The 72,089-nt window shown below is 34.5% G+C and overlaps 4 protein-coding genes across 5 annotated transcripts in view; 3 read left to right on the forward strand and 1 right to left on the reverse strand.

The window, feature by feature from the left end:
* Positions 1-298, forward strand: part of LOC110102285 (pentatricopeptide repeat-containing protein At3g16010) — a 10,670-nt gene extending 10,372 nt beyond the window's left edge. Inside the window, exon 6 of the mRNA XM_020830555.2 lies at positions 1-298. This exon is cut by the window's left edge and continues 1,717 nt beyond it. Coding sequence (XP_020686214.2) covers positions 1-121 — 121 coding nt within the window. The 3' untranslated portion in view covers positions 122-298.
* Positions 299-5,312: 5,014 nt separating this feature from the next.
* LOC110102290 lies at positions 5,313-23,512 on the reverse strand. The gene is made up of 8 exons (XM_020830563.2): positions 20,733-23,512; positions 20,550-20,653; positions 14,420-14,489; positions 13,487-14,281; positions 10,379-10,581; positions 9,216-9,339; positions 6,236-6,442; positions 5,313-5,678 (listed from the first exon to the last, which is right to left on the reverse strand). Exons 1-8 carry the CDS (start codon positions 23,487-23,489, stop codon positions 5,535-5,537), a joined length of 4,404 nt encoding a protein of 1,467 aa, XP_020686222.1. The 5' UTR covers positions 23,490-23,512; the 3' UTR covers positions 5,313-5,534.
* Positions 23,513-25,707: 2,195 nt separating this feature from the next.
* On the forward strand, positions 25,708-45,429 carry LOC110102299 (trafficking protein particle complex subunit 1). Of its 2 annotated transcripts, XM_028698728.1 has the most exons (6): positions 25,708-26,075; positions 26,143-26,257; positions 31,109-31,227; positions 34,170-34,223; positions 44,476-44,536; positions 44,905-45,429. In XM_028698728.1, the coding sequence occupies exons 1-4, from the start codon at positions 25,828-25,830 to the stop codon at positions 34,180-34,182; spliced, it is 495 nt and encodes a 164-aa protein (XP_028554561.1). In that variant the 5' UTR covers positions 25,708-25,827; the 3' UTR covers positions 34,183-34,223; positions 44,476-44,536; positions 44,905-45,429. The 2 variants fall into 2 exon arrangements, with proteins under 2 accessions (XP_028554561.1, XP_020686240.1); XM_020830581.2 differs by lacking the exon at positions 34,170-34,223.
* Positions 45,430-50,295: 4,866 nt separating this feature from the next.
* On the forward strand, positions 50,296-52,077 carry LOC110102296 (ABC transporter G family member 8-like). The gene has a single exon (XM_020830575.2). It carries the CDS (start codon positions 50,296-50,298, stop codon positions 52,075-52,077), a length of 1,782 nt encoding a protein of 593 aa, XP_020686234.1.
* The last annotated feature ends 20,012 nt before the right edge of the window (positions 52,078-72,089 follow it).

The raw sequence follows: 72,089 nt of genomic DNA on the forward strand, positions 1-72,089 counted from the left end.
GGCAGCTAGAGTGATGAAAGAGATGAGTGCAATGGGATTTGAGTATGATCTTATTACTTACTCTTCAATACTTGAGGCCGTCGGAAAAATCGACGACGAACCCGCAGATTCTGTTCGGTGAGGGTCTGGTTTGACTGAACTTTTTCTTGAATTTCAGAAGAATTTGAACTCACAGTTTTTTCATTCTAATCCTGACTAATTTAATGTTGTTCACTCTGACTTGGAAGCTTTCATTGTACATTTTAGGAGATTTTACAGATATCCTAATAAGTTTACACGATGGTATAGTTTGAGTTTAGATGCTAAGATAGCAAATGTGAAAGTCATGTGATTGAAGAACATGCAATGAGTTGATGACAATATTGAAAGCAAATGTGGTTTGCAGAGAACTTTTGAGAGTTTGAAAGAACGATACCATGTCATACTTTTTAGGTTAATAGTAGGGAATTGTTGAGAAGTAAATCATGCAATGAACACAAACAAAAAAAAGAAAGCAGCGGAAAAAAAATCACCATGATTTAATGTGGAAAAATTCAGAATTGGAAAAAAAACTACGGAGCAACACCACATCAGAAAATATACTATGAAAATTAGGAGATTGTTCACATCTCTCTCACTCTCTCTCATTTTTTGTTTGTCTCATTTCACTTTACACTTCATTCTCCACTCAGAACTAACAAGCAGACACACATATACATCACCAAGTGACACAACCCTTCAATTTAAGCATGCAAAATGAGAAAGAAAATTTCCTAATTACAAATTACAACATTATAGCGCTACAACCTATAGCATTGTGAGGAGTCCATCATACCGAGGGCTCCATGGACAAACCATTAATTTCCTAACCACAAGCAGGGAGCATGCTGCCCTCTAATGAGCTCCTCGTGAAGCTTAATTGATAAAAGTGAGGTTTGAGTCAACAGTGCAACCCAATAGATGAACACAATCAAACTCCACAAGAAACTAACATTATTTTAGAGATGTTCATAAGCTAAAATGTAATATCCATGATGGTGATATCCAGTTCCAACAATTTTTTTTTGCATGGAGTCGTGAAGGAGAGGAATATACTCGAAAATGAGTCGAACTAGTGTTTTGGTTCCAACAATTGGGTACCCATGCTTTACTCAGACAGGCTTCACCCACTCACGCTCACCCATGGTGACTTTCGGGATGTCGTACCCGCCTATACTAACCCACTTTTCATGCTTTTTGAACGTAGTCTGTCATAGACTGATGGCCTTGAGGCTTGTTACCCTTTACTCTGATTGTAAACTTTCAAGTAACATATCATAATTTATCGCAGTCACAGTATGGCTAAGTGCTACACACTACGTAGTGAGGATTGTAATAATATAAGATATACTGTGATTAGCAATGTAAATCGATTTATCCCACGATGTTTAGTACTCACCCATATCCACCCATAAGGTCATGGGCGTGCCCATACCCACCCATACCTAAATGGGTGGGTACATGGGTGGGTGTGGGTATGAGTACCCAATGCAGGGCTCTGTAATCCAAGCGATTTGAGCATCTTGTGGGACTGTGGAAGCAAGTAAAGAGGAGACGAGCACGGCCGCTCACCTACTTGCATAGATTGGGAGAATGGAAGATGAGAAAGAAAGGTAAGGTCTTATTGAACTAAAATTTATATTTAAAATATATAGTTTATTTTATTTTAGAATTAAAATCTATTAAAAATTGTAATTAGAAATGATAAATTTTAAATATTGTGATAATGAAAATTTATTTTAATTCAAAATAATAATAATTAGAGTATGAATTTTTTAGTTGTAGAAAGAGGTAACAGCAAAGATGTTATTAAGATTTTAATTGGGAGAAGAAGAGTAAAAGATAAATATAATTTTTTTTATGAGAAGTTATTATTAATAATCACTGGGAAAATATTAAAATTAAAATTAAAATTTCATGAATTTAAAAATAGAAATAAATAAACACAGTAAATTTTATTATAAAAATTCATAAAAGATTTTAGTTATCTATTTTATTGTTATTATAGGTGTTAAAATAATTTTTTTGGAAATAAATGAAAATAGAAAAAGAATTATTTAAAGCTATTTTTTAAATAGAAAATGAGAGTTATTTAGTAACAATGAATAACAAATTAAAAAGATATGATATTAGATTTATAAGGTAGAATAATCTTATAAAATTCTGTATGATTATAAGTGCTCAAGTATCAAAGTGAGAGTAAGGATTAAAAAGGGAAAAATATGTCATTTAAATTCAAGGTGAGTAATCATTTCTCTAATTTATGATAATAATATTGATTCTTCTAAGCGCATCAATGATATTTAACTGCTTATCGTCATTACAAACTATTTGTGTTATTTATGTTAAAGATAATTGGTTATATTGTATTTGATGATATAGACTTATCATGATTCAATCATTTAGTACAATTTATACATGGTTTATTATGAAATGATAAAAAGAATACAAATAAAGTTATTTAATAAAAATACTTATATGTATTTGATTGAATGATAGAGTACAATCCTATAATGATACTAATTATGGATGCAATGTACCTGATTTGATCTCAATGGCTCAAAACAGGTTTTAATTGAACCACCCGGTTATTCAAAACTGAAACCGATTTGGCAGTTTGACAGTCGAACCGCCAGTTTGAACGGGCCAACAACGGTTTTGTGCAAAACCGGCCGTAATTGGCAGCCCGGCATGTTTGCGGTTCAATCAATTGAACCGACCGGTCTGATCCGGCTTTTGAAGCCTTGTTTTTTTTTCCTAATCACTGGATCTTCAGGGTTTTACAAGTCATTTCCAGGTTGCTGATTATTCATCTAAGCCAACTCAATAGCCATTGAGCTCCATATTGATCGCCTACCTCAAGGCAAAATATTGCATCCGGTCACCTGACAAGAGATCCGTTGGGATCTCTCTCTGTCTACAGTAAAGCGCAGGTGAAGCGCAGGTATGCTACAGTACCTGCGCTTTCACTGTAGACAGAGAGAGCTCCGAACGCATCTCTCCGTCAGGTGACCGGATGCAATAATTTGCCCTACCTCAAAGGTCGTTGTCCTCTTCTAAAGCGTTGTAGATCTAATCTTCAAGAACCATCTTGTTGCCTACGAAAATCTTGTTGCATAGGTATCAACAAATGACCAAATATGCTAATATGATTCAAATTTGATCCGAAAATTTTGAATTCTGATTGACTTGTTTAATAAACAAGTCAAATTTAGATTGGATTTTCTGACTGATTTAACCCGTTTAGTAAACCGTTCAGATTCAGACTAACCAATGAAGAATGAACCCTTTTTTTTTAAAGAAAATTACCTGTTTAATAATTTTTTAAACTTTTTTATATGTGGGTATAATCCTTTTTTTTTTATCAAACATCCTAAAATTAATAATTAGCAGGTTATAAATTTTCTTAACCAAAATTGGCCGGATTCGAATTATTCATTCCTAGAGGGTCGAGTTGAGGTTGGTTTTGACCTATTTAGTATTTATTAAACTTGTTGAGTTTGAGTTGGTTGGTTTCGGGTCAGGTCAATTTTGAATCAATCTCAAGTCCGACCCATGAACACCCATTTTGACACCACTATTGTTGATATCTTTCATTAGTTTTTGAGTAACTTCGAACCTAGAGTGGCTTCTGTTTCCATTGATGATGAAGAGATGCAGAGCTCACCAACAAGGATGGAAACAAAAATAATGGAAAATTTTCTAATAAGAATTTAGAGGACAATTTTTGCTTATCACAATTATTTTGAATGACATCTTTAGATTTAGATTTCGTTTGGGACAGCTTTTTACTTTATCTTGAAGCAGCTTTTTAGTACAAAGTTTATTTTTTTGTATTAAAAAGTTGTTTCAAGAAACAGTAAGAAAATCGTCTCAAACGAAACCTTATTTCTTGAAGAATATACTTCAAAATTTTATAAGTCAATCAATATAGGATTTTATCAAGAAAAATAAACTTCATAGTAGCTTATCGTATAATAAAAAATATTAAAAAAAAATCAAATTAGGCCTATGAACAGCTTACAGAAGTATAATTCTTGTTGCATTACTTGGTAGATATTGGCAACCCAATATCCACCAATCATGCATCCATCCAACGGCCATTATTGCATTTGATTAAACCAAAACTATAATATAACAAATCATGATCATTTTGATTGAATTGATTAAAGGATAATGAAAGCAATAGAACTTAATTATTTCTATGAGCAAATTATTTGAATTTCTTAATTTGATCAATAATCCAATCCAATCATTAATAATTAAATTGTTTATCTATTTAAACTTGATATTTTTAATATTGCTTTTAATTATTTATTTATATATTATCCTAATCTTAAAACAAATCCAATGGCTTTCAGATCTATCACAATTAATTTTACTTACAATATTCTGATAAAATATTTGTTTCATCAAATAATTGAATTGCACACCTCTAAGTCTGAGCCCTCTTCTCAAGAGATTATTACATGCGGAATCCGAACACAAAAAACCAATCAGTTTTGTGATTGTTAAAAATAAAAGCATAGTTATTGTTTATCATTGCGCTTTTACTGTTCACCGCTATGCTTTTATTGGTCACGGTCACAAAACCGAACGATTTTCTATGTCCGGACTCCGCACTTAATAATCTCACCCTCTTCTCAGCCTTCTCTCTATGCCAGATTTATATTTTAAAAATAGCATTATACTTATCGTGAAGGAATTCACGCCATGATGAGCTTCATTTTCTTTATTTTACGCTGAGATTAGTACAATTTTTAAATCTCAACGTAAATCCAAGAACAATGAGGCCCATCCTGACGTAAATTCCATCAGACTATCCTGATAAAAGATTTCTTTTTAGTTCTATACGCTTAATCAAAATGCGCATGCAGAAAAAAATATGCCTAAAATCAGATTGGCAAGCAGCTCTGCTTGTTGGACTTGAAAGAACATCAATCTGAAGTTCTATTGAAGCACCAAAACAAAAATAAAGTTAGATGATTTCATGGCTATAAACATATTAGAAGTTTGTATAAGTCATGAGTTCTGTAAATCCATTACAGGCCATAAGGTGCAAATTGGTATTTTTCTGGTGCAGCAGGTGAAGATTTGTTCAATCAGCTGCTTTCATAAAGATTAAGATTTTATTTGGGATGACTTTCTTACTGCTTCTTAAAGCAGCTTTTTAATACAAAAATTACTAAGAAGCAGTAAAAAAGCCGTCCCAAACAAAACCTAAGAGATGATCTGAACGCAATTCAATTTCTAAGGAGAAAAATTCCATGAACCATCAAAATAACCAAAGGAACTAACAAAAATCAAAAGATTGATAACAGAATTTCATATATAAGGTGTGAAGGTTGTTTATAACCCAACTCATGTACAGAAAAGTAAAGCCAATACCTCCAGCTTCGATATTTTGTTATTATTGCTGTCTTCCAAATTTTATAGAGAATTTCTCTGCAAGAAAATGACTTCAACAGGAAGCCAACAGGTTTTTCAGCCAGCAGAGATTGAGTTAAGACTTCAGATCACAATAGGAAGGTGCCCAACTCCTGATTGTGTCGAGTAAGTAAGACATTTCTAACACCAACCCATTGAAGCCGATAAGAAAGGTCAAGATTATGAAGAAGAAGTCTTATTCTGTCTGCTTCATCCAATTCCCTGGATTTTTCCTGTATTGACTAACACAAAGTTTTATTTGTGCAGAAAGATGTGAAAAATGGATGTAATGTTTCAGCTGAATTGATAACTAATGAACCATTAATACTAAGATGAACAGTACAAAGTGACAATAAGTAGACATGTTGACAGAAATAACATCAAGAAGAAAAAAAATACCAGTAACTATAGTAAGACTTTTCAGAATTATGCAATTGATTTGGTTCTTCTTACCCATATTTTTTTTTCCAAAAAAGAAAAAAAAATTAAACATAGTACTCTTCAACACTATTTACCGGGAAATTATTCTGTGCGGACGCCGAACGTCGTTCGGAGACCAATCAGAATGAGTCACATTAGTACCGTGGCTTAGTACCACGCTCAATATTGCTGACGTGGCTCATTCTGATTGGTCTTCGAATGTAGAGTTGCATTCAGCGTCCGCACAGAATAATTTCTCCTATTTACCATTGACAGCCTATACAACAAAGAAATAATAAAATAATAGCATCAATATACAAGAAATAAAAGATAAACAGTCCAAACTATGAAAAACAACATCCACGTTTACCTCAGAATCAGCCCGTTTATCAATCCTGACTATGTTTGCCATTATACTTGATCTAGAAGAATTTGGAGAAAATCCTTCCCATGGGGGAACAAAGATTAGTTTGGTACATTGAACGGGAACCAAGTTTCTGCTTAGCTTCTCCCACCAGGGAGTTCCCAGTGACCACCACCTTAGCAATAAGCCATTCTCGGAGAACGCAACTAGACCCTAAATCAGAAAAGAAAATTTGAGAAGGAAAATAGAAATGCTAAATTATACTAATGGTTTCAAAACAATTACCATGTATGCACATTTTAGATGCAAGAGAGTGGTAAAAGAAAAGGAGGCCAAAAGATGAATTAAAAAAGTAGGGAGTAAAAAAGGGACCTTTTGGCCCCATTCCAAATATACCCAAAATTTACCTTATCCTTACTTTTCATTGAATACGACAAATTAAAACTTCAACAAACCTATTTACACTCCTAATAAATGCAATCAAACAACCACTATGATAGTTCTAAATTTCAAAGTAACAAAAAAGTCATTAAATCTTCAAGAGTCTATTTAAACCTAACTTCAATGGAAGCTAGCCTGTAAACAAAGTAATTATGAGATATCACCCAATAAAATCAAAGTTAACTAACAACAATAAAATATAAACATTCAATATCTGAAATATTACACCTCTAACTATTTGAATTGTAGAAGAAGGAATTCTTGCTAAAAAAGAAATTATTTTAGTTGGCACCAGACCACCATGAACTTATGTTATTTCGCCAATCAATACAGAGAAAAAGACAAAATGTACCAAAAAAATATGGGAAGATAAAAAATGGAGAGAAAAACAAAGGGACAAGGGTTTATCAAGTGGCTATATATCACACGGCCTTTTGTTTTAGGAAATGGTAATTGGGGCACTCCGATGACCAAACCTCTAACTTAATTAGGGTGGAGTGAACAAGCATATAATATTACACATGCATATGTGTGTATCAATATGTATATATGAGATGTATTTGACTTATCGATAGAATCAAAATGCTTTTCCGGTCAAATCATACACCGTCCAAATTTTTATATGTACATGATGAAAGCAGGTGCAACAATTAAGGAAATATATTACTGTACAGTTAACTATCACATGCACCTAACCTAAGATCACATATTTTCAAACTACGTAACATCTTTCATACTCTTGTTGGTAAACAGTGAAGCCATAATTCCCCCTCCTATGCCAATCAATAGAGAAATTATTCTGTGCGGACAACAGACAGTCCAGAGACCAACCAGAACGCATCACGTCACCTAGTACAAGCGGTACCGAGCACCGATACCGAGCAAAAAAGTGTCGCGGCACATTCTGATTGGTCTTCGGACGCCGTTCAGTGTCCACACAGAATAATCTTTGCAATCAATGGCACTTAATCCATTATAGCAATTCTTCCACTACATGCATTTACTAAATCAGCTACAAATCAACTCTTCCATGTCCCAAGGAACGGAGTCCTATAGACTAACAGAACAGTAAAACATTTGAGTATTGCCAATTTGCCATCAATGCTGGAGAAAAAAATACTATGGTCGGAATTCAAGTAATGAAAAAAACCTCGTATCATCATTGAAGGATGCCAGACCTAACGAAAAGTAAACCAATTGAAGAAGAGTTGAAGTGAAATTATTAGGAAAATGTAAATGTATAAATTTACATAAATTCTTTCTCCTAAATTGCTTCAGCACTGATCCTTTTCCATGTATCAAAATTCAATTAAAATGTACTCTCTCTCTCTCTAAATTTAATAGGGACTAATATATACATACATGACTTAATGCAATTTTAAAATCATTCAATTATCCCAGGACGCATCAAGGTGTCGGCAAATGACTTGAATTCAATAGTAAAGTCGTTAAAGATATTATAACATATATAATAGTTTTAATTAGTGAAATACATACGTCAAATTAAGAATTTTATATATGATTTTATACTCAGCCTAATTATTCTCAATTTGTTACATATCGGATGACTATTCATGTCAATATGATAATTAACGAAACTTGGAAAATAGAAAATTTTCATGTTTCAAATGAATGTGAACTGCATAAATTAATTTTTTAAAACATAAAAGGAACATATAAATCTTGATATTGGTCTACAATATAAGAAAATTTTAGGGATCAATTTTGGCAAATCTTTATGATGGTTTCATCAATTTATTAAACATGTAATGAATAAATGAATAACATATAGCCTTTCATTAAAATACTACAAATGTCTACTTTTTAAAATAAAAGGTATTGAAAGTATTTTAGAAATTATGCATACTCATAAAATTTCAATTAATCATCAATCTTAATATTTGGACCCAACATGGGATGCCAACTTTACGTGTTTGAGGCACTGTTAGATAATTTTGAAAGTTAATAAATTTAAATGTCCTGCATTTCATGGTGTAGAACAGCACAAGCATATTTGATTCATAAATCAAATGTAGCATGTTTCAAAATTGGCAAAAAAAGCTTTATATTAAAAAAATGCTTTCTATATAGTAGATTGGTGGCCTATCATGTTTTTGGTAAAAGAAAAAGATTAAAATGGTCATTGGACTATTTATGCCGAGGCATTTTAATCCCAAATTATATAATGTGTTCAACTTAGTCTTTGACTTGTCAAACCTAATCCAAAATAGTCCTTTGATCGTTTCAAATCTGATCCAAAATAATCAAACAAAAAAGGGTTACTTTGGATCATATTTAAAAAATTTGAGAGATTAAATTGAACATAGTAGACAGTTAGGACCAACCCCAAACAAATAATCCAGAGACCATTTTGACTTGCTGATCATTTTGGGTGTATATTGTACCGATTAGCATTTCCAATAAGAGTATGTAACCATGACATTTTTATAATTAACTTAATTATTTGTAAAAGATTAAAAAGGAATAGAACATGTCTTTATTCATGAATTAAACACTTCTTGCAGGTGAAAAACATACGATGTACCTCTCCATCTGGTGAAAAGCTTAATGCTGATATGGCTGTAGCCATCCCTGCGTTGGATGCTCCTTCAAGTAAACTTGGAAGACCAAGAGGGGCACTTGCATCCAAAATCTTTATTTTTGTTACACTGCATCAATACGTAAAATAATATGGTACAATATATGAAATCTAACCACGTAACTGAGCTGTTCAAGAAGATTTGAATTTTGTTTGAGAACACAAATTTTCATAATTCACCGTTCTCAGAAGATGCCAAATATTTGAAGTGATTTCAAGGCCAAAAAGAGGATGCCATACAGTCTATTTGGGATCAGGTACCCTTCAAAGCCATTGACAAGGAAGATGAGTAATTGGGATTTTCAACCGTGATTTTTTTAGTGTTAGGTTTAGTTTGGGACGGCTTTCTTACTACTTCTTAAAGCAGCTTTTTAATTTCTGTACTAAAAAGCTGCTTTAAGAAGCAGTAAGAAAGCCATCCCAAACGAAGCCTTAGTTGAAAATTGATGATGTTCATGTCTTAGACATCAAGAACTTATGCTGCGAGGGAATGGGAATTGAATTTTCATGTAGTGTGAGAGGAGACTGATCTTTGTTGGTGAGAGAAGTAGCTGATAGGTTCATTTCAGAAGGGAGGGTAAAGCGAGGAGAAAAGGCAAAGTCAACGAGAGATGAGCGCCGTGAGGCCGATACCAAGTTGAAATTAAAGCTAAAATGATAAAAGTAGAATGGACTCAGTAGAAGGGATAAAAAAGAGGAGCTATTAGTGTATATTAAAAACTCCTATATGTTATGTATGTAATAAAAAAATTGGAGAAAGTAAATCCAATTTTTTTATTTGAATTAAGGAAAGAAAAAGTATATGAACCAAACGAAAACAAAAAAGATTTCAAAAGAAATAATAAGATTCTTCGTGAATCATCCGTTCTAAATCGAACGATGAATTGGTTAAATTATTCACTAATAGAAAAAAGAATGAAAGATCTTTCTAGCTAAAGTAGTTTTGAATGAAGGGTAAGGATGAGCTCAATACAAGCATGTGCTGTCCTTTTTACATTTCTGTTATAGGCAGTGCTATTAAGTGCAGCCTATTCAAAGAGAGCAAGGAAGAAAAAAAATCACACAACTTTGAACAAATCTATAAAAGCACAAAAAAGGGGGTAACATACCTCTCCAAATCATAAACAAGAATGGTTACACTGCGAACGTCCCCAATAGCACTCCCAATGGCTAATCGAGTTGATGACTCATTAAGAGCAACCATTGGAAGTACCCGTGCAATTTCCTTTAGTGCAAGCATGGAGCTTTTAAGGCAAGCTTTACGCATAACCAAGTTGCTGGGATCCATAGTTTGTAGCACATAGTTCAGAATCTGCAAATCTCCTTTATATTAAAGCTCATAAAATAAGTAAAGTATGCAACTTGTATGTTATCTTAGGATGAAGATGATATATTTATTGTATAAAATAAAAATACCAAGAAAGAATCATCATAATAGAGCACATCAGAATTATTAGTAAATGACAGATCATCATTGACACCAAAAAAAAAAAAGATTGGTAAGCACAAAAAAAAGTAAACTGCACCTCCCTCCATTACCTTTGTCGTACATCCAAAATCATAACAGGAAACTAGATTAATCTGCCGCCATTTTCTTCTTGACTAGAATTATATCCCTTGGTTAGAATTTGCAGAAACCAAACCAAAAAATTGAAAAACTAACCAATAAAGACAAAATAATTAAGCAGATTCACTTATCAAGAGAATCCAGCTTAAGTTGAAAGAAAAAAAAAAGCAACAGAGGACCTAGACCAATTGAGAGTTGTATCTAGGATCTGAATTCAAGGTCAAACAGGAGGGCTCGCGTTGTCTATACAAGTAATCTTGGAATCTGACTTGATAGAACTTTCCAGCTGTCCCACCATGTTATAACAACAGAATTAAAGAAAACAGCAGAAAATGTTTGCCGGAATAATTTAGTAATAAAAGGGAATCAGAGAATAGAGTAAATGCTAGAGTCGATGGTTTAAATTGTAGAAAATTTGCTTTGCCTGATCTCTAGAGGTTCTTGATACCACCACACAGAAGTATTCCTACTGTCTTCATTCCACTTTGAATGGCAAAACAACAGTCAGGCACCTCTTTCCTCAGCTAAAAATCAGATAACAGAGCCTAGGACAGTCGAGGAAGGTGCAAGGACTCCAACGATCTATTGGACTCCACTACAATATCCTTTACATCCTCTCCTCTTCAAAATAGGGGAATACACCCCAAAAAAAGAGAAATCCTTCACAAACCAAGTGAGACGTAACTCAATAAAAGACCCTTCCTAACAGTAGAAGAAGAAGTCCGGTTTTGCTCAGTTTGGAAGAGTCCAGATTCGTGGTCGACATATTTGAGGGATAGAAGAGAAGTTCTTGCAGTTCATAACTTCGACCAGAAGCAAAGAGGAGTTTGTAGGGTTTCCTAGAAGAAGGAGAAAATGCGATTAGTGCTCGACCGAGAGGAGGAGGAAGAAGAAGAAAGTGTTTAGTTGTGCATTCTTTTTTTACCATAAGAAAGAAGTGAGCGGGTATTGTTCGTTTGAGTTGGCATTGGCTTAGAGTGATTTTGGTGAAGTTGGAGAGGGAGGAGGTGCGTGATCATGGTTGATTGCATGTGGGGTTTGTATTTGCACAGAAGAAGGGGAAGAGGGCTATTTGGCTGTGCTCAACCAAAAAGAAAGGCATAAGGACTGATGAGTAGCTTTGAGCAATGATTGAGATGGTCTTAAATTGTTTAAGTAAATCAGAAGCAACAAAGAAGAAATTGGATAAGTGAATTTTCTTTTTGATGGAAAAAGAGATTTACAATTTTAATGTGAGTTCTTTAACTTATGTGATGGTGTTCGACAAGAAAGAAGAAGTCGAATTGTGCAATCCTGTGCAGAGAAGTAGGAAAATAATTGAACGTAAGTGATGCAATTTATTTAAATATCAATTCAATCATTCTATGGAATATATTAAGCATGCAAATGTGAATTGATAATTTGGAGGCGTTCAATGTTGACATTGATGATGTTCGATGCCTTCGAAATTGCCCTTAATGATGTTCAACATTCCATCATTGATTTTGATGTTATTAACACCTTATTAGTGTTTTAAGATATGGCATAATTGAGTAATATAATCGAGGCAGAACATTTAAGCAAAGCAAATGTGTTCTTGGGGAAATTTTGGGTGATGAGTAGTAAGGAAGGTCAATTAAGAATTTAAGGAACTTGGAAGTGGATTTTTTGCTCTTTCAAAAGAGAGTGAGGTGGTTGATTATGATTATATTTTATTCAGTAGCACTTATAGTTATATTATTAATAAAATACATTTACAGATATAACATATTGCAAGTATATTTGCTAACTTATAGTAACACTACTTTACATTAAAATAGTGAATATAATGACATGTGATAGAATGTTGTTTTCAACATCAGGAAATGTGAAGATGTTATCGCTATAGCATGAATCCTACTTTCACAAGCTTAAGATCCCATTTTTTCTAAGGTAGAATGGAGTTTACATTTAACCAGATTTCTCCTAATGATCGGCATCAGAGTTTATTTATTTTTGAGGTTCCATTTCCTATAAGCGCAAGTCATCATAGTTAATTACTCCTTCTAACGCGTAGAAGAGCGCTTTCGATTAATGATGAAATTATATTTGGTTGTGCAAGAAGTGTCGAAGTGTGCAAGTGTTTTAATCTTAGTTGTGGGGGGATGAAGGTACACCCGATAAAGATCTCATGGTTTACTCGTCCCGGGTACACCGTGAGTTTCAGTCTACCAACACTAACAATCATTTATTGTAGTGTCCAAAGAATCTGATTAGCAGTCATGGGTTGTCTACTCTCAAGGATCCTGCGTAAATCTATAGAGGTGACAGCTATGAAAATGCAAGAATTGGCAAGCAGGAATAGAAGGTATAGCAATGGAAACACAGAACAATAGTGAGGAAGCTCTATCAGCGCAGCCACAATGGGAAAGATCCAACCGACAACTGAAAATACATGACAATGACTGAAGATATAAAATCAGCAAAATGAAGTGAGAAATATTTCCCAAAAAAAAAACTGAGAAATAATGAGCAAATCATTATGGTAATAATTCAAAACTCCATACAAGCTGATTGGAGTTATATAGGTTGAATTGAAGCTAAATAATAATAAGTTAGACCGAATATAGTATTTAAAAATACCTAGAGCACTCTCAGTGATAAGCTAGCTTGCAAAGTAACAGATACGAACCTTGTCAAGATATAAAGCTGAGGGTTTTGGAGATCCACGTACTATCCTGATGAGAGTTTTCAGTGATACAAGATGGACGGGTGAATCTGATGAAGTAGACCAGATTTGGTCTTCTATTACATTCAGAAAACCAGCTATATCAGCCATCGCTAAACTTGGTAAGAGAATCCCTACCAAAGACTCCCGAATATTAGCAGTCATGGATTGATTATGTTTCCCAGTATTAGCTGGCGCACCAGAAAGACACTCTATCTGGAAAAATATATCACCAACAAGGCGTGGTATTTCAGGTCCCAAACATGATTTCCAGGAGCTTTCCATGCCTTCAGCCAGAAGCTCAGCTGCAGTTGAACAGAATCGGTCATTCATAGACATTACTAACTTAACCAACCTGTCAGAAACAAGCTTGGCAAGATTTTCTTTCACTTTGCTTGGGTACCAAACCACCAATGCAGCTGCAACAATAATGTGGGAAGCCATAGCATCCTGGCTTGTTCCACCAATGCAAGAGACCCACTCGTGAATTTCAAAAGAATCCAGCCATGAAACAATTTCATGATCACCATTTTTGTTCTGTATAGAGTTTTCGAAAACTGTGTGACGACTTGCGGATGTTTGATCACTTTCAGAATGAGTATGTTCCTCAACATTCACAGAACTTGTATTAACTCCAGGATGGAGTGTCTTCTGACCATAAAGAGAATGCGGAATAGCACGCGGAGCTGCACAATGAAACAAAGAGCGTGCAGCCATGCGCACATGTTCGCTAGGGTCTTGCCAAAAACTCACCAATAGCTGCGCACATTATGGATCAAGTTAGCATGCAAGTTCATTCATTGTTTGAGCAACAAAAACTTTAACAAGCAAACTGAAACTGATCTTCCAATGCTAAAGATCAAAGAGAGGTGCCAAACCATTAACATTATTTGCAACCTGGAGTAAAGGAGGCTTTATGTCTTGAACTCTCTCTGCAAAATTTCGAGTATAGAACGCCGCCAGGGCACTACAAAGAAAGAAAGAATAAACAACTTATATCCTCAAGCACAAATCTTGCACAAGTACCCTTTCAGTATAAAGAAGAAAGCCGTAAATTTAATACAGAAGAAACCGATAAACTGTTATAGAATTCCAAGTAAAGGGAAAAAAGGTAACAATGTAATCTAGTTCTAACTTCTAAATAGTTGAAAGAAGCAAATGGTATGTATTTTTAACTCTTTGCCAGAAACCAAACATAATGTCCAACAAAATTAAAACATTCAGAGTTCCATAAAATATAATCATGTAAGCATTTTATAAAAATAAAATGTGGTTGGAAGCTGGCCAGGGTTTCTTAGAACTGCACCTTTAGTGACATACCAAAACTTAACTGTTAAAAAAGAACAAGGACTAACTAGAACATCACTCGCAAGTGACACACCAAGACTTAACCTAATTGTGTTGAATAGTAGGTGATGAGAAAATTTAGATTTGTGGCATAAAGAATATGAACATGGATTTAAAAGTTTAGAGAATGACTGCATACAATGACTAGAGAAAGAATAAAAATTATATTACGACAAAAAGACAAATTAAACAAATACTTCAAGAAATAAGATCACTTTTTTACTTTAAAAAGTGGAGCTACAATTTGCAGATTTATTATCATTAATATAGAAGAAAATAATTATTTTTTCAAACATTGTAAGGTGATTTCTGAAGAATATCGGATCAAAAAGCACAGATTAGTGGTCATGAATTTTTATATAATAAAAGAAAAAGCAAGATTCAAATAGTTATAATTAGTGATATATGAAAGCTAAAAAATATTTCTGATGGATGTTTACTTTAGAAGAATTAAGAAGTAAAAAACAATTTGTTAGACCGTCCAGCCGGTCCGCACGGGACCGGCAGTTCGCGACTGAGGCGGGATCTCCGCCTCATGCGGAGATCGAGCGGCCCGTCCACCCCCGTAGAGCCGTTTAGGAAGTTTTTTTGAGCGTTTTGAGAGGGAAATTTGAACGTAGGGACTGTTTAGGGAATTCCTTTTCAAATAGTTATAATAAGTGATATATGAAAGCTAAAAAAAATAATTCTGATGGATGTTTACTTTAGAAGTATGAGAAGTAATATACAATTATCCTAAGATAACGATATTCAGATTAAAAATGTGAAAAAATATGGCTTTTCGAATATGTTGACCAAAGAGAAAAGTCAAAACTTTAAATGATAATCACACCACGTGAGTTAATATGGCCGGTTGCATTAAAACTATTGTTATAAAATTCTAGGGGTAATATATTGCAAATAAAGTATGGTAGAGTGAAGAGGCATAAAAGATTTATGCTTTTAAAGAATGGAAACAAACGTATTATGAAGACATAAAATAAGAGAAAAATATCAAAATGATCCCTTGACTATTATATAAGATCATTTTAGTCCCAACTATCTAATATATTGATATGCCTTGTAGTCAAGTTCAGCTAATCACAGCAGAAAATCCACAGAAAACAGTAGAAAACACTCAAACAATAGAATTTGGAGGAAATAATGGCTGGTTTCGATTAATAACTCAACAAAAAACAAAAGATACAAGCGATCTACAATTAGAGAGGTAAATCGTCTCTCCCAATCAACCTAGACGCCGCTAGGAAGCTCTCACAGAAGAAACTATAGCAAAAAACTCAAAAGAAACATAACCCTAATACAAAATAACAATCCCTATATAAGCCTCTACTCTTCCCTCCAATTTAACCCTAAAAATTATCTCTTGCATTAATTAATTCCCTCCCTCTTTTGACTCCTAACATATGAATAATTGGTTTACTAGGCCCCACAAGTGGAGCCGAAATTTCAGCCTTTTCACCCCCTGTAAAGTCCGGCCCCTAGCTGCTGAGCCGGCTACAAGACCGGTCATGCTAGATTGGTCGTAACAAAACTCCCCTCCCAAAAATGCAAATTGTCCTCAAGGTGGAAGGTTGGGAATTGTCTCTTGATTGTCTCGTATAATTCCCAAGTGACATCAGGCATTGGCAAGTCCTTCACCTTGATTAGCACCTCTTGTGTCCTTGTCTCCCCTCTGCATATGCTTGTTATTTCCGGTGGTTCCAACATAAACTTCATATACTCTATCAACATTGTGGGTAGTGATGATGGTGCTTGTTTCTCTATTGCCTTACTCAACTACGATACATGAAAGGCCGAGTGCAAAACTGAGGATGGTGGTAGCCTTAATCGATAGGCTACTACTCCGATGCGCTCCAAGATCTCATAAGGAATAAATACAGCGGGAATAGTTTTTCATTCCTTCTCTTCGCTAAAGTTTTTTGATTGTAGGGCCTCAATTTTAAGTATCATGTCCCCAAGTTCAAAATTTGCATCTCTCCTGTGACCATCCGCCTTCTTTTTCATGATCTGTTGGGCTCACAACAAATGCCCCATAAGCTCCGCTAGTACATTTTCCCTCTCTTCCAATAACTTCTCTACACTAGACCACGGTGTAGCGTTGCCACCATAATGAATCAAGTGTAACACTACATAATACCCCTTAACAGTATTGTAGAATGTCGCACAAATAAATATAACATTTTTCATCATATGAATAAATCATCCAACAATCTTACCTTTAATACATAAACGGAAGCATCTTATAAATATCAAATTACATCAAAACAATTACTTCAGAGTACAGAGCCACTAAAGAAATTCAAAATATTACACACACATGCAAATGAATATATCATGTAAATGCATTATGCTAATCATGCAAATGCATTAGGCCAGCCATACAAATGTATCATCCCAATCATACAAATACAACCCATCTTGTTAATGCATTATGCAATTCACATAAGCATATTATGCATTATGCAAATCACACAAAAGGGATTAGTTATCTTGCAAATGCATTATGCAAATATATTGAAAAATGTATATGACATTTCAAAGAAATTTGATCACCCGCAAGTGCTCCGACCGCTACGCTAAAATTTCAAATTTGAGGTCCGAGAATGTTGCACGAGTCAAAAGTGAGAACCTAAGTTTAAGTCTGGCCCTCTTCCTTGAATGGATCAGAGTTGAAACAACTTCAACTAATGAACAAATACACACTTGTAGCATCAACCAAAGTATTTGGTTTAATACGTTCACATTAGGCCTTCAAGGTCTCTTATAAGAAAGGTTCACTCATTAAAACATAAATTCTCGGTACTAACGCTCATTGAATCAATCGGAATATTTAGTTTTATATATTCACATTAAGCCTTCAAAGTCTTTTATAAAGAAAATCCGCTCATTAAAATGCAAACTCTGATTCCAATACCAATACAAAAACCCTGAAAGTCAGTGGCTGAACCTGATCCTTTGTTGGCAAGCAAACATAATTGACAATGTTCACATAATGAAATGAAATTACTTACAATCTTCAATGATGACCATATTGAGAGTGAATATTTACTGGTGGGGACACTATTACAAAAATGTCATGTACACTTAGATCGAATAGATCCTTTGTGAGCAAGTGGGTAGAGTTGACAAGATTCAAATAACTGAAATATAAATTATTTAAATCCCTGATAATGGCTGTGTTAAATGTGAAAATCACCCGAAAGGGATTCTAACTTTTAGATGCCCCAAAACTCTAATAAAATATAAAAATAATTAAAAGTGATTTTTCAATAATGGTTGGGTTGAAAACTAATCACTCAGAAGATCAAATTTCAATAAAAGTCTAAATCTAATATTTATCCAAATTTCAATATTTAAGTAAATCACTTGCAAAACTTAAATAAAAAATACATTTACCTTTCACAATAGTTTGCCGAGAAGAATAAATTTGAGAGTAACTACAGCTCATAAAGAGCAAATGACCAATCGAGAATATCGCTAAAATTCATTCTCAAACAATTGTTTGTTAGTAATGACGTGTTAAAATGTCTTCTAACAGTGGTTTGGCCCAACGTTTCGCAGAACACATGGCTTCTCCCAACAGCTTCATGTGATAAATAGTTATAACGAGGTCCTCTGATTGATGGTTTAGCCACACGGCTCCACAAAATCAATAGTTTGGCCCAAGGGCTCCACATGGAGAAAGATTATGATCGATGTCCTCTAATCGGGTGGTTTAACCAAACGACTCCACTATATTACAGTCAAAGCTAAAGCCCGTATGTTATCCAATGACTAATACCCTTAAGCAATCAATCACAGAGTATAATTAATTGAGCATAAAGCCCTCTCTCAGTTAAGGCCAACTCAAATATATCCCCTTACAAACATTTATCTCAAGTATGCAAGGTACCCTTGGATAAAAGAACTTATGACTACCGACAGGGATCCTTTGATTGGATTGGGTCGACTACCTCCTTTGACTAAGTAGACTAGGGTCCTCAACAGCCTAGGATGATGAAGCTATGAGATTGGGCCCGCCATAATTCCCTCATCGCCCGTTTTAAGAATATGGTGATAAATTTCAAATCCTAGAAATTTTAAATTTCTAAATCCAAACCCTAAAGCCACGGTTAATATATATGGGGTAGTTAGTACCTATTTAACACTAACCTTAATCGAGAATTCTCTTTCGTTATCGAGATATGTAATTAATCATAGGAGCTTGTGCAAACCAGACCCCATATCATAAAGTACGCAAAATTATGGTGAAATCTGTTGGTAATGTTTATATAAAATCCAATATGCCTTTTAAAATTTAAACGGGAACATAATCTCGTTAAAAAGGCGCAGAGAAATTGGACGTGAATTTTCAGAGCCCACAGCAAGTACTAGAATATAAAGATTCATAAGCTAAATTTAGTAAATATCAGGTTATAAATTACTCGTAAAATCAGCTTACAATCAATTCAAGATTTAATACTCAAGACCCTTTAGAGGATGTGATTAAATGTAGGTACCACAAAAAATTGCATATGTTATAAACTAAATGATCATAATAGCAAGAGAATGTTACAATAAAACCCAATTTAGAAAAAAAAAAAAAAACAATCACCTAATTTGATTATATATTGATCCAATAAATTAAAACACAACAAAATATTAATGAAAATTGATGTAGACGCAATACATGAAAAAAAAACTAGAATGGGAAGATAAAAAGCAATAATGAAAAGTTTACAACTAGCACAACAAATCTTGGATGGATCTAGCAACTAACAATAATGGTAGCACAAAGACGAGAAGATTCTGCTCTTTGAGAGCAAAAAAAGGGGGGTTTCCAGCAATAAATAAAAGAAAATGAAGACACAAAAATAAGAAAAAATTGGAGACAACACAAGGACACTCAAACCTACGATTGGACTGACAAATGCCCTTCACATCATCCGTGGGAAGACCTAAAATACTAAGGACAGCAAGCAGCCACAAAACAAAGAATTTTTGCATTCAAATGTTCAAACTCAAAAACTCAACACAAGTTACCTTTTCCATATTCCAAAAAACCTTTAGACTTCCTAACATCTAGTCTCTAAAAAGTGGCCAGCCGAAGAAGTAGGGAGAGGAAAAGACAAGCTCATACATTTTTGAAGAAAGATAAAAGAAAAAAAAAGGACAGCATCAATGTAAGAAAGGTATCCAAAGCCTTCAAAATGGAGGTATTTATGATGAAGGAAATCATGAAAATAATGGGAAAATAAAAATAGTTCACAAATTAATTAAGGGGGAGAGGTGGCCAGCCTAAAAGGAGAAAAAATATATAAGATAAATTAAAATACATGGTAACTTGGCAAACCAATTAATATAAAAGGGCCCATGACACAACCCAAAATACAAAATATCCTTAAAATCATCATTTCATTAAAGAAAATGCATAAGGATATTGTGAATGCGATAAACAAATCCCAATGATCGACAATGCCAATAGCTATAAGCTCTAAGCTCAACATCATTATGTAACGCTATAAATCAAGTTTCGAGGTCTTACTAGGCGGAAGCAACAAATGAATATTTGGCTTCTAATAAGATGAAAATTATTTTGAATTTCTTGTGGTAAACATGAACAACTAGTCAACTACATCATAGGGCAAGAAAACAGATTCTTAATTTCAGAAAATAGCATGCGCAAAAAGCAAAGCCTCACCTGCATGCAACTGTAGTGGAATGATATAAGCCAATCATGCATTCCGCAAGTGAAACAATTATAAGAGACCTCATAGCACAATATTCTGATGAGGACTTCCAAAGCTGATAATACATTAATAATAAGATTCAACCACAAGGTTCAAAATGCATAAAATACAAAATCTGATCCTAAACAGATTACCTCTAAGCTAGCACATTGACCAGGGAACATCAAGGTCATTGAACATCTATCCCCCAGTATTCCAGCAGCTATTTCAAATCCATCTGGTTTGCATACATCCATTTCCTCCTTCAAAAGCTTGTCTAATTCTAGATCAATATCCCACAGGTGAAGAAAGCATAAGCTGAACCGAAGCAAATATCCTTCCAACGTTTGTTTCATAATATTACTTCTATCCCCTTGAGCAACAGCACTATCATCTGAAGGTTCATCTTTCACAGATTGCTCCTTTGCCTTATTAGAAGATTGAGAAACTGTTTGCTCATCATGATTTTGAAGATAGTTCAAGGAAACCAAAGAGGAAAGGTCAAATTCCAGGATAGCAATTCCAGGAAAAGGGCAAAAACATATAATAGGATGTTTATTGTTTTCACGAACATGCTGGAAAGCAAGCTGCTTTGCTAAGCTGTTTACAGCAGAATCAGAATTGGCATCATGAATCATGCTTATGGAAGGTAACTTTCCTTTATTGCTATTTGTTAGGTAACTATATGATTCTGGAAAATCTGTACTTTTCCTATCAGATTGCAGCTTTTGAACTTCAGATACTGCAACTGTGCCTAAATCAGTTCTTGTTGATCTGGATTGAGAGGAACCAGAATCATCACTAACAGGAAGAAGCAATGGTGATGCTGAAGTACTGCCTCCCATTATACTTCCATTGATGAAGTTTAAGTTGATACCCTTACAAAAATGATCTAACATCGAATGAGAAGCCGATCCACGGATAATCCTTTCACGAGCACCTGTTTTAACATCCCACAGGTATAAAATGTCAACAGAATCAGATGGTGCTGGCAAACTTCTACAAAGACATGCCAAGTAACCTCTTCTGCTGTCCCAGGCAACCAGTGATGGATAACTAGGATGTCCAGGGAACATCCTCTCAACACGTAATGTCGCAAGGGAAACAAGAGCCACACAACAATCTTCACCAACAGAAAGGAAACAGTCCTTCCATGGTTTGTCAGTCCAGGCTGGTGGTAATATGATTTGCTTGATAGGAGCTATATGATGATGCATTACAAGAAGAAGAGTTGCAGAATCTAGATTCCATATCCGGACTGTGCAGTCCATGCTTCCCGACACTAGTATCCTGCGAAGAGTAGGGTTGCTTGAGCTCTCAACCATAAGATGCGCTGCCAAGCAAAGCACAGCACCAGTGTGTCCTGAAAAGAAACATTCAGTTACATGCATATTAGAGGAGTCCAGTGAATCTTCTTCTGCAGAATTTTCATTTAGAGATGGACTCAGAAGCCAAGCCACTTGAATTTCACCGCTATAGAAGCCATAAACAATGGCGTATTGAGTGTAAAAATCATGTGAAAGCACCATTGAAGATGAAATGATACGATCTGCTAAACAATGGCCATTATCTGCCCTTTTGCTACCTAGAATACTCAACTTCTCATCTAACTTTTTTGTGTGGCAGAATGACTTAATATCAGAAAAGCCCCCTTTTCCTAAGAGCATACTGAGAGAACAGCTGCCATGCTTTCTCTCCTTGGTTGATTCAAATTCAACTATTGACCAAATAGTGATTGAAGGTTTCCATGCCAGTAAATCTCCTTGTGAAAAAGAGAGCGATTCTAGACGAACAACAGAGTCATTCAACTGGCAGAAGTGAAACAATGACTCCCCTATGCTATTCGGAGGGCCAGCAGGAACTTCACAAAGAGGCTGAAAGTTGAATACAGTAGATGATATAAAAATTAAAAACACCATGGCAGACCCATTACTGCAACAAAAGGCAAAACAAAAACTCCTTGGAGAATCCTCCTCAGAGACATGGGTTTCTGATACACTGCAATTGACATCACGATGAAGGAACAGTCCCCCGGTAAGATTCAGCCTCGCGGAAGATTCTTCATCGACAAGGTTAGAATCCAGTAAAGAAATCTCGCCCATGACCTTGCCATTTAATACAGATCTAAATTCGCAGTGAAATTTGTATATTAGAACCAAGAGACTACCATCTTGAGCTACCGCCACAGCCTGCTCAGCATCGTTAGAGTTACTCTCCCCCCATACGGATGTGAGCGACTCCGACGAAGAGCCTCGATTCATAGAACTTGTTGAGCCTTCACCGTCGTGACCAGACTCTTTCGGCAGCGCCAAGAACTGAGCTTTCCCGTACCCATCAACCAGGAAAACAGCTTGCTTCCCCTTCTCTACTTCATCCAACAAAGGAACGAAAGCCATGGACTTCACATACCCAATGCCCAAACTACCATGGAAGACAGTCTGCACCATAAGCAGTGTGCTGGAGTCCACGATCAGCACGGAACTCTTCGAAGACTCACCTGAGCTGCACGCGATGCAAACGTGGCGCGGTGAAGATGGAAGAGCGGCCAAATGGGAAGGACTCCCCGCCCATTGGGGGAGCTTCCGTCGCCGACGGCAGCGGAAGCTGCCAGCGCTCCAGACGCAGAGCACGCCATCCGCGCACGCGCTAAGCAGCGCGGACGGGTAGAGGGTCGAAGACATAGGGTTTGATGAGTCTGGGAAGCAGGGAGCAAGAACAGCAATCTCAGCGGCGTGACCACAGAGGAGGGCGAGGGGGCGGACATCGTGGCCTGAAAGGGCCCAGCGGACGACAGCGCCGTCGGAACCACCAGTGAAGAGTGATGGAGGGTTGTGGAGGAGGACAGTGACGGCACTGATACGATGAGAGGGCGCCGAAGGGGGCCATAGGCAGGCGATGGCCGGGCACTTCATCGGGCATTGTTTGATTTTTGTTTTTCTTTAATTGATCTATAGTTAAGTTTTTTTAATATCTCTTAATTATATCATGATTAATGTAAAACCAATTTAATGCCCATTTGAGACACATGCCAAGCCTAAAAATTCTAACATTTGCAACCCGCTTTTGGTAAAAATTATTGCGTGCGGCTTTCGGATTCGTCTGGAGGGGAATTCGGACATGCCACATCACCCGAGACTCAGTGCATCTGGATGATGTGGTGTGTCCGAATTCGCCTCCGGGTGGTTCGAACGCTGCATGCAATAATGGCTCCTTCAAAAAACTTTTATTTTCACCATCCATAATATTTTTAGATTTTTTTCTTTCTATTAGAAGGGTTGGCTACAATTTAGGATTTTGAGTGAGCATTAGGTAGAGCGGTGAGGTTTTGAGAAAGCTGTGGGTGGAACATCAATGGAGATCGAATAGTTGGAAGAGAGAAGTGTAGTAGTTCGACTATGGGAAGAGAAGAGCTCAAAAGAGATGGTTGATTTGAGTGGGTTTATTGCAGTTTGGGAATCACAGGAGGGATTGCTATTCGGGTAAGAGGTTGCGAGAAACATGAGGTCTCAAGATTAGAATTGAATGCTGAACCTGTAGTGTCACATAGCATCCCTTGGTGGTATATACATGCATTTCTCTTTTTTTTAGTGTGAAAATGGTCTAAGAGAGAAGATAAACAAGGAGAAATCGAGATAAAATAGATTTATATATAAATTTCTTCCATTTTTCATAGTGGATTTGTTAGTGTGATGTGGCTACGTAGTTTTTTTTTCCGATTTCAAAATTTTTCACTTTAAATCTTGAAGTCCTTTACTTTTTCACAGTATTCTATTTTTTTATTTATTTTATTACATGGTTTATTTCACATCCTAACAAATATTTGATTTTGAATTTAGGCCAATTCAATCAATTTGATCTCACAAAAAAAAAAAAAAAATCAAAAAAAAAAAAAATCAATTTGATCTCACATCAACCCTCTCTCTTAAAAAAAAAAACAAGCACGAAAAGAAAAAAGGAAAAATCATATTCATTTTGAGTAGGTCCTTTTCAAACCACATAATATGTTGTGGTTGATGTGAACTATTCGATTGGTATATATTATTATAATTTAGGCATCTGAATTAAAAGGGTATTATTTTAATTTCAATCTCCAAAATTATCTTGCCATAATAAGAGAGATAATTATATAAATAATTGTTTATTAATATTTTTGGTCAAAATCTCCATCAAATCTTTAAACTTATGTTAAGATGAGCATAATATATAAAAAATTGATTAACATTTGTATTTTTTTTTTATCTTGAAATAAAATTTAAAACCTCAGAAATCCTTTTAAATAAAATTAATAATTGCATAAACTACTAATTAATGATTTATTATATATTAGTTACAGCTACTTATAATTTAATTAAAAAACAGAATTGATCAGATTTTATTAAGATCCAATAAAATAAATTAGATAAGTAACTAAATAATTAAATTATTCTTAATAATTAATATTTGCTAATTTAAAATTTATTTAGTTTGTATAAATAACGTTTCTTATTTTATTAGTTCATTAAATTATTAATTAATTATTAATTAAATATTTATTGAAACTGATTATAATTAAATTTGATATAAGCAAAGCAAATATATATAAATTCTTAAATATTGAAATAAGTAGCCAACAAATATTTAGATTTGATTGGATTTATCAATTACAATACCAAATATTTGACCCACACAGAATTTAATAAATCTGTATATAAATATACATTTACTTAATCCTATTTGAGTAATGTTATTTACACCCATAAAGTGCATTCTCAGCATAAATTATTAATTACATATATAAATATTAAATATATAAAAATTAGGTATTAATATAACCACATATTTTTTTTTATTATATTAGTTTTATACATACAAATATTTAATATCTTAATTAAATATATGCATGAAATATTATATTTATTTTAAATAAATTTATTATTTATAAGTATTTAGATATAATCATATATATATTTTTTTCATTTATATATCTAATATTTAAATTTTAGTACTTAATTATATATATTTTAAATATCTTAATTAAATATATGCAACAAATATTTTATTTTATTTTAAATAAATTTATATTGGAATTATTTTTAATATGATTTAAAAATGAACTTATTACATAATTAAATACAAAGATTACATGAGAATTGTATCGTATAATCCCAAAGAAACCAAAGATTATAGATGGCCGCGATTCACTCAAAAAATCCTGCTCGCCACCGGTAGAAATCGTTCGATTTTCCCCGGCAGATTGCAGCGGCGGCGACGATGCAGTTCTTCGGCGGATCAGCGGCGGCAGAGATGACCCCGTCTCCGGCGGCACCGCCTGGCACAGCAACGGGCCTCGCGGGGAACAACGCCAACATGCTTTACATCTTCAACCGGAATGGGGTCTGCTTGCTCTACCGGGAATGGCATCGACCTCTCCACACCCTCGACGCCCAGGAAGATCAGAAGCTCATGTTCGGTCTCCTCTTCTCTCTCCGATCTTTCACTGCAAAGATGGATCCTACTAGGTACGCTGGCTAAGCCTTTCTCCCTTTACTTTGCTTTGATCCCTGGATAATTATTCCCTTTGCGCAGCGTTGACAAAGGTAATCTTGGGGTTCCGCTTTTGCCGGGGCAAGGGTGTTCTTTCTACAGCTTTAGAACGAATACTTACAAGCTGAGTTTCATGGAGAGCCCATCTGGCATAAAGGTCTGTGATCAAACTACGTTTCAGGAATGCATGTTTTCAGCTTGCAGATTTTTATCTGGTTCTTTGCTAATGGAAGTGCGTCTATCTTAGGATTTTTGTTTAAATTAGTCTGGTAGATTGTTAAAGAGAGATCCAGATCAGATCTTATGGCTATCTTCCATGAAAGTGCATGGCAATTGATTATAATGCTAATATCTAGTCCTAATTAGTGAGCCAGTTTTCATTCAAACTGGATGAGAACATGTTAGGTTACTGTAATGAGTTTATGTGTTAATAAATGTAATAGGTAGCTTAATTGTCGTTGTGTTATTTTGTTTATAGATAGTTATGAGTGCCAAGTACTTAGCAGTTTAAATGAGTCTTTGAATGTTTATATTGTAGTATTCTACTAGCTCTCTTGGAGGGTAGTATCATGGTTTAAAATTGCGCAATATGAGGCTCGCCTTGAGGCCCGCCTTTGCGCAATTCCAGTAAAAAATGCCTCGATGCTTACGCCTTGAGTTTTTTTTATGAGGCTTGCTCCTCAACTTGGTTGAGGCCCGCCTCACCTCACTGGCATGAGGCTTACGCCTCACGCTATATATATTAAAACTTACATAAATCTTGAAGTAAAAGCCCGACACTGAACTCTATAGGAGAGGAGGAAGGGGAGAGAGCAGTTCATCATAATGATGATTCAAATGAAGAACCCCTTAGTGATGACAGTGTTGATGATTTATGAGTTCTTATGTGATATGTCATTGCTATTTGTTTCTGGAAATTGGAATTATATGTTAATGAAAAGAATAATGGGATTTGAGAAAGATAGAATTTTGAGTTGAACTATATTTCATGTTATCTTATTAGTGGGATATTTTGATTTCACTTCATATTTTATGCTTTTTTATATTTTATATTATTCACTCATTAGTATATAAAAAATTTATCATTTTATGTTTACGCAATCTTTTGATTTTGAAGCGAGCGCCTCAAAATGCCTAAAGGCTTATGCCTCGCCTCACGAAGGAAAACGCCTCAATACCCGAATACGCTATTTTAAACATTGGGTAGTATGACATCAATGAGATTAACCAAAACCCTCATTGTTGAGAATCTCTTCTCCCCCCTTTCTCAACCATTCATTTTCATGGAGTTTTTGACGGACTCTAACTCTTTGTTTATACTCGATCCTTAGTGTCCTAACAATTGGTGCTTTTGGTGAGCCTCTCATTTGCTAGTGCTCTATCTCCATCTCAGATACACTATCATACTAATTTACCAGTTGTATCAATCCAAAATCAGCCCCAACACCAATCTACGCACACCCCAAAACCCTTGCGCCTCTTACATTTTCATAAAAAATCTACTTCCTACTCTTGCTAGAGGCACCCATTTCCAATTTTCCCCTTCCATATTCATTGATCTCTGCCTCTAAATTTCCAATCGTTGTCTCTATTCCTCATTCAGAATTTCCAATGCTATTCCCATCAATTTGTCATCATTGATTATGCGTCTACTGCTAATCTTACCTCCCTAGACCCTTGACACGACATCAATTACGTGTCTTTCTTAGATTTGGCAGATCTTGCATATCACCATTGATTTCATCTTTCTCCTTTTTGCTAAATCTGTCATGAGATCCACCGACGTGAAATCCTCCAGCATGATACAACTTCGTCCTTCATTGCCATCTCCATTGCCTGAATCACCAGATCTCGCTAAATTTGCTAGATCCAGTGTTGCATCTTGCTCGATTTCCAATGAGATCTACCTCTTCCAATTCAGAACTATCCATATTCGCAAGTATCACTTTGTCAACTTTGCATTTGCTCTTTCTGGAAGGAGAAGAATGGCCGTCAACTGTTAATTTTTTTCCTTCACCTAAGGGCCTAAGGATTTTTCTTTCTAATAGTTAACAAACATGAAAATGTTCTTCTTTCAATCTTTCTATACTTTAACCGAAGTTAAATTTTCACTCTAGGATGTAGCAAACATTTTGAAAAGCTACAAATGCATTGTTTGATGGACTTAGGCTTCATTTGAGACAACTTTCTTATTACTCTCTAAAGCAACTTTTTAGTACAAAAATTTTTTAAACTATAAATTTTTGTACTAGAAAGCTGTTTTAAAAAGTAGCAAGAAAGTTATCCCAAATGAAGCCTTAATTGAAGATAACTTTGCATGCACCCTTTCTAAAAAGGAGAAGAATGGCTTTCACCTATTATTTTTTTCTTCATCATATTAGATTTTGCTCTAGGTTATGATTTTGTAATTGCTAGTATCTTATTTAAAAAAAGAGAGGCGCATTTCATCACTTATAAGAATAATTTAGATTGATGTTTTCTTATAAAAAAAAGATCGTTTAGACAAGATTGTAAAGTTATTCCAAGTGATAGTTTATGTACCCAACATTATTTATTAGTTTGCACTTTAAAATGAATTGATGAAATATGAAAAATAAAGTAAAATATTTTAGTAGAATTAAATGAGAGCATTTAAAAAACACTAGCAATTTGAGAGTAAGATTAGAGATCTTAAAATTTAGCCTATGCATAAGGAAGTTAATGTTATATGAGAAAAAATAGCTAATGATATTAAGAATATTGTAAAGGATGTGCTAGGAGTAGAAAAAAGAAAAGCTCCTAATAGTAAAAATAGTTGGTGATGGAATCAAAATGTTTAAGAAAATATAAAAATAAGAAATTTTATTATAAAAAATAGTTTAGATATAAAAATTTAGAAAATTGGAAAAGATATAAAGAGTCTAAGAAAGTAATATGCGATGTAAAGAATTTAGTTATTAATAATTTATATAATAGATTAGATATTAGGAAGGGTAAAATATATATGTATAAGTTAGTTAAGCAGAGGGATAGAAGTAAGGATTTAGTTCAAGTACAATGTATTAAAGATGAAGATAAAAAAATATTTTTATTAGAAGATGATATTCAACAAAGGTGGATGAATTATTTTGATAAGCTTTTCAATGAAAATTGTGAGAATATGATTGAATTTTATGACTTTAGCATCCTAAATGAAAATAGAGATTTTTGTTTTTGTCGGTGTATTAATAAAACCAAAGTTGGAGAGGCTTTAAAGAAAATGAAGTGTGGAATGCTCTTTGACCTGATGATATTTCAATAGAGGTGTGGAAATGCTTAAGAGATGAAGATATTTTCTACTTACGAAACTTTTCAGTATTATTTTTAAGACTAAAAAGATGTCAGATGAGTGGACAAGGAGTGTATTGATTCTTATTTTTGAGAATAAAGGTGATTTATAAAAGTGTACAAATTATAGATGAATTAAATTAATGTGTCATACTTTAAAACTATGAGAGAGAGTTATTGAGCATAGGTTATGATGTGATACTAATGTTTCTCAAAATTAATTTGGATTCATGTGGGGCATGTCTACTATGGAAGCTATACATTTATTAAGAGGTTTGATGGAGAAGTATAGAGAGAATAAGGAGCCTCTACATATGATATATGTTGATTTAAAGAAATCTTATGATAAAATTCCAAGAGAAGTGTTCTAGAGCTGGGCATGTCTACTATGGAAGCTATACGTTTATTAAGAGATTTGATTGTGAAGTATAGAAAGAATAAGGAGGATCTACATATGATATATGTTGATTTAAAGAAATCTTATGATAAAGTTCCAAGAGAAGTGCACCAGAGAGTTCTATAAAAGAATGAGATTAATAATATTTATATTCAAGTCATTAAGGATATGTAAAGAACGAGATGTTACTTGTGTAAAGAAGGCAAGGTGGTTTGACCAAAAATTTTCCTATTTTTGTTGGATTACATCAATGATCAGCTTTAAGCCCTTTTTTTTTCTTTAGTCATAGATATTCTTACTAGACATTTGCAAAAGGATGTACCCTGGTGTATGCTTTTTGCTAATCATATTCTTCTTGTTGATAAGATTGGAGAGGGAATTGAAAGTAATTGTATTCAAGTTGGATGGTTGAAGTGGAGGAAAGCATTGGGCCTATTGTGTGATAAAAAAGAACCCCCCAAATTTAAGGAAAAATTCTATAAGATGGTGGTGAGAGTGTGAAACCTACAATGCTTTATGGTGCAAAATGTTTGAGATTAAAAGAGAAGCATAAGATTTAGTTAAGTGTTGCAGAGATGATGCTCAGGTGAATTAGTGACTTCATAGCGACAGAATGTGAAATAAATATATACATGAAAAAGTTGGAGTAGCTCTTGTGGCAGATAAGATTAAAGAGTTGCCTTAGATGGTTTGGTTATATAAAACATCAGTCTTCAGATGACCCGGTTAGGAGAGTATATGTATTAGATTTGACCTTTCTTAAAGAAGATAGAGGTAGACGTTTAAAGATTTGGTTAGAAAATATTAAAAATGATATTTTTTATTAGATTTAAATGAAAATTTGAGTCTTAATAGGACACAATGAAAAAAAATGATTTATGTAGCCAACACACATAGTGGGATACAGGCTTGAATGTTGTTGTTGTTGTAGGCCTTTTCTTTTTAATAGTTAACAAACATGAAATTATTGTTTTTCACGCTTTCTATACTTTAACCAAAGTTAAATTTTTACTCTAGGAAGTAGCAAACATCCTGAAAAGCTACAAATGCTTTCTTTGATAAACTTAATTATAACAGTTTTTTTAGTAAATCTGTCAATACAAACTTGTTTTCCTAGATTTAATTAATTGCACGATCATTTAATTACCTTTGCTTTGATGCAGCGTATCCTTGGTACACATCCAAAGGCTTAATTATAACAATTTTCTTTTAAAATTTGAGAATACAAACTTATTTTCCCTGGATTATAGTGCATTTTTTTACGTTTTATTGCATGATCCTTTTATTACCTTTGCTTTGATGCAGCTGATCCTTGTTACACATCCAAAGACTGGGGATCTTCGTGATGCATTGCGGTATATGTACAACTTATATGTGGAGTACGTTGTCAAGAATCCGCTTTATGTTCCTGGATCTCCAATAAAGTATGCTAATCGTTTCATTCTTTATGCCATCCGCTAAGTATAATAGAAAAGCGCACACATTTATTTGAGTTATTGGCCTTATCACCTTAAGATATCTGTAGCTGTATCAGTACAATGTTTGCAAAGCTTGTCTTCTTTTGTCAGTTCATGCGTTTCATTTATATATATGCTTCACAGAATGCACAAGAAAATAGATGCGGAGAAATAGTCTCAATTGTCATGGAAAGTAACTTTGATTGGGTGTTATATTTATTTCTGACCAAAAGAGCCCTTTTGTAACTTATTACGCTCCTAAATGTAGTATTTGGTCTATTTATTCTGGCAAGTGCCTTTGCAAACCATTCGGATGATAGTTATTGCGCATAACTGCTTTAAAATAGTATGTTATTACTGATATGTTGTGTAGAGTGTCGGACTAGGTCAATTTTTCTTTTTCCCCCCTTGTGACAAGGAATTCATGGGTTGAATCACAAAAAAAAACCTTGATGTCATCTAGGGGCGAAGTTGCTTTTAACATCTTACTAGGTCTAACATTGGTGGGAACTTCATACTCTCGGTATACCCTTTTTTTGAGTTAATATCTTATATTAGTATTCTAGGCCAAAGGACGAATCATCCTTGAAAGTAGTATAAAAAAATAACAAAGAAGAGCTCATTTTGACGTCTTGCTTGAAGTCCATTGAAAACAAGAGAATGTCAATATATTTTTCTCTGTTTGAGACCCCTTCTGGTAAATAGGATCTGAAATCTCCTATCCACCAAAACATTGTCACCCATAATACTCTAATTAGAATAATTTTTTGCTGATTCTTTCATACAAGGTTATATTTGAGAATTTATATAGATACATTGTGGTCATATTTGTTAGAAAATAACATTGTTAATAGTGGTAGACACTTTCAAGGAGATATGACATTTCAACACCCAAGGCAAGCGACATTGCTCTAGGTGGTCACCCAAATTAAGTAAGGTACTTATAAAATATTATTATTTTATTGATAAATTTATTCCAAATTAGGGATGGAATCAGGAAGAGCTTAGGGTGGGCAATTGCCCACCTTGAAATTTTTTTTTTTTTTTTTTTAAGAATAAACATTTTAACTATTTTGTCCAACTTCAATAATTGGGATTGCTCAAATTTTAAGGAAAAATTTATTTTCCTATTTCATACATAAAATTGTGTATTTCACAATTCTATTTTAATCACCCTCAAATGAGAGGCTGGTTTCGCCCCTATTCCAAATGATATTTAAGTAAATTAATTTTATGAATTAGATTTATAGGAGTAGAGAATAGGTATAGATATGTTAAAGAATGAAAATTTATTTTGTCATTGTAAATTTAAAAATTATTTATTTATAAAATCATAATGAGGTTATGAATATTGCATTTAATTTTTTATATATAATTTTTTAAATTCAATAATATATGAGATTTTATTAAAAAATTAATTTATGTTAATTAAAATCGAGTTAGAAAATTTACGAGTTATTTATCATTTAAAATTTTGATGATAAGGTCTTTTATATAGGTGATAAATCTATTAAAATTTGGATTAAGGAGTAAGAGGGAGAAATATTAAAACATTTGGAATTTGAGGTGCGTACTTATGTTTTTATTTTATAATAATATTGTTTCTTTTTCTAAATTAATTTTATTGAATCAATTGTTACTTGTTAACTTAGTCGTTGTTAAAAAAATTATACATGATTTATCTTTTTCAATGAATGGTCATATTGAAAATATTGATAGTTAACATGATATTTTATCACGTGTATTATAGAAAATTATTGAATGATATATCAATGAAATGACTAAATAGAAATGTTTGCATGTGCATGTTTATTGATGGAGTACACCCCCTTATAGTACTAACTGGGGATACAATGTACCCGCACGCATGAAATGTATATGTTTTTGAAAAAGATTATGAAAAAAGAAAATGAAAATGTAAGTACCTTAATTGGTACTATTTATATGGTGTCTCTTGTGATGGTTGTGTTACTTATAGAAAATATTAAGACAAGATATGAGTGTTATATATGTGCATAAGCTATGATTGATGGTCATTTTTAAATTTAAATATGATTAAATAAATTTATTTGATATTTTATAGCAATCGTGTATATTGTTTAAAATGCTTTGCATTCCTGTAGTTTAGAAGCATGATGTATTCACTGAATTGAGTTATAACTCATCCCAATATTTGCAAACATATACATGAATCGTTCAAAAAATTTAAATGATTGGAAGAGAAGAGAACGTGTATCATAGACACAATACTTCGAGAGAAAGTATTTGTAGTATTTTAAAAATACATTTTGAGATTTTAGCAGCTCTTTCAGTATATTGGAAATAACTTTTTATTATTAAAAAAATTAGTGAGCAAAATTTTAATTAATCATTCAATTTTTATTACCGTTTCGTTAATTCGAGCTGTTGTACCAGATCGTGGCAATTATAATCCCAATTGTATCAAATTTGAATCAAATCAATAGCACAAACAAGCGAATATCAAATCATGTAGAAAAAAATAGGTTAAGGAAGAAGTTATTAATGTAAAAAAAAGTAAGATTCATGTTAGTACATAGAGATAACTTCCCTTAAATTTATCTAGTATCACATTCGAAGGAATTACATGTCTAACTTACACTCTCTTAGGCCTCCTTCTGATTACGACACTATAAGGAATGTATTTAACAATAGCAACCTCGAAAGCACATATAATCTCAAATTAGTCATCATCTATGGTCTCTTCTTTATCATTGAACTTGTAACCCTTGCATATCTTTATCAATTTTCTTGTAATTATCTTTTTCATCTTCAAGATTAAGTATTTTAGAATTTGAGGTTCTTACCTGTATATTAGATCAATTTGTTTCCAAGGGCGTATATGATTGTTTCTACATCTCTTGATGATCTTTCATACCATCCCATTTCAGGTTACCAACATGACAACTTAACTTCAACATTTAAGTATCAACACCCACTGCAGGGTGAGGTGCTCCATTCATTGCTTGATGTCTTAATTTTCAATGCTCGCCTACTTATTTCTTAGTAATAGCATCCCTTAGAAGTTGTGGCACATCATGTGGATCAAGATAATCATGCTAGAAGCCCAACCATAAGTGCCAAGGCTAAAGTTCAAGATAAAGATAAGAAAAGACTCAGCTATAAGAGCCAAAATAAGAGCTTGTAATTTATAGTATTTTGAATGTAAGTTATGTTTTATTATTTTTGCATTTTTAATTTCCACATAGGGACTTGTATTGCTAGTCATAACGTGATTTGGAATGAAAAAGTATTAAAATACGTATTTGAAACTCATTAACGCCATCAACTCGTCTTTTCTTACCTTTTTTTCCTTCATTGTTTTCCTCAAAAAGTAGTTGCCTAGTAGTCTTGTAATATCAATAAAGATGAGCTAATATGTATTAAAAATCCGGAGCTTGAAATGAAATATTTTGGTGGAGAAGTATTTTTCATTTGCTTGGTGCTTTGTGGTTTCAAGAATGTCTGGTTCTTTGGTGAGAATATATAGTTATATTTATTTCTCTTAAATTAGTTTACTCCTCTTTAACACCTACTTAAACTTTTCATACATTTTCCTCTATTTTATAAGCATCATCCAAGACCAATAAACAAGAAACTAAAAGCTCATAAACACTCGAAGAACTTTCAACTAGGACCTAATCCTATTTCCTGAACCTACACCCCCTTAAATTTTGTTAAACTGTCTATCTACTCCAAATTATAAGCTTATGAACCTACTGATGCAGGACTAAAATGTTTTACTTGCATGCGATAAGAATTTGCACGACCTCTTGAATAAAACAATTAAGATATGAACTTTTAGCAATCCAAAACGACAAAAGAAAATAAGAGAGGGGTGCCTACGTTTAGGCTAAGCTACTTGCCAAACGCTTGAATTATCAAATAAATTATAATCCCAATAGCAAGCAAATGTAATAGCTTTCAACAAAATCCCTAGTCTAACAATAATATAGTAACATAGAAGGTGCACTCAATACGTTTACTAAGCTTAAGCAGAAGGTAAAACACGACTCTTTGTGATTAGCACCACTTACAAGATCAGGGGATCAGGAAAATAAATGAAAAGGGGAAGAAGTTCACCCTTGGGTAGGTTCGGAGACGATTTGCCACTGGGCGCCAGCAAGTTGCTCGTCGATGGCTTCTGATAGCGTGAAAATAATACAGGCTACGTACTCTTTGATGGAACGATCAACTTTCGGATCCGAAGGTAGAGTGGAGGATATTAACGTATCCTTGCTCGTCGTAAGCAAATCTGTAGTCAAGCTTCGGATCGGCCATTCATTGGCTTTAGAAGGAGGGTGCGTAGTCAAAGGCCAATGTTAATCCTTCGAAGCTCCCCTAGAGAGAAAGAAGTCTCTCTCAAATTTGAAGTGGAGAGGGAAAGAGTGGCCGGCCAAGTAAGGAGGGAAGGGGAATTAAAATTGGTTCAGATTTTGGTGGAGGGAAAAGTGTTTCAAACAATCCTCTAACTACTCTCTATGGTTGGGAATAATTAAAGAGGACAGAGGGGGTAGGGGCGGCTGCAAAAAAGAGGGGTAAGGGATTTGCTTCCAAAATTTAATATGAGATTTTCGAAAGAAATAAGGAGGTGTGGGGTTTTGGAAATTTCGGCCAAGGGGCATGAGAGGTTTGAATTAATTCAAAAAAGGGGAATGGGTTTTAGGAAATAATTCCCAAGAAAATAAGGAAGGGGGGCCGACAGCTTAATGGGCCAGGGGAAGAGGTTTAAGGAAGCTTTTAATGCTTCCTTAAATTAGGGAATTATATTTAGGAGGAAAACTAATTTAACTTAAATTAAATAGGCAAGGATTTGAAAGCTTTCCTAAAATAGGAATGATATTTTATGTAACTTTTTAAATTCAAATAAATTTGCATTTTGCAAAGTTATGGAGTTACCTAAATTATCCAACCCAATTAGGAGAGGAGTAATTGTAAGCAATGAAGGAAGGGAAACCAAGTGGGGAGCCGGGGGCTTATGTGGTGACCGTGGATGGTGGTGGGGCAAGGGAGGAGGTGTCGGATGGGAGGGGTTGGGAAACTTACCCGACTGTGAGATTGGGACCAATGTGGCCGACGGCTTGGGGGTGGGGAGAGGGGAGGTAGGTCGGTGGAGTAGGGTGGGGTAAAGAAAAAAATGAAATAATAGAATGAACCACGATCCCGGCCGTCTCCAAGGTTGGTGGGTGATACGAACTCCCTCTCCTAGGGATCTCTCTTCAAACACGCTCAAGATCTCACATAGAACTCAAGTAGTGGGAAAATTCTTATCATTCAATTATTAACCTTAGAAGAGAAACATAAGGGCTATAAATAGCCTCGTACAAAATGACTCAAAATAAAAAGACGACAATGCCCTTAGGGCTTACATACGATCTTTCTTAAGTAAGGGGTAAAAACATGAAAACAAATACAACATAAATAACAAGAGACAAATAACATAATAAAAGACAAATACAAGAAATAACTCAAAAATACATCGACTCGATCGTGGCCATAGATCAACGGCTTCACCTCTGATATACTTTCCATGCTCTAATGTTCCCATCACCTACATCCCCTTAAATTTTGTTAAACTTTCTATCTACAACAAATTATAAGCTTACTGATGTGAAACGTACATGCGATGGAGGAGTTACTTTAAGAAATTAAAGAGATCAATTGTAACTTAATAACCCAAAATCAAATTATCATTTATAATAAAAGAGTGATCCTTAGGACTCTTAGTTTTGATTCGTTTAGGCAACGAAGAGTGGCATCGATTAACCAAACAATTTAAGAAAACACCAAGAATAATTGTATGCTACGACGGTAAACAAGAATCCATGATTTAATAAAGAGAACTTTCACCTTTGGAGCTCTTACGCTCAACTAATCTAGGCTTTAGCGGAAGAAAAATCTCCACATTAGAATCGAGGTCACTCCGAGGAAGGAGCCTAAGATCGTCGTTCTAGGAAAGGTGGCCGGAGAGGTGGAGGATGGCGGTCGTCCCAGGATGATCCAACTGGCTGGACAGCAGGAAGAGATGCAAAATTTCTCTGGACAGCAGCAGTTTGGTCTTGGACAGATCTTGGACAGCAACCTTTCAAGTGCAAGAAACGTTGGAATGTTCTTCTAGGCTGCTGGGAACTTGGGACAGCAAAGTGTGGTCTTCCAGAGTGCTGGACAGCAAGATATTTTTGTTGGAATAAGGGGACAGCAAGCAGAACTTCAGGGCAGCAGCAGATTTGAGCGTGTGGAAGGCTCTGGACAGCAGGTCCACAAGCTTCCAATCCTGGACAGCAACCCAATTCAGGGGAAAACCAATTCTGGCTGATCCGTTGAAGGGAAGGAGGTGGTCACGGGTTGGGGAAAGGGGCTTGGGTGGGAGAAATCCAGCCAACGACCAGGAGGAGCTCGGGTAGGAGAAACAAGCCTCAGACCAAGGCAATTTCAGATTTCTGAAATTGAATTAGGGAGGAAACGTGGAGAGGGGAATTTGCTTTGAAAATTCAAAAACAATTTCCAAAGGAAGGGGGGCAGCAGTTATGTGAGGGATTAAGGGAATTAATGGGAAGTAATAGTTGTAATTGGAGAGAGAAAAGTGGATGAGGAGGTGGCCGGCCCTAAGGAGAGCTGAGAGAGCAATTAGATTTAATTATGTGGGCCCTCTAGAGAAACTCACGGAATAATAAAAATCTGAGAATTGATTCTCAGTTTTGCTCTACAGGAGAAGTTTCCTAAATGGATGGGTGCCTCTAGTAACGTGGGATTTTACCGTTACAATAAGAGAAGTAATCCACATGATATCTTTCCTAATTGGTGGGGATGTATAATAGGAAAGAAACAATGGCTGTGAGATTGAATTTCAAATTCTGAAAACAGAGAGCGGGTTGGGCTGCTGGCTGGCTGGCAGGAATCTGGCCGGTGGGTGGCCGGATGCTGGCCGGTGGCAGCTGCGTTTCTGACCGGCGAGAATGGGGGTTTAAGGTGGCCGGCGGCTTTGAGCTGCGTGGAGTAGTTGGCGGCAAGGGGCAGGGAGAAGAAGGGATGGAATTTTCTAGTGATTTGATGACTACGAATTTACTAACCTCAAGTGTCGTCACTTTGAATTTCCACAAGATTAGATAGCACGAAAACTAGAACTCACAAAGAGATCTAGTCTTCTCCGGCGAACTCACTAAGAGATCTTGGAGGGGGGAACTCACAAAGAGAACAAGTAGTAAAATTTCATTTTTTCCAAAAACTAAACTATTACAAGAGAAGGGCCATATAAATAGGCCTCACAATGACAAAGAAAACAAAAGACTAAAATGCCCCTTGGGCTACAATAGCGACCAAATACCCATAAGGGCAAAAACGGAAAAACATAAAATAAAAATAAACTACTACATAAAATAATGAAAATACAACTCATGCTCGTAACCATCGATCTCCGACGTCGAAAATGCTGACGATGTCCTCATCACTTACATCCTACACTAATCATTCATCATAATATTTAACCATTTACCCCACTTAAAATTCATTCTTTGAAGTAATCTTTCAAATTAAGCCCAAATTGAACCAATCTTGCGGTTCCTTGCATCATACCCCTCTAATCCCCACACATTTCTATTATGAACTCTATATCACATTAAATTAAAGACCCATTGTCATTTTTTTTCATTAATCTCACCAAAAAGACCACTTGCACCATCATTTATGATCTTAACTCTATACCTACTTCTGTAACTTTAATGATAGAAATCATAAGATTTGGAATCATAAAAAAGGAATTTTCTGACATGTCCTCACACTTGTTACATGTGAAAGAAATAATACGCGATCCTCATTATATTCACATACATGTTGTGGACTCGTTCCTTTCTAAGTTTAGTGATGTTACACATGATAGGTTACTTGGTGCATTGCTCTTCAGTCCATTAAACATGTCATTAACGTAGTCCCATGTTCCTAGCTTCTAATTAACCTTTCCCATTATCTGATGAATTTCATTGAAAACACACAGATCAAAAGAAAAGTTGATGACTCAAGGAAATCTTTTATATAAGAAAGTCTTATAGTCTTTGTATGGGACTCTATTAATCTCTTAAAAAGATGGCATATGGAGAATGTGTGGAGCCATTAATAAAATCACTATTAAATATAAATTCTCTATCTTGACTCATCGACATGTTGGATTTAATCTTAGGGGCCACTTTTTCTTCTAAAAGTGATTGAAAAAGTAGTCATCACCGTATTACAATTTGATTGGAAGATAATGAAATGTTACATTTAAGATTCCCAATGAACTCTACAAGTTGTTGGTATGGACTTTCAAATGCCCTTAGTATCATGAGGTTAATGAGAACTGTATTAAAACCCTTCATAGGAATGTTTCTAGTTATTTATTTTGATGATATGTTAATTTTTAACTCAAATAAGATGGATCATTTATAGAATAAGACAAGTCTTTGAAAAAGAATTGTTATATATCAACAAGAAGAAGTGTTCTTTTATAAAATGAGGTGATTTTTCGAGGATTCATTGTTTCCGCCACTTGAATTAAACCTGACCCTTTTAAAGTTCAAGTGATCTTTTAGACTGGCTCTCACCCAAGAGTTTCATTGAAGTATAAAGTTTGCATGATCTAATTATTTTCTATAGGAGATTTATTATATAGTACGATCATTGATCTTATCATTGGATAAATTTTCTTGCATCCCTTTAGCACAAAAGGCTATAACAGGTTAGATTCTCATTATCTTTGCATTTGTTCTTATATTACTAGAATCTCCAAAAGCCTTTGATGTAACTTGTTATGCTTTTGGATTTGAATTTGGTGGATTATTAAGTTAGAAAAATTTTTTGATAGCTTTTTAAATGATAACTTAAATATGACAAAATAAAGATATTCAACATATAATAAAGAATTTTTTCCAGTCATTCAATCTTTAAGACATTTACATCACTACCTTTTATATAAGAAGTTTATTATTAGATTGGATCATCATGCCTTTAAATTCATCAACACTTGATGAAAGCTAAGTTGTAGAAATTTAAAGTGGATTGAGTTTCTCTAAAATTTTTCTTTTATCCTTAAACATAAATCAGGAAAAACAAAAACAAATGTGCTAATACATTATCTAGGATAGCTTTGACCATCTCTTCTTTGGAACTAAAAAATACCTAGATTTGAATATCTTTAAGATGATTACCCAATTTGGCCTTACTTCCATTTGATTTACCTCGAGCACTTAAATAAACCTTTGAATCTATAAGGAATATTCTTTGTAATTAATAGATATCTATATGGGAGAAAACAATTTTGTATTTTTAGAACTTAGGGAAATTATGATCTCCTAATTATATTATGGGGGAATAGCTAGACGCCTAGACATTTTGAGAAATATAAAACAAATTGCTTAATGGAAAGTTAATTTTTATTGCTTTCACTCAAGTGTGATATTAAAAAAATTGGTGCCTAAATATCTAACATGCAAACAAGCAAAAGCCCCCAAATAAATGTCTTATCAATTTGTTGCTTTGCTAGTTACCGATAGGCCTTAGGAAAACCTCTATACGGATTTCATCTTAGGACTGCTTCGTATAACTCTATGATATAATATCATTTTTGTGGTAGTTGTTAGGTTCTCCAAAATGACGTATTTCTATTCCGCTTTTAAAATCTTTAATGCTTCTTATATTATTACACTATTCCTTAAGAAAAGTATGCATTGCATGGCCTTCTTTCAATCACTATTTCTGATTGTAATGCTAGTTTGCTTACACTTTGTAGAAAATATTTGTGACCAAATTGAAATGCTAGTATATTTTTTTATCTCCAAACTCATGTACAAACTGAATTAGTAAACCTAATTAGATGTCTTCTTAGAAATCCTAGGTTTGCTTAAGAAAATTAAACATCTGCATAACCTTCTTTCAATCGCTATCTCTGATCGTAATGCTAGGTTTTCTTAGACTTTGTAGAAAATATTTGCGACCAAATTGAAATTCTAGTATATTTTTTTTTATTTCCAAACTCATTTACAAACTGAATTAGTAAACCTACTTGGATGTCTTCTTAGAAAAAGTTTAAGAAACTGAGATTTGCATTTGACTACATCTAAATTGCATACATTAGTATTATCTCAAAATAATAAAATTTACTTTTTTATAAAAGTGTATGGTAAAAACCCCAGAAGATCGATTGATGTAGTCAGCATTTCATTTCATGTATTCTCCGATTTTATATTTACATTTGCCAAGTAATTTCAAAGTCTACATGATACCATAAGACAAAAATTATTTTGAGTGATGACAAATTTGCTTCGAAGATTAATTATAATTATTCAACAAAAAAAATTAAAATGTGATTATTTTTTTATTCAAATCCATCTTGGGTCTTATCAGATCTCTAAAATTACATACAAGGGTTTATGACCTCTTCAAAATTCTTAGAAAATTAGATCTAATGCATATTATCTTGATTTAGTTGTTGGTATGCTAATTCAACCTATTATTAATATTGAAAATATTCTATCATATGAGGAAGTTAACAAACCTCAATTTGTTCAGTCTAATTTTTTAGCAAAAGATATAGTTCCCCACTTATAGGATATCTCATCTTTGGAGGTTAATTATGTCATCATTGAGAGAGTAACCACAAATCTAGTTGTTGTGCATAATTTTTTAGTTCATTGGAAGAATAAATTATTTACTAAAAATTTATGGCTAGGCTGTATCGATTTAGAGACTGGCCCCACAATTGATAGAAGGCTACTTGGATTTTAACTCTACGTAGCATTGTTCAATTAAGCTTGAGGGAGTTGGTATAACAAATCATTTGGATCAAAGATAATCAAGTTAGAAGCTTAATTATAAGAGTTAAGGCTAAAATATGAGGAAAATAAAGAAAAGGCCCAACTATAAGAGCAAATAAAGAGTCCATAATTAAGAGAATTTTGAATGTAATTTGTAGCTTATTATTTTTAAATTTTTATTTTTCACCTAAGAAATTTTATGCCTAGCTATGAAATGGTTTGGAATAGAGAAAACATAAAAAATAGACGGTTGGAATTTCTCCCCATTAATGGCCACCAATCCCCTTTTTTTCTCCCTTTTTTCCTTCCATTTTATCCTTTAAAAAGTGATTTCCTAATGGTATTATAACGCCTATAAATGGGCTGATGTACATTATAATTCTAGAGCTTGGAATGAAATGTTTTGGTGGAGAAGTATTTTTTATTTGTTTGATGTTTGATAGTTTCAAGTGTACGTCTTTTCTTTGGTGAGAATATGTAGTTAAATTTTTTTTTTTAAATTATTCATTACTTCTCTCTAACATCAGTTCTAAACTTTTCTCACATCTTCCTTTACTTTAAAAGCATCCTCCAAAACCAACAAACCTCACGCACTCAAAATTATCTCCATATTGCTATTAGCCTCACCAGAAAATAATAGGACTTAGTTTTATTTCTTATACTTAGTCAGCGTTTTAAACTTTACAAACTTTATCATCTAAAGTTTTCGTCTTAATTTAACCAACCACAATTATTTCCAGCATTTACCCTGCATAAAACATATTCCTTAAAGTAATATTCCAAATCAATCCAAACTGGCTTTGTCTTGACATTCCTTACACCGTATCCTTCTATTCCCCTCACATTTCCACTACAAACTCCGTATCACTTCTTTAAACATTAAATTAAAGATCTGTAGTCAATTTCTTCTATTAATCTCATAAAAAAGGTCACCCACCATCATCAATGGGGCAATATGACCGCATCTCTTCTCTTTGCACCTTGCCTAAGCACCTAGGTGAATGCTGGGCTCCCTTTTAACAACGTTGATGAATAAGTTCTAGTTCTGCCATGTATTGCTCCACTGGTTAATTCCAAGATACGTGCACATCACTCTTAAATTAGAGTGAAGGATTTGGAAGGGAGGGGGCTGAGAAAGGGCATGAATGGAGTTAGTAGCGTATAGATAACCACAGTTTCTTGTTATTTTGAAATAATTCGAACTTATATTTGGAAAGGTTGTGTTATAAACATGATTGTCGATCAATCTTGAGATTAAATTCCTTCCTTTTATATCTTAGACACTCATGGTCACCATTTGCAATAAAAGAAGTGGGAAATATTAGTATTGTTGGTAGAGGGTGAATCATGCTGTAAGCTAGATTCTTGTTCACACTTCCCAGTTGATCCTTTATTGCACGCAGTTAAGTATTGTATTTCTTTGTTTTGCATTAAAGGTTGATGAAATTAACAGTTTATATGGCACATAAGTGAACAATATCTGAGCCCTGTACTTTCCTACTAATCCCATCAACATTAGCTATTATGTAACCCAGCTGTCTAGCAAGGGTACGTATTTGTATAACAATCAAAATTTAAAATGTAATGTGAAAATTTTCTGGCACTAATAACATCACTTTGAATAGAGGTATTTATCTAAATATATCTTTACACCCCATTGTCAAGGCATGGAATTAGAGCGTCTAATCACACTGCAGATTATTATTATCTGCAAATCTTGATATTGGTAGATTGATTTCAATGTTGAAAATTTTGTTATATTCATATGGAATTTCAAAGATGTGATTATTCTAGCTCAGGGAGTACTGAGCTTCAAGCTAATTTGCTAGTTTTACTCCTATTGAAGGTTTCAGTTCATTTTCTTGGTTCTAGTCAAGCGACTGTTAATGAAGACCCAAAACTTAGGCCTATATTTTGAATCTCAACCGCTTAGACAGTAGCACCTTCTTTTTATAAAGCATGAGAAGCTGTCACATTTGATTGCTATGCCTATGAATGTAGTTATTGTTATCATAAAGTAAAGATCTTCATTTCAGTATGGTTCAATTTGTTGGCACAGCTGCAAATTAGTAGAGTTTCACTCCGATTGAATCAAACATTAAAGCAGGAAAAGCTTAGAGGGATACACTGATAGATAAATCAGAAATGCTATAGAATTTTTGATATTTTAAGAAGAAAACAATGGTTGGGATCTACTTGATCAACTATAAGTTCACACTATCTGTTATCACTTTATTTTGCTTGAAAATTTGATTCACATGCTACTTAATAATTAAAGGCACTTCATTCATCTCTTGGCCTTAAAGTAACCTATACCGACATTTTGTTCTCATGAACTGCATTAAATCTTTTACTTTTGTGCTTATTATTCACATGTGATAATTTCTTCCTGTATTTTGTCCATTTTCAATAGGTGCGAACTTTTCAATGTGAATCTTGACCAGTACGTAAAAACACTGATTTAACACACGGAGGTATGTTGAACTAAAACTTTTTCTTTTCTTTTCCACAGACATTTCTTTCACACAGGTCCATTAATTCATACAAAGTAGGCATTCAAGTTTCTCTAATTTATCAAGGTTCATTTCTGCTTCGTTTGGGTGGACTTTCTTCATGCTTCTTAAAACAGCTTTCTAGTACAAAAATTAAAATTTTTGTACTAAAAGCTGCTTTAAGAATCAATAAAAAAGCTGTCTTGAACGAAATCTTAATTTGATCAGGCCTTCCTCGATTTTATCTCAAGATTGACATATATTTATTCTATTAGGTGTCTTTTATTTAGATAAATTGTGTTTTTTTAATAACATGCTAATACAATGAAGTATATCATTATTGGATCTAGGTTCTCTGTATGAAGATCTGAGGAAGAATGAAGAGCAAACGTTAAACAAGTGGTTCCTCATTCTTAAAATGAAATATATCATTGATCTTTTGGAAGAAAATGAACTTTCAGGATGTAAATCTACTGGCACTCCCATTGTTGCTCAAACCACTACCAATGAAAAGAAATTTTGAAAATGTCAAGACTAGTTCAGAAACTGCTCTTTCTTACATTACTAAACTAAACATTTCCTTAATTGGAGTTTTGAATCAGTCTATTCAGGCTTCGTTTGAAACAACTTTCTTATTACTTTTTAAAACAATTTTTTAGTACAAAAAAGAAAATTTTGTACTAAAAAGTTGCTTTCAAAAGCAATAAAAAAACCGTTCCAAAGGAAGCCTCAATCTCCTCTACCTAAGCTTCATCCTTAATTACCTGCTCCTCCCTCCTCCCTTCGTAGATCCTTGGCCTCATGTTCTCTTCGAACTTCAGTGCATGGGATTATTTATTGATTTGGCGGTCATTTTCATTTCTGTTTTTCTATTATAGTGGTTGCAGTTTCAGTGTTGTGATATGCAAACTAACCTTATGGTTTTCATCCTTCCAAGCTCAGCACTCTACTAATTGCTTTTTGTATCTAATGAAGCCCCTCTTTATCACATGCCCTTTTATGAGTTCATTTAGGCTTCGTTTGAGACCGTTTTTATACAGTTTTCTACAGCAGTTTTTTTTACAAAAAATTCTTAAAAATAGTGAAAAAGCAATGACCTAAAGCTGTCCAAGGCTTCGTTTGGGACAGTTTTCTTACTGTTTTTTAGTATTAAAATCCCTTGAAAGCAGAGAAAAAACCATGGTCTAAAACTGTCTCAAGAAAACATTAAGACAATTTTCTTACTGTTTTATAAAGTAGTTTTTTAATATAAAAATTATAATTCAAAAATTTTTTGTACTAAAAAGTTGTTAAAGATAATATTAAGAAAAATATTTTAAACGAATCTTAAGACAGCTTTCTTAGTGGGCTTTCTAATACAAAAATTAAAATTTATGTACTATAAAGTTGTTTTAAGAAGCATGAAGAAAGCCATCCCAAACGAAGTCTAAGACTTCTTTTGAGATGTCTCTTTTAATGCTTCTTAAAGCAGTTTTTAAGTATTAAAATTTTCTGCTTCTTATAGTAACTTTTTGGTACAAATTTTTTTATTTTAAGTAGTAAGAAACCTGTTCCCAAGATTTGCTAGGTGTTTTATTTATATGACTATTAGCTGTATGTGTAAGCAAAATAATTAGAAATCTATTTTATGATGTATTAATATACAAATCTCATAAAGCTCTGAGATTGTTATTAGATTAATATCAAATTTAAATACTAAATTTTGTTATTAGTTCTCGCCGCGAATATTCCAGGGGGAAAAACCACGTAAAAACTCTGGTGTCTCTTATGAATGTTTCACCCCCTCACTTATCTGCTTGTGTGCTGGATCTTCGTACAATGCTAAGACGTTAAACCATATATTTCTCTACCGCCGCGAATATTCCAAGACGCAACAGTTCTATTCTTGAGATCACATGAAACCTAACATATTTGTTTGATACATTATTATAATTTATAAAATACATTAGATTATTGTTTTTATTTGTAAATTTTTAAAGTAAATTTTCTTTTCGCAAAATGACAAATTTTAGGAAGATTTCTTTTTATAAACTTTATTCATTTTTTTTTCAATCACATCTGAATTAAACTTTTCTTAAGTTCAAACGAAACGGACAATTGATTTGAAAATATCTGTTCAGAACATAAAAAATGGTAATTCCTAAAAACAAGGTTAAAACATGGCTCAACAGCTATTTTCAATCATGAGAAAAGATTTACATTTAATCTATTTCAATCATAGCTTTTAATCTAAAATAATTAAAAATATATTTTAATAAGATATTGAACAAAATATTCTATGAATTTCTTGATGGATAAAATTGTATAATCTATTAGGCTTCGTATAAGAAGTTTTTTTTTTTTTTTTAAATTTCGTTAAGAAATAGTGAGAAAGCGTCCCAAACGAAGCCTTAGGTTTCGTTTGGGACAGTTTTTTTTTCTGCTTACTAAAACAACTTTCTAGTGCAAAAATTTCTTAAATTAGAAGTCTTTGTACTAAAAAGCTGTTTTAGAAAGTAATAAGAAAGCTGTCCCAAACGAGAGATGTACGGATGCCAGACAGTCTGAAGACTAACCATAATACGCCACATCATCCGGTACACAATGGTACTGAGCACCGGTGCTAAGCAAAAAAGTGATGTTGCATGTTCTCATTAGTCTCCGGACACCGTCTAGCATCCGCATAGAATAATTTTTCCCCAAAAGAAGCCTTAGTTTAAAGATCAGGCTATTAATGAAATAATCTTGAGTTCGAAGTTTATATATATGATGTATGTGAGCTTGTATTTAATTTGCTGAAAAGTAAAAAAAAAAAAATACTATATTACCTTACTATAAACTAAAAAAATAAACATTAACAGAGAAAAACAAATTAAAAAAAAAAAAGCTTATATAACTACATCAAATCAAATTATTATATATTAAATTACAATGTCAACCCTTCAAAAATATTTTTCTTTCATAAATTGCTATATTCGCTTGCATTTGTTTCTGGAGATCGGAGACCAAAAGAGAGGTCCACTGACAGCTTCTTGACGCCTAGCAGAACAAACAGACTAAAGCCTCAACTAGGGGCTCTTCACGTGTCTGCTCGAAGAGCTCGTGATATCCACTCCTTGCAATCATAAAGATTGCGCTAATCTTGATGTAGATCTAATGGACATCGAGTTCATTCCAGCGTAAGCATTTCATCTCTTACACAGGACTCAGCATCCCTTACAGCAGCGATCTTGTTAAATTATTTAGGGTTTCTGTTTTTTATTGCAGAAGAGAGAGTGTCACGGGCGTGAAGAAGAGCAGCCCGTGACTGCCAAGTGCCAATGCTGAACGTTCGTATTTTTCCCATCGCAGCTTTTGGACAACGCGCGTCGACGAGCACTTCAAGATCGAGTTGTAGCTAAAGGGTGCTTGTTTTATGCTAGCAGAGGGTATTGAATAATATAAAGTTTCGTTTGGAAAAGCTGTTTTAGAAAGCTGTCCGAAACGTGATCGAACTGCACAAATTAAGTTGTTTTCGTTTTCCTAAGAAAACTAATATTGATTATTTATGTAAAAATTAATATGATTTGTTTTCTTTTTTTTTTTGGGGGAGAGGAGAGAGAGAAAGCGAGAGAGAGAGAGAGAGAGAGAGAGTCACGGGTGTGAAGAAAAGCAGCCCGTGACTGTCAATGCTGAACGCTAGTATTTTTCCCATCGCAGCTTTTCGACAACGTCGAGCACTTTGAGATCGAGTTGTAACTAATGGAGACAAGAAGGTGCTTGTTTTATGCTAGTAGAGGCCTAGAGGGTATTGAATAGTATAAAGTTTCGTTTGGGAAAGCTGTTTTAGAAAGCTGTCCCAAACGAAGCAAATGCGATCAAACTGCACAAATTAAGTTGTTTTTAAGTAGAATAATATTGATTATTTATATAAAAATTAATATGATTTGTTTTCTTTTTTAATTAGTGGAATGATATTAGAAATAATGGTGTTATATGGTGTTTGACGTCTTGGATGAGAAAAATAAAAGATTATGTTAGGCTTTCTTTGGGTTTGGGACGACTCTTACTATTTCTTAAATCAGCTCTTTAGTAGAAAAATAATAATTTTTGTACTAAAAAGTTGTTTTAAGGAGTAAGAAAGCTGTTCCAAATGAAGTCTTAGATGGCTGACAATCAGCATAAAATTTATCAAAAAATTATTACACCGGTCTTTTAGTAAATTAACTAAATATTAGACTTTTTATATTATGGGTATGATTTTTTTTTTAATTAATATGTAGTATATGTCAGTAGGTCTTTTAGTTGTTGTGTGGGATATCTCATGAAAGAGAGAATTGTTTTTTTTTTTAGGTGTTTATGGGGGTTGTGAAGCTTGTTATAACGACAAGTTTAATTAGGCATCACAGACATTTGATAACAGCTAATTCATGACATAATTGTTTTTGGCTCATCATTTAGTAGTTTTAGAATGGCATTGAATTTTTTAGGCCTAGAATGATAGATGTTAAAAAATAAAGATGTTTTCATGCACAACTATGGATCTCGGATTATAAGAGTATGAGTTGCTAACTTGACCTTCTATTAAAGTGATGTAGAATGTTGAAGAGGCGGTAATGGATGGGAGGTGTTTAGATGGTTATGTTGTGGCTGAATGATGCTAATTAGGCATTATCCCAATGGCTTTAGTTGGATGGTGATGGTGGTTAGGCAATGACAATCTGATGGTAATAATTAGTGGCGGCGATCTATCGAGAATGATTACATGATGGTGTTTGATGGATGTGCTCTAATGGTGGTGGTAAGACAATAGAGGCCGAGTAGTGGTGGTCAATTGGTGGTTGAGCGGTGGTGGTTTGAAGGAAATAGAGATGAAATTTTGATGGTCGTTGAGGGCTAGTGATTCAATAACAGAGGTTGGTTTGTGGTAGTGTAAGGGAAATAATTTGACAAAGGTGGTTCGATAATGAACGATAGGCGATGGTGGTAGTTGGGTAGTGGCCTTCTTATGGTGGGCGTTCAATAGTGGTGCTATAACAGAGGTGGTTATGCGTTGATTGTCTAACAATAATGATCTGATGTAGTGGTCCAAAGTTGGAGGTCAGGCAAGTCGGTCTAACAATGAGGGTTAGGTGACAGTGGCCTAATTGTGGTGTTTTGCTGTCTTCCAACGATGAAGGACAAGTGTCATCAGTCCAACAGGACAAAGTTTGCTTGACAACATGGTTCAGTGGTGGTGGTTCAACAATAGAGGTCTGTTGGTGGTAGTTAGGTGAAGCAAGTTTAGCAATGTAGATAGAGCAATGGCAATCCAATGATGTTGATTGAGTGGCGGGGTCCGATGGCGGTGATTAGAGACATCAATTTGATGGAGATCTAATGATCGAGTTAAAGTGACGGTGGTAAGGCAGAGCTTTAGAATTCTTGAAGCCTTTGAGCTCTCTCCAATTCCAACAAAGAACCTATTGATATAAATCCTAAATAATACTCTCTCACTAAACAATAATCAGCCCACACACTTAAATACTTAATATAATGTTCTCTAGCAATAGTGTGACCCACCATATGAAAGCGGCGTACCATAAACTCAGCTAATAATCTCTCTTCGAATAAGGCTAGCTCACTGTCACGAGATACAGTGATGGAGGAATGGAATTTTCTTTTATTATTTTTAGTTGGATTTCATCATCATCATCATCCATTCGTTCGATTGTCCTTCATCGCCCCCACCAAAAGAAATCATGGAACCCCCTCCCTCCCCTCCCTTCTCCTCCTCCATTGTCATGGCCAACCAACGTCCCGAACAACTCTCTCAAACACCACCACCGACACATGAAACCTGCGAGCTCCAAGCTTGCTCCATTTACTACTCCAAGCCCCCCGCAGCCTTCCGCCGCCTACTCCATCCATTGCCTCCGCCGCCAACCCACATTCTCCGGGATATCTCCCTGACCGTCCGCTCTGGCGAACTCCTCGCCGTCGTGGGCCCAAGCGGCGCCGGAAAGTCAACTCTGCTGGACATCCTAGCGGCCCGCACTGCCCCCACCTCTGGCCACCTCCTCTTCAACTCCTCCCCTCTGCACCCTACCTCTTTCCGCCGTCTCTCCGCCCACCTCCCCCAACACGACCACCCTCTCCCGTTCCTCACCGTCTCCGAAACCTTCCACCTCTCCGCCCGTCTCCTACTTCCTCCTCCCACCGCCGCGGAAGCAGCCTCGTCCCTCCTGAACAACCTCCGGCTTTCCCACGTCTCCCATTCCCTCCTCCCCGGCTCCCTCTCCGGCGGCGAACTCCGCCGCGTATCGCTAGGCCTCAACCTCCTCCGCAACCCCTCCGTCCTCATCCTCGACGAACCCACCTCCGGCCTCGATAGCGCCTCAGCCCTCCTCGTTATCAGCTCCCTCCGCCGTGCCGCCGCCACCAACCGCCGCCCCGCCATCGTTCTCTCCATCCACCAACCCTCATCACAACTCCTCTCCTCGTTCGATTCCTTCCTCCTCCTCTCGTGCGGCACCGTCCTCCACCACGGCAACCTCTCCTCTCTCTCCTCCTTCCTCTCCTCCTTCGGCTTTCCTCTTCCCGAACACCTCAATCCCCTCGAACTCGCTCTCGAAGTCCTCCCTTCTCTTCCCACCCCCTCCCCGCCTCCGCCACCTCCCCGCCGTGTCCCCAACGCCGGAAAACTCATCCCCATCCCTTACCCAAGCCCTCAATCCCGCGAAATCGACGTCCTGCACCTCCGCTTCTGGAAAGTAATCTACCGCTCAAAACAGCTTCTTTTAACCAACACCCTCGAAGCTCTCCTCGTCGGCTTCCTCCTCGGCACTATCTACATCGGCGTTAACTACGACGAACAAGGAATGAAGAAACGGCTCGGCTTCTTCGCCTTCACACTAACATTCCTCCTCTCCACAACCACTGAAACCCTCCCCATCTTCGTCTCAGAACGTTCCATTATCCTCCGCGAAGTTTCCGCCGGCGTTTACCGCCTCTCCTCCCACCTCATAGCTAACACTCTCGTCTTCCTCCCTTACCTCTTCGTCATCTCCGTTCTCTACGCCTGCAGCGTCTACTTCCTCGTCGGTCTCTGCTCCACCTGGACAGCCTTCGTTTTCTTCGTGCTGATAGTGTGGGCGGTCGTGTTAGCGGCAAACTCATTCGTCTTGTTTGTCAGCGCCGTGGCACCGGATTACATCGCCGGAACTTCGGTGGTGACGGTGGCGCTTGCCGGGTTTTTCCTGTTTTCCGGCTACTTTTTGAGGAAGGAGAGAATGCCGGAGTACTGGGTGTTCATGCATTACATGAGTCCCTACAGATACGCGCTTGACGCGATGCTGGAGAATGAATACGGGTGTGAAGCGGAGCGGTGCTTTGAGTGGGAAGGGGAGCCGAGCGGAAGCAAGGAGAGAGAGTGTAAGATGAGGGGAAGGGACGTGCTGAGAGAGAGGGGGTTGAGGGAGGAAGGGAAGTGGGTCGGGTTGCAGGTGCTTTTCGGGTTCTTCGTGTTTTATCGGGTGCTGTACTTGCTTGTGCTACTAAGACGGGCCGTCAGGTCTAAGAGATAGGTGCTTAACTGAATATGTGGAGTTTCTTTTTTTTTTTTTTTTTTGAAATTTTGAGAATGTTTATTTTTTTGACTTTAAATGTGTATTTTCTTTAATATTTTTTTTTTCAACCATTGAGATAATGAGATGATTATTCACTTCATTTAATTTTGTTTCTAATTATTGTTCATGAGGTTTAAATTTTTTTAAATGGAAGAAATAAATTATTATTTTTAAATATTTTGATATATTTTATATTAAAATAAGGCTAATTTTATTATATATATGTCATTAATTTTATGTTCTATATGGTATATATTAGTATAGCCAAATGATTAGACTATAGTTAAATTATTAGATAAATAATTTTCTGTGCATATCTTATGTGTAGCATTGTATTTCTTTGTAGCTCTTTTTGTAGTCCTCAAAATTCTATAATAAGGGATGATGAATACTGTAATGTTTAAGGGGCAAGCAATTTTTTCAGAATAAATTTTAAGGGATCTTTTGGATTAGTGAATTTTTTATTTGTTTGAGATCTCCAGTCTTTCTCAGCACTCACTTTCCATAGCCTGTTCTCGCCAACAGGTTTCACCGCTGTCTGGGTGGACATGCTAATAATTCTCGCCAATAGGTTCCTCCGCTGTCTGGGTGGACATGTTAAATTTGGACTCAACAGATTGTGTAGGGGTGTCAATTCGGGTCAACGGGTTGGGTTCTGGCGAACCCGGAACTGACCCGGCACTATTCGGGTCAACCCGAACCAATTTTCTAAACATGTCAGGTTTCTGGACTCGAACCCGACCTAATTCGGGTCCGGGTCAACCCGAACCGACACAAACGACCCGGGGTTGACCCAAAATTGCTAATTTTCAGGTCAAAAATTGGGTCATTCTCGGATTTTCGAGTAAAAAATAGGTCAATCTCGGATTTTTTGGGTCAAAAATGAGTTTTCGTGTAAAGAATTGACACCCCTAAGATTGTGTGTGAGTTTTTTTATTAAAATTGATCAAAATTTCCAAAAAGATTTATGTGAGAGTAGTTTGATACAATCATTTAATATGATTGGTCAAATTGAGTAAGCTTGGGTCATGTGTTCAAGACCTAATTTGTTGAGATGCGTGTGAATTTGTAATTAAATTTTCTCAAAAGCTCTAAAAATAATAATGTAAGTATAATCATAAATAATTATTTGATTTGATTGATAAAACAATCATTTGATTTGATTTAATAAATATAAATTAAATATCATTTTGAGGAGTTATTACGTGTGGAGTCCGGACATAATTTTATGCCCGAACATCGCACAGAATAATTTCTCCACTTTGTGAGTTTAGCTATCTAATTTCATTAGGCATATCATTGTAATTAAGAATGCTTGCTCATATAATTTATTTTTAAAAGCTAAATTTAAGTCAAAGATATAATGCCTAATGAAGTAAAAACACACAAATAAATAAATATTTAATTTCCTCTACAATTTTTTTTTACTAATTTTAGATACTGACACAGCTAAATACCTCAAATTAAAGATTAAATTAAATTAAATTATAAATACACATAAAATATTTCAAATCCCTCATATTTTAAATGAAAATATATACTGTAATTCTATGATATATCTTCCTCTTATAAGAAGTTATATAAAGATTTGTTCAACATGAATTATAAGCTATAATCATTTATTCTATCATTTTATGCAAAGAAGAGCCACTTTGGTTGGTTGGTTATTTGGATTATAGGTATTTATTTAATCTTTTTGGATTATTTGATTTAAAACCTATTTAATTTAAAATTAATTTTCAAATTAGATTGAATCTAACAAAAATTTATTTTGATTAGTTTGGTTTTATTTTGGATGAACTAAAATATGATTTAACTTTGATAAAGTGCATTTTTAATCTATTTGAATATTCTCAATATTATTATAACTTTAAGTAAAAAGAGTTTCAACCATAATAAGTAATTTCAAATTTAAGAAATCATTAAAGATATAAAGCCTCATCGAGTGATCCACTAAAAATTTCATATTACAACATCTCTAGTAATTTGTATGATTAAATGGAATTTGTTATAAGTGATTTTATTTGGCTAAGTATTTTTAACTATACTAATATTCTAACATTTCAAACTCTTTGCATGAGCTTTAGTCAGAATTAGGAGTGTCAATTTTTGACACGACCCGAATCCGACCTGAAAAAATCCAGGTTCAGGTCAACCCGAACCCGAAACAGGTCGGGTTCGAGTTCAACAAATCAACCCGTTTTAAAAATCGGGTCGGATTCGGGTTGACCCAGTAACCCGAAATTAACCCGAAAGTGACACTAAAACTCATATTTGATCCGAAAACCCGAGATTGACCCGTTTTTACCCGAAAATCGAAGATTGTCCCGATTTTGACCCGAAAACTAGCAATTTTGTGTCAACCCCGGGTCATTCGTGTCGGGTCGGGTTCGGGTCCAGAAACCTGACCTATTTTTTAAAATGGGTCGGGTTCGGGTTGATCCGAATAGTGCCGTGTCAGTTCCGGGTTCGACCTGAACCCGACCCGTTGACCCGAATTGACACCCCTAGTCGGAATAGGGGGTTATCAGATGTCATTGTGTGCATAAATCAAAAGGCATGGTGGATTGGAGACATTGGATGTCGGACGTTATTTCTGATTATCGAGTCGCTTTGATCGTATCCGGCACATGAAAAGTGTGTTAGACACGTGCAAGCCATATTTGCTAGGTGTCCTTTTCTAACACTAGTACCTCCTTATGAAGGGGTGTCTTTGCTAAAATTTAATTTTGATATATGAGATAAATAATATATATGTTGAATTTTTTTTTTTCACTCGTCAATTCATAGACATTGTTATTTTATAATTAAAAATTAGTATAATTTATTTTTTACTTAATTTATTGTATACAACATGAAATATTTATCCCACTATGTGGGGTTGCTACGTGAATCTTTTTTCTCCATTGTATCCTATTAAGAGTCAAATTCTTATTTAAATCTAATATAGAAAGTTCATTTATAATATTTCTCTCTCTCTCTCCAAAAATTAAATCCTTAATTCTATGACCTTGATAAAAAGGCCTCATTCTCATATCATAAAAGGCTGGCACAAACTGGGCCGAAGCCTGCTTAAGCACAGTTGAATTAAAAGACACGTTGCAGCCCACTAAGGTTTTTAAATCCGATATAAATTTTGAATCGTCAACAGCATATAATAAAAATTAAAGTTTCCAGAAGCTGAGAAGCTTTATGTTCAATTTTATTTTAATTTTATATAAAAAATTATTAATTAAATAATTTTTGTGCATCCGAACGCGTTCGGAGGCTAATCTGGACGCAACATGTCACCCAATGGCGCATTCGGATTGGCATTCGGACACTGCACGTAATAATTTTTCTTGGTTCACAAGCGATTTGTCATGTTTGATTGCTCAAAGAATCATAGACTTCTACGCCTTTCTGCTTTTGAGGGCCACACTTGTGGTTTTCCATTGCTTAGTTTTTTTACATCAAATATGGCCCATAGTCCCTCTACCAATTTTTTTTTTTAACAAAAACTTATATTATATTAATACCCAAAAGGATTACAACAGCAAAGAAACAAAAGTACAAGAGAAGAAAGAGCAGATGCCAAGGACAAATAAGAAATAACATGGGAAAACCAATCCCCGGGGCTCAGTATTTGGCCGAGACTACCAGCTTCCCAAAAAACCACGCTCAGATCGTCCAATTTGGTGAAGAAGCAAACGAGAAACAGCCATCCCAACCGAGTAGAGGATCTCCACCAAAGGTTGCCAAGAAATATGCCAACTGAGAAACGTGCCCCAGCCACATCATTGCCCGGCTAATAAAAAATAAAAATTGGAGAGCACCAAAATACAATAAAAAAGTAACAAGAACAACCAACCAAAAAGACACCATGAAGTAGGCAAGAAGCAAAAACCCAACACCACCCACAGAAATTATCTTCCATGTCTGCCCCTTCCACGAGCCCTTCCACGAGAAGTACTAGAAACAACCTTAGTGTCCCGCAACAATGCAAAAGAGTTCCCTAGATCCTCAACCCCATTAGACTCAAAGGAGGAAATAGAATCAGAATCATCAGACGACCCCTGAAGCCAATCAATATGCACACGCAAATCCAACCCAGAGTTGTCACCCACGTGATAAACCAAGTCTTGAGGGTCAATAATATTAACTGGCACATCCACAAATGGGCTATGAATTAAACCGACATCCACAGGGGTAGACACACTCCCAACCCCATCCAAATTATCATTAATAGTAACAGACCCAATCGGATCATCCACAACCACAGGGGTCATAGAGTAACTAGCTAAAGTGGTCGGGGCAGACAACACCGACACCAAGGGACCATAATTAAGAGCACAACCCGAATTAGCAACAACATTGTTACAAGCCCTAGGGGATACATCAGAAGGTAATACCCCAGCTACATCAGCAACAGCCTCAACAACAGAAACAATAGTCCCTTTACCAATATATGCACGTAACTTATCATTTATAGATGTCTTAATATCAGCCTCCTTTTTTCTCATGAGAATGACCACATTGACCATCTGAAATCACTAGACTTATGATGTCCACTGTCTGTCTTCATATACCTCCTGTCAATTTCAACTTAAACGAGTTTGTTGGTCAACCCAAACTCGACCCACTTTTTCAAACGGGTCGAATCCGGGAACCCGAACCCGACCCGTTTTGAAATCGGGTCGAGTCCAACCTGGATTTTCTGGGTCGGGTCCAACCTAGATTTTTCGGGTCGGATTTTCGTTTCGTGTCAAATATTGACACCCCTAATCTCATCCATCATCTACGAACAACTTGGTACCACAGTCTCCCCTTCCATTATAAAAATAATCATAACGACTTCCTTAGGTGACTCATACTCCCAACATTCACTATTGTCCATCATCTAACCCTCATCATCGACCAATGTCCGTCAGCGTTGGACGCACATCATCATATGACACTTGTTGTCAACATCGAATCTTTATTAAAAAACCTAAAATCATAAATATTTTCCTCTATTATTGTACATATCGTTACATATATGCAATAATGCTGATTAATTATTAATGGATGGTTTTAGCAAAACCATCGTATAGAGCCGAATGTTGAAAGCCTGAAGGCATATTTTGATGCTATATTGCATGTGCACTCATTCAAAGCCTTCACATGCTGATTTCTTCTATTTTATACATAGCATCATTGATAGCAATAATACTTAAACCTTTAAATTAAATAGTCAATAAGGCTCTCAAGTTCGTCGTTCGCGAACACACATGTTCGTCTTGATAAAAAGCTCGTATTCGACTTGTTAGTTAATTGAGCGAGCCGAACATAAACAAATACATTGAACTCGAATTTTAAATGAGCCAAACACGAGCACAAGCTCTGTCCAAACGTGCTCGGACGACTTGATAGGCTCAAATTTAAGATTAAATGGTTATTATAATCATAAATTTTAATTAAAAATGATTTTTTACTTATTTATTTTGTTTTTATGAGTTATTTAAGAAATGTTGAACTTAATATTTTAAATTTAAATTAAATAATTAATATAATTGCACTAGGTTTAATTTGCTTATATGGAAGCAAATATGATAATATTTTAAATAAAAATTTATTATCAGAATCTTTGTATTTTTCATGACTTCTTCTCTTCAGCAAAACTAACTATTTCACCACATTATAAGAAATTTCATGGCCCATTGTTTTGTTCAAAATAAATGTTTATTTGCAAAACTTATAAGTATAAAATAGATGTGAATTAATAAATTTATTTTAAAAATCAGATCTAAACCTTCAATTTTCTTTGAACAAAAAAAGAACAAGTATTTTATGAAGATATTTTAATATATTTTATATCAAAATTAAAATCTTTTTATTATATATAATTTTAATTTTACATGCAAATATTATCCCTCAATAGAATTAAATCATTAGGCTGTATGATTAAATTATTAAAAAAAATAGAATTAAACTATTAGATAAATTAATAGATAATTGAATTATCAGATAAATATAACTAAATTATTAAGAAATATAAATAATTTAATCATATTAAAAAATAATATATAATATTAAAATTAAATTCATGAATGATAAAAATAAAATGTATTAGAATATTTTGATATTATTTATTTCATTAAAAATGCTTTGCTTTAATACAATTTTTTTAAATAGTAATAGAGATTCATAGTAGGAGTAGATTTTTTCTTCATATTATAAATTTGAGAAATATATTTAAATTTATCTATTTTATATATGTTGAAATTATCTTAGTTTGAAAATTTCAACAAATCAACTAATGCCACGTCTCACTATTAATCAAATGATTAGAGAGAACTCTTTAATGTAAGTTGACTTACCCCACTGGGCTTAACTGGGTTGGTGAGCGAGCTTGATCGGGAACCCCCAACACCTACCTTCGATTCATCTCCCATGCGATACGACCCCTTCACTGGAGAGAAAAGAAAGTGTGGGTCCGGCACATGTCGGGTTGGTTTCCGTTAGATCAGCCAAGAGATTAGGTACATCGTCATGCACCTCCTAAGGGGGTGGCAACGAGCAAATGAGCAATTACCCCCGTTCCCCCATTGATCATTAAAATATGTTATATAATTTTTTTTTAAAAAAAATATAGCCATAGGCTCTAATCTATCTCATCGAGTTGTGCTATTAAGTAACTCTACTTGTCTCTTAAATCCCCTTTATTTTATAATTTAGAATTAAAATATTTGTAAGAAATTGAAATGAGACAAAGAATTGGAATGTTAAAAGAGAAATTACAAACATATAGGTGTCGTGGTCTTAAAGAGAACAATGGAGGAATTTTGGATTTGCTATTAATATTTTGTTGACTTTCAAATAGTACAATTTAGGATGTTTAAGATTATAAAACTCAAAATTTTAATTATTAAAAAAATTGTCACAAACATATATTCTTTCAAATACACCAATGATCCCATCCCATGCGGCCACTTTCATCGAGTTCTTTCCTTGCAATCTCCCATCCAAGCTTCCCCTATTTTGAATAGTGACACATTCGTAAATTGGTTTGATTATACGTTTGAATATTCTTCAAACCCAGTTCAAATTCAATTTGAACTTGAGTTTGAAGTCTAGTTCAAATCAAGTTTGATTTTTGGTTTGAATCTACGTACAAAGTTTAAATATGGTTCAAATTCGAACTTCCTCAAACCTTTTTCAAGTACTTTGAATTCAAAAATAAGTCTGGAAATATAAGAAGTTATCCCTCATTGATAATAATTTAGTCTAAAGTGAACTTTTAAGCATATTTCTCCAAGAAAATAAATAGTGAATATATTTATCCTAATTAGATATACCATAATACATATAAAATCAAAATTTTCAATATAAATCTTATTGGAAAATCTACTTCAAATATAAAAGATGTATCGGTGTATGCTACTAATTTGACCAAAAGAGTAAACATTAATTTTTATCATTTTATTTTAATTACCAATATTAAATGACAATCAAGTAAAAAAGTTAATAAGACAGATTTTTTATGTTAATCCCACAAGAAAAAACAAATTTTAATTGAGCTACTTCTATTATAAAGTGAGTTATAGAATATCATCCTTCTCCAAAAAGAATGTGTTAAAGAGTTGTGAGTACATAGACATTTGCATTGCAAAATGTTGCTTGACATTATTGATATCGACAATGACAGCTTTTATGAAAAACTATAGTTGTTTGGCATATTTAGAGGTAGTGGCAATGTAAGCTATAGTTGTTTGACAAAGGGTGAGATTTATGGCATATTTAGGGTTCGTTTGAGAAGATTTTTTTACTGCTTCTTAAAGCAGCTTTCTGGCACAAAGATTAAAATTTTTATACTAGAAAGCTGCTTTAAGAAGCAGTAAGAAAGCTGTCTCAAACGAAGCCTTGGAGGGAGTGGCAATGCAAACTGATGGCTTTTGTAAGTGTGATGGGTTGAGTAGGCAAGCATGCAAATGGGGTTTTAACTAATGGTCATTGTAGTATATTCTTAAGATTTCTTAGAAGATCAAGGCTACTATTAGGATTGAAAAAGAGAATTCTCAAATGAATTAAATAAGTGTATACTTATAATTTTCATAAGAAGGCATTTAGGTCTTTATTCATAATACTTCTTATATGTATTATTCACAAGTGATATAGATCGTATACTCTCATGATCAAATAATATTGCTCTTGGGCTAACCTAAATGGAACACTGAATTTTGGTTTATCCAAGCAGAGTGACAGTTTAGTTATGTTGATTCGGTATGATGACAATCAATATCAATATTTATAATTAAATATCTAAATATGTTATATTATATGACTTGATCTCATGAATGCATTGGAGGTAAAGGATCATGGTTTATATTATTGGATTTAAGAAAATATTTTTGAGAATGTTTTGATTATAAATAGAGCTTAAGCAAGTGATGATTATATCCCACCAATTTTTTTATAGACAAATTTTTTTAGAGAAATGTTTTGAATAATGTTGTAATTATAAGAGAAGAATTTCATATATGAGTACTAGATCAACATGCCCATCTAGCCCGCCTTGAATGAACTAAGTAGAGATCTCTTAAATATACAATCATGAATTGACAGTGCTTAGATAACTATGAAGTCAATCAACTGTCTTAATAAACTTTATTATTCTCTTAAACAAACTCCAGAGTTATGATTCCTTTAAGAAGAGACATCTTTCTAAATAACATGAATAATTAGCCACCAAATAGCTAGAAATTCTTGGTATTATATCACATCTATTGACAAGGTCAAGGTAGAGGTCATTCATAAAGACTCCAATGATTATGAGGATCCAAAGAACCTCAAAGTAGTTGATAAGACAAATGCTATAGTTATATCATAAAAATATTTTGATATGGTGTCTAAATCTTATCTAAGAAAGTAATTGTTAATTATGCTAATCCCTATGTTAAATGCAATATGTGTCTTCTCAATGGTTTGCTTCTTGGTGCATCAGTAAATAAGGTATTCCTTTTCTATCTTTATTAACTTTTTAAATAAAGATTCTAAAAAATTACAGTATTTTATATCATGATTTTGCTCCTTGTGGTAGAGATATAACTTTTATTTGTCTTGAATTAATTAAATTCTTCATCGCATTCAACCATTTGAGGATAGGCTCCTCAAAGACTTCAATTATAAAAGTCAAATTATTGATGATATTCTGTGTAGATAAAGACAATATAACAATAAGAGAAATAAGCAGAATGATTTAGATTAGTTCGATCTTTTGGTCTACATACATGGCACGATGAGCTAATATAATATGTTTACACTCTTAGAAGATTCTAATATAAGAACTAAATATGTTGTTAATACAATAAGTTTACGAGAAGTATTTATATGTTTGCGTAAGGGCGTCCTAGTGTATGAATATTGAAGCACACCCCTTTAAGAGATTCATCTACTATCATATCTTGTGGTATCTATTTCTAAAAGAAGAATGTAAGATTAATTGAATAAAATAGAAAATCTTACTTCAAAAACATTCATCTCTTGATGTTGAAAAATAATATATTGGTATAAAGTGTCAACATATGTCCAATTCATTTTTAGAGTATATCATATTCCTTCAATGAGTTGTAATGTTTTAAGAGTCTTAAATGCAATTAAAGATAATGTTCTAGATTATTTTGAGAGGATTTATCATGGTGTATATCACTCGAGTGACTTTAAACTCCCAAGATAATTTTTTATGAAGAGTTCTTGAGAGCTTTCCTAAATGCTTTTGCTTTAGAGGTTGAAATATCTTATGATTAATGAATTTGACCTTCGCTTTTCATGCGTATAATTGTGATGTATTTTTACACTTAACTGAATTTTAAAGAGTAAAATAGCCCTTTAAGGTGCCCCTTTGCATCGAGAAACTATTTTAAAAATATAATACTTAGATGGCATCATATTTATCCAAGAGTGAGATTAGTTGCCTTAAGTCTTGAGGCATCATTGAGATATGAAACAGAAAAGCTTAAGGGGGTGCAATCTTATGTTATCAAATTTTACTTATGTTTGTGTGTGTGAGGTTATATTGCTGTTGGAGTCATCCAAATATTGCTACGACTAAGGGGATGGAAGACTTGGCTTTGTCAATCCATGGTGGCTCCTTAAGGCTTATAAGAATACTAAGTTTCTTCTTAAGGCGAGCCTTGTTAGTGGCATGGATAAAAAAAATGAGACAAAGAAATTTGGATTGACAAATGGAGCTTAGCTTGATGAGTAAATTAGGATTAGTTAAGGTTGATTGGGCTCAACGAAGGGAGTTAACTCTACATTAGATCTCAATTAAGACCAAATTAAATAAAAGAAATCACCTTGAGTAAAATAGGATCAAACAAAAGAAACAATGACCAACTTGGGCCAGCCATAAGAAGTAACTAAATCAAATTAACTTAAAACTATAAATATTCACTACCAAAAAATAGGACTATCGCAACACAAAATTAAACATTTTAAGATGATTTTGACTGCACTAATTTTCTTGTAGCGGTTTTAAAACATCGCAACTCATGCTGTGATTGCAATGCATTGCAATGACATTCTGCGGCGGTTTCTTGACCGTTGGAAAAGATATAATGAAGTGCTAGTAATCACAACGGTTTTAACCACCACAACATCACATAATTGTAGCAGTCATAACCACCACTATTAGCTAAAAAATGATTCACATAATTGTAGAGGATTAAACTACCACAAATCTGTACTGTTGTGGCAGTTAAAACCGTCACAAAAGTCCAATTTTTTTTTTAAAAAAATCGAGTTCATAACATATAACTCATTCAATACCATAAGAGGTGACAAAATATCACAAAATGAATTAATAGCAATCAAATTTATGCTTTTGTAATCACTACAAGAAAAAAAAAAGGCTTGTGTAATCACTACAAGAAAACAATTGCTAATTTATGCTTTTGTAATCACTACATGAAAAAAAAAAAGAGAATAAATTAAGTCTTTTTTTTGGGGACATTTAGGCCATTTAAGGCAAACTCACACACACAACGCATACACATAGGCTCGAACCCTGAACCTCTTAGTTGGAAGCCAAAGCTCTCAACCAATAGGCCAAGGAGAGTTGTGTAATAAATTAAGTCTGCGCCTAAAGTAATTCAGGGAGTTACACGTAGCATAACATTTGATGAAATACTACCTCATGCTTAAAGGCTCTAAATAGCATTCCAACTTAAGTACCAATTCAACTTTTCAAAAAACACCTTAGAAAATAATTAATCACTTAGACAAAAAAATCACCTGAAATCAAAATTTTATTACCTTTTATGAACTATTAGTGCTATGAAAATAAACTAAGCTATTACAAAAGCAACACCTAAGAGAGAGGCATCCTAAGCAAAATTATGTCAAAATAGAAAATTGCAATTTTTTTCCATTGTTTTGGCACAGCACTTCAAGTGAAACTTTTTAAGTAATTGATACGTCAAAAAGAGAAGAGCATTCATCATTCATATTTGATAATCTACAATATCAAAACTTTGAGCAGTATTCCCAAAAAGTAGACTTTTATACCAAGATTCATTTTAAAACCATTTATTACAAACATGATTTATCATCAAAACGTCATTCTCTTTCTCCAATAATATTATCTTTCAAAAGAAGTTTCATTGCCACCCTATCAATTATAAGAAGATTGTAAAATATTAGTATTCAAAGAACTAACATTCAAATTAGAATGCGAAATTTTACATACCATTTGTTAGCTTGCTTGAGGTGGATGATGCATTCGAAATTGTAGCATGAATTCCCTCATTTCAGTACGTAATGAGTTGATCTTCTCTATGAGATTTACTATTTCACTTAAATTGTTTCCACCGCTACTCCTGCCCTCGTTCGGGCTATAAGAAAATTATGGTGTATGAGTGACATCAAACCCTTGGATTCTGTCTCTGCCTGGGTGTTAAACACCCTTTTGTTAGCCTCCACATTCCCATCCCTTGGTGTCAGCCCATCCTTAGCCAAAAGCTTGCAAGCTTGTATCTATGCTATAATAAATATAGTTAACTTTTGTTTTAAAAAACAAAGAATAATAGCAAATTAAGTATCTTCATATGACCATGTGTCATCTTTGTGTAGTATGTTAATTCTCCATAGTATTAATCTATCCTTGATAATCTATAACGACAAATTTGATCGTTAAGTAATTAGTTAATAAATGTGATTATAAAATTTATATAAATCTAAATATATATCATCTCTTGTTGCCTGCGAATAGAACTCACAAGACCCATAGTGTGAGACAAATCTGTTTCTTTACATTTGCAACATTTATGGTGTCCCTCTCATGTCACATATGAATCTAACTCCATGTTGATTTGTAAAAAATATATAATTAAATATAATGATGTTACTAACCTTATCTTTTGGTTGTGAACACTTGGTTACTAGCTGACACTAATGTGCTGCATCAACACTAGCTGGACTAGACTCCATAATTTCCTTGATAGGTCAGCTATCCTAGTGCTCAACCTTTAAAATTATGTTTACAGTGGATAACTTCATTTAGATGTTTTTGTTGAAAGCTTGATAGACAGATACACCTTCTTAAGAATGTTGAGGGATGCTGACAATCACAGTGTTATCTTCAATAAATTTTTTTCTAACAGCTTTTCACAGTTCAACAATTATATCTAAAATGAATTTTATAGATCTGTTTTAATCATCACTGATTAGAATAAAGAGAGAGATTCTTATGTTAAAGAGTAAAAAAATAAGAAATATTAAATTTCTCTTTTGTATTGTTCTCTTCTATAGCTTTGTTTCTTGATATAATCAATTCAAGATATGTAAACATACTACTTTCTTAAACCAATACGTAATAAATAATAATTATTAATTTCACATCCACTTCAATTACTTATCATATATTTAGTATTTGTTATGTAAATTTAGAAAGTTTTATCTATTTTTAAAATTTTCATTTTAGAAAACATCTTAACTTGATAGTTTACTACCACTTGGTGTTATCATTCACATTTTTGGTCTTTTGATGTATCATTTACACATATCTCTGTTATATTTAGTATTTAAAATATTGCTAAATTATTTCAACACAAATATAAAAATATATGAATTATATCATATTCTAATTCAAACTTTCATTTCCAGATTTATTAGCCAATAATATTATAAATGATTCACATTAAATGACAATAACAATTTCTATGCTGTGAAAATCATATTTCTTTAAAAAATAGAAGCTAAAATAAATCAACCGACAAAGGATTTTATTGCTATATTTGACATATTTGTACACATAGAAAACTCATTCTATTTTTACTATTTTAGAACCAATTCAATACTCATAAAATATTTTAAGAATAGCCCAATTAGGGGTGTCAATTTTTTACCTGATCCGGAAAAATCCGGGTTCAGGTTGACTCGTTTAGCAAACGGGTCGGGTTCGGGATCATATTTTTGACCCATTTCAAAAAACGGGCCGGGTTCGGGTTGACCCGGAAACCCAAAATCAAATCGATAATGATCCGAAAGTCTGACATGGACTCCGCTGCCAGCCTGCTGCGTGCTTGCGAATCGCGAAACCGGACTTCGCCTGCAAGGTTGCAGTCACACGGCTCACACTCGTTGTCCCTGACTCGCCGATCGCAGTCTTGCGGACCACAGACGACTCCGTCGGCCCGCACTCGTTGTCGCTGACTCATGGAACCTCACGGCCGCACCGAACGGTTCCGCTGCTGCACTCTCGAGATCCACCTGCGCATGCGATCCTGCACTTGCGGGTTCTACCGCTGCCGCTCCCAGGCGCGCTCGAGACTCGGATTGGCCCAGGCGCGCTCAGCTCGCGCTGCTTCAGCGGTTTAGCCAAATTCGGGTCGTGTCGGGTCAACCCGGTAACCCGCGCGAGGTCGTGTCCGGGTTGAAATGTCCAACCCGTTTGCAAAAATGCGTTGGGTTCGGGTTGACCCGTTTAGATACAGGTCAGCTCAAGTTCGACCTGAACTCGACCCGTCGACCCGAATTGACACCCCCTAAGTTCAATAACTATGTATAAATCAAAACACTAACTGACAAAATTTAGTTTCTAATACAAGACAACATAAACAATTGGTTATGTCAAACAAATATAAGCTCAACAAGATTGAAATATATTCATAATTTGAAAACTTACCAAACCATGGATAATGGGGTTTTCACCAAGATTTTTCAAAGCAGAAAACTTCTCCAAATTATTTCATTAGCCAATAATATTATAAATGATTCACATTAAATGACAATAACAATTTCTATGCTGTGAAAATCATATTTATTTAAAAAATAGAAGCTAAAATAAATCAATCGACAAAGGATTTTGTTGCCTTAATGTTTGTACATTGAAACTTCATCTTTAATTTCGCTTCTTAAAAATTTAAGGGATTCTAAGTAATAATTTATTTATTTGAGCGTGCTCAATACTCTGAATATAAGCTCAACATTATAATAACCAAGATATATATTTATTAAATGTCAAAATTAGCCTTGGTGGTGTGAGAATTATTGTGCTTCTTTCTTCCTATAATCTTATAACAATTTCTCATTTGATAGGAAGAATAAAGAAACACTATAGAAATAAGGAAATGAAAACATGACTATAGGAAAGAAATTGAAGCAACCATTCAATAAGAATGTAGATAATAGGAGTAGACATTGTCTTGTTTCTCAATAAAAGATTGAAATAAATATTGGGTTTAAGTTTAAAGAGAGATTACAAATGATCCTTTTATGATTTTAGGGATTAATGTAAAGAAACAAGAAGAAGAGGGAGAAGAAGAAGAAGAAGAAGAATGAGAAGAAGAATGAGAAGAAGAAGGGGAAGAGACTCACATCGAGGAAGGGTTGGTTGGGATGGGTCATTGCGTGAGGAGAAGATCAAGAAAAATGCGAGCGGGATGTACGAGCGGATAGGCTTTTAGGGTTCTGACGGTAATGGTGTGCTCCTACGACAGTTGCTCCAATATGTGACACTCGGCAGTGGTTCGCTCTGATCAAGCGAAGGCTACGAGTCATGGACACACGAAGAAGAGAAGAGGGAAAGCTAAGCTTCAAATTGCGTATAATATTGGGAATTAGGGATTCCATTTAAGGGCGGGGCTTTACCAGCGCAGCGGTTAAAACTGGGTAAATTACATCGATTAAAATCATGGCAAATTGTAGCGCTTAAAACCAGTGCGAAATAAGAGTTTTGGCAGCTGTCTGCGAAAAATCCTATTTTTTCGTAGTGATTTTATGCTTGCACTCACAATTAAATATGAGAGAGTCAATTAAGTTTTCTCTCAATTTAGTTTAGGCTTAGTTAACTAGGCAAATAATACCCAATAAAAATATATTAGATTAAGGACGCTTGACCAAAAAAATATGCATGGGATTGAGATGAACAAGTTCAATATGTAAGCCTATTTAAGAATAATTCCTTTAAAAAAGTTTTAAGTGGTTGTTTGGTTGAATGTATTTAAAATTTAGGTATATTTTAAGTAAAGTAAATTCATTGTATTTGAAATACTTTGTGACCATTAGTTGTAATATAGATTTAGGAATTTTATTTTTGCATGCAAGGATGATAGTGAAATGAATCAAATTTTTTTTAACTTCATGGACTATTTATTTTTGGCCAGGACATGATAAGGTGGCTTACAATGATGATTGATGAAGCAATCGAGAGTGATATTGATGGGTTTGCAATGTTAATCATGTGAGTGACTTAAGTTGGTGTAGGGTGCAACAAGACAATCATGAGGGACATCAACGGGTGTGGAGTGTAATAAAATTGTGAATCATAGACAGACTCATTATATAACGCAATAATATTTAATGGAAGGATTGGTTTCAGTTAACTTATTCTTATCTAACTCAACCAAATCAATAATAACAAGCAGAGCAACTAACATTTTACTCGATAAAAGGAAAATCACAATTTTAATGTTGGATTACAAAATAAGCATTACTTATATTGTTAGGACCCAAAAGCTCGCTTCTATACTCGATCTGCTCAGTAGGAACTTTACTTTTCCACAAAATATTAAAAGAATGGGACGAACATGACTATCTCAGTAGACTTCTTATCTTGACCCATTCAGGTATTAATATTAAAATTTTAATTGAAATTGTAATATAATAGGAATGAAATAAATAAACATTAAAGCAATAGGGAAATAGTAAACGAGTAAGATACTTCTAGAATACGCTGAACATTTTCACTTAATTACAAACCACTTGCGCAGGTATTTCTATATGCTTTGCATAATATATGGCCTCAAAAGTTCACTTGCACTTGACTTAGATATATCAATTCATGCAGAGTTTCAAACTTTCAAACATTTATTTCAGACAATTATTTGTACTTAATTCATTAACATAAATGCAATATAATGACTGTCATGCACATACCCCGATGTTCACTTTTAACTCCACTTTCACTTATGCCTCTCTTTGCCTCCCGCACCCACATATAACAAGTGGGGCCAAAATCTCTCCCACATCTGCATCAAACAAATGGGGCCAGTAGAATACATTTACATTATTACTTAACCTCACAGATATGTTTTTAACAACTGAGGCTAGAATCCTTCTCACATTTGTATTAGACATATGGGGTCAGAAGAGTACATTTAGGGCCTTTGTAACATACTATAGAGTGTATTTTTTCACATTTTAGAACATAATATCTTTGATGCCATGAATGTAGGATGTAGATGCAGTGCAATTATACTCAACGCAACATTCATAAAGTGCATGACTTACTATTAAAAGCCTCACTACTTATAAAATAGAATACCCACTGAGTTTTTTTTTTTCTTTTTTCCAAAATTTAACTTCAAAGGCTCATTCATGTGGACATTTCAAGATTTTTACATAACTACTCTATTTTTCAGGGAAGCCTTAGTTCAATAATATACTCAAAAAATTACTTCAAAAAATCCAACTCAAAATGTTCAAAATAGAGCATATGACGCCATATAAAAGTTACGTTGTGAAAATTTTATTAAATCCAATAAAAACACAATTTAATCTATAACTTATCATAAAAAAGGAAAGTTAAAATAAAAAATAGGTATTCTGAAGCCTATTTATAGCTCTAAAATGTCCCTAACTAGCTCGACGATCAATTCCTGAGATTTGGCCTCCAAAACTCCTCCCACTGCTCATCTTTCTTTTCTCTTTTTGTTTTCCTTTTCTAGATGCCCCCATAAGATATTTTAATATTACATTTCCACCATTTTGAACTAGTGCCACAGCGCCTGACTGCCTCAGCACTATTGTGCTATAGAGAATCATCTAGATGCCCTCAAAATATGCTTACGTGAGACAAGCACCACCGCGACGCTTCCCGGCATTCGCCCAAACCTGTTTATTTGCCAAATTTTGTTGAGAAATCGACCCAAGGCATCACCTCCCCTTGCGCTGCATTGACCATAAAACAAAATCCAACTTGGATTTTTCACCTTTTTAATCTCAAACCCTAATTATTTTCTACCCCATTAAATATTCTAAGACTCATAAGTACCAATAAGTTAACTTAAAGTTGGGGATTAGTTATAGACAATCAGTTGGATTTGATGATGAATGTTACACCATCGGAGTAAAATGTTATGAGAGAGGATACTATGAGAGCTGAAGATAAACATGGTGAACTATACGACATATATAACGAGGAAGAATAACAAACCTAATACACTATAACTAGATATGTAGTATTATTGTAGTGTTGGGCATATGAAGCCAATCTAAATATGGGGAAAATAAGTGCTAATTTACTTGAGAGTAGACCACTAAGGATGCTTAGGTAGAAGAATATAAAGAGCTGATGAGGATATTATTTTTTTATTATTAAATAATATATTTTAAACACCTTATTCAATCGTGTTCGAATAATTAATTAGATATGTGTTTAACCCTTTCATCAATCGTCAAATTATTTTTGATTAAATGGAAAGCTTCAATATTTTAAAAACTGGACCCGACTAGCCGGTTAATCAGTTGAATCGTGAATCGGTTAGCTAGCTAGTCCAATAAACTTCCAAAACCACTTTTGCAGTAAATTAGTTTTAACGTGCCAAACTGACAATTCGATAAGTTAATCAATACCGATTTTCAAAAAATCGGTTGATTTATTTGATATAAAAAATTTAATTTCAAAAATTGGCTTGTATATAATGAATTAATTAATTTAATAAATTCATTATAAAATATTTAACTTAATAAATTAATTTAAATTATATAAAAATTAATTTTAAATAAATATTAAGTTTTTATATTAATATATGTCAAATGACCACCAACATGTTTTTTCATCGCATGTACTTATTTAATTTTGTTATATATATATATATATATATAAAGCTTAGGTGATGTCAACTCTCAGAAGATCTACTTTTGCCACTATTCATATAGGAATTCCTTTACATGAAAAATATTAAAATTCAGCCCCGTTGGCTCTCAGGTAGGAGCAATTATTAGGTCCTTTCACTGGATGCAGAGGAAGGTTCAGTTTTAAGCAAAAATAGGTCAAAAAGTGCAAATACCGAGTTTTTCAAAAAACTCGGTATTTTTTCAAAAAACTTAGTATTTGCACTTTTTTAGGCAAAACCGAACCTTCCTCTAGGTCCTTGCACCGGACCAAATAAAAATCCCAAGAATACGAACCCAACGACACCAAATCCAACCCAATTCGAGCCCAAATGTGTCCAAATCAAGGGTTAGAAGCGTTGTTGGAAGGTTCGAACCACAATTTGGATTACTAAATGGTTTCCAAACATAACATGCTTATTGTCGAATCGAGCGGCTCGATGAGACGAATCTAACGAGCCCAAGATCACAAAAATCTGACATCACTAAAGAATTCAAATGTCCATCAAACGGTCCATGATCAAGGGAATCAACATCGACCGTCCATCCAACCACTCGCCATTTACCCTTGATCTCTCACATATTTACGGGTCATGCCACTCCAGAAATCTATAAATAGACCCCTCATTTCTTTTGAAAAGGGATGCAACCAAGAAGAGAAGAGGAAAAAGAGAAGAAAGAAACTCCTCGACCATCGTCAGAATTTTGCCGAACCACCACCGGAGTTTCGTCGGACCACCACTTGAGGCTCTCAACTTCGCCGGACCACCACTTGAGGCCCTCTCCTTCGCCGGACCACCACCTGAGGCCCTCACCCTCGCCGGACCATCACTTGAGACCCTCACCTTCGTCGGACCACCACTTGAGGCCCTTGCCTTCGCCGAACCACCACCTGAGGCCCTCGCCCTCACCGGACCACCACTTGAGACCCTCACATTCGCTCGCTGGACCATCACGTGAGGCCCTCGCCTTTGTCGGGCCACCACCTGAGGCCCTCGCTTTTGCCAAACCACCACCTGAAGCCCTCACCTTCGCCGGACCACCACCTAAGGCCCTCGCCTTCGCCAGACCACCACCTGAGGCCCTCGTCTTCATCAGACCACCGCCTAAGGCCCTCACCTTTGTTGGACCACCACCTAAGGGTCTTAACTCCACCATACCAATACTTGATGCCCTAAACTCCGTCAGACTATCAACTGACGCCTGAATTCTACCAAGTCACTGTCAGATTACTAACTGACGCCCCAACTTCAAAGTGACGCCAAATTTAACACTAGATTATAACCATACGATTGACATTTGTAATCTGATCACCCTCAAGGACGAGTTAGCCCATTGTATTCAACTCAAATTCTAGTAAAATCTTTTCAACTGGGCTAAGCTCCATGATTTTTCACATTTCTAAGGTTTTCCACATAAAAAATCCTGTGTTATCTGTGTAAGCTAGATATCCATGCAATGCTCAGACTTAAAATTACAACTCAATCGTCGCATATATTCGAGCCTGCAACAAATCTTATATCAAAAAATTGAATAAAAAATTGTCTCCAATGAAGCCTAAGTGTTCGAAGGAAAATAATAGAAAAATCCAAAATCTTTATGTTTTTTAGAAAGAA

This window comes from Dendrobium catenatum, unplaced genomic scaffold (assembly GCF_001605985.2).
Source record: "Dendrobium catenatum unplaced genomic scaffold, ASM160598v2 fragScaff_scaffold_130, whole genome shotgun sequence".
Classification (NCBI taxonomy): Eukaryota; Viridiplantae; Streptophyta; class Magnoliopsida; order Asparagales; family Orchidaceae; genus Dendrobium; species Dendrobium catenatum.

Coding starts and splice junctions, on each gene's coding strand:
- LOC110102299 (XM_020830581.2), top strand. CDS start 25,828: ATGCAGTTCTTCGGCGGATCAGCGGCGGCAGAGATGACCCCGTCTCCG. Junction 26,076..26,142: donor GCAAAGATGGATCCTACTAG/GTACGCTGGCTA, acceptor CCCTTTGCGCAG/CGTTGACAAAGGTAATCTTG. Junction 26,258..31,108: donor AGAGCCCATCTGGCATAAAG/GTCTGTGATCAA, acceptor GCTTTGATGCAG/CTGATCCTTGTTACACATCC.
- LOC110102290 (XM_020830563.2), bottom strand. CDS start 23,489: ATGAAGTGCCCGGCCATCGCCTGCCTATGGCCCCCTTCGGCGCCCTCT. Junction 20,654..20,732: donor GTCAATGTGCTAGCTTAGAG/GTAATCTGTTTA, acceptor ATGTATTATCAG/CTTTGGAAGTCCTCATCAGA. Junction 10,582..13,486: donor CAGCTTTATATCTTGACAAG/GTTCGTATCTGT, acceptor GGAGATTTGCAG/ATTCTGAACTATGTGCTACA.
- LOC110102296 (XM_020830575.2), top strand. CDS start 50,296: ATGGCCAACCAACGTCCCGAACAACTCTCTCAAACACCACCACCGACA.